Genomic DNA, 72,089 nt, shown 5'->3' with positions numbered 1-72,089 from the left:
AACAAAAATGAGTGGTGATATTTTCATTCAAAGCTTTCTAATGAAAGTGGGTGCAAACACAAGAACAATTTCCAACATTGTTACAAGACCGTTTCACAGAACATTTTTAACTTTTAACATGAATGCAAGGTCAATAATATAACTTTCATTGCAAAATCTTAAGTTTTACTGAAATTAGTTGATGCAAAAATGAACTCGCCCCACATCAAAAACTACTATATCTAGTGTTTTGTATGACCTCCATGATTTGTAAGGACAACACCAAATCTTCTATGCATCAAATCTGGCTCTCTTCATTCTTCAAGAATGACCTCTCTTAGAGACTGGATGCTGTATGGAGAGTGATATTCAACTTGTCTCTTCAGAATTCCTCATAGGTGTGTGTTTGTGCTCCGTTCAGAAAACATGCTCAGCCACTGAATTACTTTCACCATGTTCTTCATAAAAAATGCAACAATGGCCATAGATGTGTGTTTTGGATTATTATCATGTTGGAAAAATGCACATCTTCTAAGTGTATGGAATAATGGTATCATCTTTTCTTTCATCTGTGAAATAAATGAGAGAACATGTCTATGGGTGCTTGTGAAACAAGGTGCAAGTCTATTGATGCGTGTGAAACATCGGACTACACTAGGATGTCATCCCAGTGTAGTCCGATATACGCGGAGTCAGGCCATGGAGAAGATGGAGAAATTACCTTCTCTGCACCTATGCTGCGATTCTCTCGTTAGAGAATCCGAGCACAGTCCACTGACACTTGGTTTATGCTTGCAGCAGAGCTGTAGCCTAATGTCAATTAGTATATCGCATCCGATGCTCTCAGTCTTAGATATTAACCTCCGTGGTCGGCCTGGATATCTCTGGTTTATAAAAAAAAATTGTGTCACTTTTGTTACAGTACTCTAACTGATAAGTACAGCTTAGCTGATCTTGTAGCATTCACATTTCTGATGAAAAGAAATCAGGTTTTATGACATTTCTCTTCCATGTGGTGCCATTGCTGACAACATGAAATAAGAATGAGTTTTCTTTAAGTAACACCCTTTTATAGTCAACTGTCTGCTGGATAAATTTTTTAATGAATAATTAGACTTACTTGTGATTAAATGTATATTAATTAAAATTTTGTACTTGGGAAGTACTTACTTTTACAGCATGGTCTTGAATGTATTTATTAAGATTAGTACTTTGGATGTGCAAAATAACAAATCTTGTATGTAATCAATGGTCCACATTTGTCGCATTATTTTTGTGGTAAGGAAATGTTGATTACGAAAGGAAACTAAAGGTTTTCTAACATACCTATTGATGTGTACTCATTCATGCTGAGCAATGCATGTGTGTGTGTATGTATATATATATATATATATATATATATGTATACATACACACATACAACGGGTGAAATAATTATAGAACATGTCACCAATTTTCTAAGTAAATATATTTCTAAAGGTGCTATTGACATGAAATTCTCACAAGATGTCGGTAAAAACCCATCCAGTTTACACAGGCAAAGAAATCAAGCCATAGATGTCCATAAATTAAGTTATGTGTAATAAGGAGAAATTACACAGGGAAAAACTATTGAATACATGAAGAAAGAGAAGTGCAAAAAGCCCTGGGAAGTCATGACACCAGCTGAAATCTATCAGTAATTAGAAGGCAGTCTTGCCACTTAGTGAAAAATAATATCAGCTGGTTATATAGGTTGAAAAAAGACCTAGGTCCATCAAGTTGAACCTTTCTCCACCAATTGTACATTTTGTCTCTAATTTAACTAGTTTAGAAGGAATAAGTCATGTGCCAGTCTTTTGTACTGACCACACATATATTTACACATGAAAATGAGATCTCCTCTGAGGCGTCTTTTTTTTTTTTTTTGTTTCAATAATTTTTATTTAAAAGGTATCACAAAGATCTCCCAACATGGGAGTATTGAATGTACAGAAATCACATAAATATCAACAATAACATGGTATTATATGAGGAAGTTATAAATGTTGATTGATTTAAGACAAGACAAAGACAAGACAGAAACAAAAGGGGATAAGCATTAGGTCATGAACATTATAAAACCACTTTTACGATTTTACAAAAAAATTCTCTCATATCAACAAATATCAGTCGGATACCGACACCGGCCAGATCAGGTACCATCAACCCACCAAGAAGGAAGAAAAAGAGTCAACGCCTCACGTAGAGAGAGTGAGAGCTAGTTTAATTTGATCATCCGGATTTAGATCCAGCCATGGCGACCAGATTTGGGAAAAGGAGTTCCAGCTATCGGTTCTCGTCGCTTGGATGCGCTCATACATCATAATAGTGTTCATTCTATCTTTGACAAGAGATATTGAGAGCGAAGGAGACCTCCATTTTGACGCTATGTGTATTTTGGTCGCCATTCCCACTAAAACCACCAGTCTGTGTATATTTTTGGATAGTCCCTGCGGTTTTAATCCCAGAAGGAAGGTCAATGGGGTTCATTGGTGTCTCTTTTCCATACATCCTATCCACCAAGAGTTTCACCTCCCGCCACAGATCAGCCACCACCTGGTAGGTCTTTTTTCTAAGCTAAACAAGCCCAACTTTTAAAACCTCTCATCATGTGAGAGAACTTCCATCCCTTGTAATAATCTAGTTTCCCACCTTTGAACTGACTAACTTCTGAATATCCTTTTTAAAATGTGAAGACCAAAACTGGATCCCATATTCTAGATGTGGCCTCGCCAGTCATTTATAAAGAGGTGACAATATGATGGGATCACGGGATTTTATTTCCTTTTTATAAACCCTAAAATCTTGCTTTTGCTCTCTGTTACAAGAGAGTTTAAGAATATGAACTATATCGGTCTGTAAATTACTGAACTCAATTCCCTCAATATCCGTGGAAGAATGCCATCTGGGCCTGGGGATTTTTCAATGTTTAGTTTGATCAGACACAGACATACTCCTTTTGATAAACTAGTTATGGGTCAACTGATGGCCTATAAAAAAGTGTCTCATTACCGAGGTGCCACACAAGAAACATCTCATGATGAGTAAAACCAGTGAGCTGTGGCAAGACCTTTGCAACCTTATTGTTGCAAAACAATACTGATGGGATTGGTTACAAAAGAATTTCTAAACTACCAAAGGTTCCATTGAACACTGTTGGTGCCATAATCCATAAATGAAAGAACATCATTTCACAATCATTTCAAATGGCCACAACTAGGTGCTCCCTGCAAGATTTCAGACAGGGGAGTGAAAAGAATTATCAGAAGAGTTGTCCAAGAGCCAAGCACCACCTTTAGAGAACTACAGAAGGACCTGGAATCAGCAGGTACAATTGTTTCAGAGAAAACAATAAGTAACTAATGAAGTCAACCCTCCGTGGCCTGTATGCATGCTTACCTCGCAAGACTTCATTGCTGAACATAAAGCATGTTCAAGTACATTTAAAGTTTGCTCAACAACATTTACACAATCCTGTGAAATACTGGCAGAATATAGCCTCAGGTTAAACCAAAATTAATCTCTTTGTATGCCATAATACATATCATATTTGTAGACCAAAAGACTACATATCACTCTAATAACACCATGCCAACAGTGACGTTTGAAAGAGGGAACATTATGGTGTGGAGCTGTTTTTCAGCGTACGGCACTGACCAACTTCATGTAATTGAGCGAAGGAAAGATGGACAAATGAACCGAGAAATTCTCGAAAAAATCTGCCATCTACCAGGTTGCTGAAGCTGAAACCAGGGTGGACATTTTAGCAAGATAATGATCCCAAACACACAGTAAAGGAAACTTAATTGGTTTCAGAAAAAGAAAATAAAGCTGCTAGAATGGCCCAGCCAATCACCCGACTTGTATCCAAAAGAAAATTTATGAACGGAACTTAAGCTCATAGAAAGAGCCCACATAACCTTCAGGATTTGAAGAGTATTTGTGTGTAAGAATGGATTAAAATCACACCTGAGCAATGCATGCAACTAGTTTCTCTTGAAGCTGTCATCACCATCAAGTGCTAAAGTAAGAAGTATTAATTAAATTTCAGTAAGTGAGTTTAATACTTTTCACAATCGATAGAGAGAAAATGTGACCGGCAATGAAAAGCTGTATATTAAAGCAATTTTACATGTGATCTTACTTGGAGTGGACGCTGTTGGCCTCTGATGAGATCCAGGTGGTGCTCTGCATACAGAATCCAGGAATCAAAGTGAACAGGTATAAGAAAGAAATGCGGCACTCACCATCTGTCTTCAGCTAAAAATGTCCTTTATTTAGCACTTAAGCCTTCACAAACATGATGCGGCATCGGCAGGAGTATACGAGGGAGCGGGGGAGTGACAGAGGAGGACAACGGCCGTTTCGCGCACAGGTGCTTCTACGGGTCCATGTGTGTTACAACAGTGATGTCATTTCCTTTTATAGAAACAGACTCACCACATAAAACAATTTTTTATACAGTGTTAAAAACAACAAACTCTAATTACAGACTGCTTCCTACTCACGAGGTAGATAAAGATCGCCATGTCTAGCTTATCATTTAGTCCTAAGGGACCTTGCGCATTAGTTTTTAGAATCCACTTAGCTTCACGCTGCAAAAGTAACTTGCCATGATTACCCCCCTGCTCAGGGAAATTAACCATCTCAAGCCCAGCAAACCGTAGGAGATTGGGGTCACTGCAGTGTTCCTCCTGCATGTGCTTGACCATGTCATAATTTTTATGTGCATTTTACAACTCGGTGCGCAGCTCAATAAAGTTAAATATTTATTGGAAGAAGCACATCAGGTGATGTTTATTTCTCCAATAAGGGGAGACCTAAGGATATGATAATCCTTCATCATGCTATGCAGCATTATTTAGGGTTCTTTTTCTCAGGTAAAAAAATGAGATTTGACGGACTCTGAAACCTCAACAATTGTTATATGTCTGACAGAAGGATTCAGCACTTTTAAACTTGTGAAGATATTGTGGCGTGACCACAGAATCCTCAAAAGTTTTGTTTCAAATAGTGAACAAGTGCGGAAAGAATGTATTGAGAAAAGATGCGCTCATTAATTGCCAAAGTTTTGAGAAGATTCAAATACGAAGAGACCAAGATCCCATTATCTTGAAATGCTATCATATTCCTGAGCTGTAATCTCCTTGGAATTCCCAGAAGTACAAGTAGTTCAGTAGTTAGAGGCATGGCCAGTGTAATATAGTGTGAAATAAAACACATACGTTGAAACATCAAGAGATATCTGACAACAGATTTTATAAAGGATTTATGAACTGATGAGATAAGAGTAACCTTTTGACCATTATAGTATAATGGTCCCTAACAGCTTCATATAGTATGATGTTCCCCCACAGCCTCCATATAGTATAATGTTCCCACACAACTCCAATATAGTATGATGGTCCCCCACACAGTATTATGTTCCCCCACAGCCCCCATATAATGTGATGGTCCCTCAGAGCCTTCATATAGTATGATGTTCCCCCACAATCCCCATATTGTATGTTGTTACCCTACAGCCACCATATAGTTGGATGGTCCCCCACAGCCCCCATATAGTAGGATAGTCCGGCAAAGCCATTATATATAGTATCATGTTCCCCAAAGCCCCAATATAGTATGATGTTCCCCCACAGCACTCATATAGTATGATGGTCCCCCAAACAATATGATCTTCTCCCACAGACCCAATATAGTATAATTTTCCCCACACATTCACCATATAGTTTGATGTTCCGTCACAGCCCTCATATAATATGATGGTCCTCAACAGCCCTCATGTAGTATGATGTTCCCACACAGCCCCAATACAGTATGATGATCCCCCTCAGCCCCAATATAGTATGATGGTGTCCCACAGGCACTATATAGTATGATGTTCCCTCATAACCCCAATATTTTATGGTATTCCCTCATGGCCCTTATAAAGTATGATGTCCTCCACAGTTTCCATATATTTTGATGTCACCCCACAGCCTCCATATGTTAGGATAGTCTCACACAGCCACTATATGGTATTATGTTCCTCCACAGCCCCTAAATAGTATAATGTTCCACCACAGCCTCTATAAAGTATGATATTCTATGTGGGAGACAATATAGCATTATGGTCCCCGATGTTCCCCCACAGTCCCCATATAGTATGATGTTCCACCACATCCCACATATAGTATGATGGTCCCTCACAGCCCTCATATAGTATGAGATTCCCCCCACCATAAAGTAGGATGGTCCTCCACAGCCCTCATATGTTAGAATAGTCCTCAACAGCCCCAATATGTTAGAATGGTCCTGCACAGCCACTATATACAGTTAGGGCCAGAAATATTTGGACAGTGACACAAGTTTTGTTATTTTAGCTGTTTACAAAAACATGTTCAGAAATACAATTATATATATAATATGGGCTGAAAGTGCACACTCCCAGCTGCAATATGATAGTTTCCACATCCAAATCGGAGAAAGGGTTTAGGAATCATAGCTCTGTAATGCATAGCGTCCACTTTTTCAAGGGACCAAAAGTAATTGGACAATGGACTCTAAGGGCTGCAATTAACTCTGAAGGCGTCTCCCTCGTTAACCTGTAATCAATGAAGTAGTTAAAAGGTCAGGGGTGGATTCCAGGTGTGTGGTTTTGCATTTGGAAGCTGTTGCTGTGAGCAGACAACATGCGGTCAAAGGAACTCTCAATTGAGGTGAAGCAGAACATCCTGAGGCTGAAAAAAAATAAAAAATCCATCAGAGAGATAGCAGACATGCTTGGAGTAGCAAAATCAACAGTTGGGTACATTCTGAGAAAAAAGGAATTGACTGGTGAGCTTGGGAACTCAAAAAGGCCTGGGCGTCCACGGATGACAACAGTGGTGGATGATCGCCGCATACTTAATTTGGTGAAGAAGAACCCATTCACAACATCAACTGAAGTCCAGAACACTCTCAGTGAAGTAGGTGTATCTGTCTCTAAGTCAACAGTAAAGAGAAGACTCCATGACAGTAAATACAAAGGGTTCACATCTAGATGCAAACCATTCATCAATACCAAAAATAGACAGGCCAGAGTTAAATTTGCAGAAAAACACCTCAAGAAGCCAGCTCAGTTCTGGAAAAGTATTCTATGGACAGATGAGACAAAGATCAACCTGTACCAGAATGATGGGAAGAAAAAAGTTTGGAGAAGAAAGGGAACGGCACATGATCCAAGGCACACCACATCCTCTGTAAAACATGGTGGAGGCAACGTGATGGCATGGGCATGCATGGCTTTCAATGGCACTGGGTCACTTGTGTTTATTGATGACATAAGAGCAGACAAGAGTAGCCGGATGAATTCTGAAGTGTACCGGGATATACTTTCAGCCCAGATTCAGCCAAATGCTGCAAAGTTGATTGGACGGCGCTTCATAGTACAGATGGACAATGACCCCAAGCATACATCCAAAGCTACCCAGGAGTTCATGAGTGCCAAAAAGTGGAACATTCTGCAATGGCCAAGTCAATCTCCAGATCTAAACCCAATTGAGCATGCATTTCACTTGCTCAAATCCAGACTTAAGACGGAAAGACCCACAAACAAGCAAGACCTGAAGGCTGCGGCTGTAAAGGCCTGGCAAAGCATTAAGAAGGAGGAAACCCAGCGTTTGGTGATGTCCATGGGTTCCAGACTTAAGGCAGTGATTGCCTCCAAAGGATTTGCAACAAAATATTGAAAATAAAAATATTTTGTTTGGGTTATGTTTATTTGTCCAATTACTTTTGACCTCCTAAAATGTGGAGTGTTTGTAAAGAAATGTGTACAATTCCTACATTTTCTATCAGATATTTTTGTTCAACCCTTCAAATTAAACGTTACAATCTGCACTTGAATTCTGTTGTAGAGGTTTCATTTCAAATCCAATGTGGTGGCATGCAGAGCCCAACTCGCGAAAATTGTGTCACTGTCCAAATATTTCTGGCCCTAACTGTAGTATGATGTGCCCCCACATAGTTTGATGTTCCACAACAGCCCTCATTTACTATGATATTCCCCCACAGCCCCCATATAGTATGATGTTCCCTCACAGCCCCAATACAGTATGATGGTCCTCCACAGGCCCTCACAGTATGATGTTCCACCATGGCCCCCATATAGGTTGATGTTTCCTCAAAACCCCCACATAGTATGATGCTCCCCCACAGCTCCTATGATGGTCCCCCAGTGTCCACAAAAAAAATCTTATACTTACCTAATCCAACAGCAGTTTCCCTCTTCTATCCTGTCTTGCTCATAAGCAGCACAATGAAGTGACGTTATCGTGCTGGCCGACGACTACTGCATGGTGCCGACCACCAACAGACTTGACGTATGCTGCAGCCTGCCAGAGTAAGTGACAAAGCATGGAGTCTATACGCCGATACTGTTAATTGTGCTGCAATTAATGCAGCCCATGGTCAGACTGGCTCATCTGGCATTTGCCAGATTCTCCAGAAGGCCAGTCCAGACCTGCCTCTAATCCTGTCTGGCTCTTTTGGTACACGCACACAGAAATAGTTCTTCTAGTAAAGTTGCTTAATGTTTAAAACTCTACAATACACCTTACTTGACCCTCATAAAGTATTATTCTTCCCCATGATGTCACCCACGACTGTAGTTCTTCCCAACAGTACACCCTGCACAGTATGTTTCCAGAGTACATTCTCCTCAAAGTTTGACGCCCCCACAGTGACACCCAACACCATATAATGATCCACAGGGTCCCTTCACGTATTATAATGTCCCAATAGGACCCCCTTAAACACTTTGATGCCTGCACCATACTCCTTACACAATATGATTCTTCCACCACAGTGCTATACTACCCAGAATGGAAGTTCTATTCTCATGATACAGTAAGTGCAGAAGACTACTTTATACTCTATACCAGTGTTCCCCAACTCCGGTCCTCAAGAGCCACCAACAGGTCATGTTTTCAGGATTTCCTTAGTATTGCACAGGTCATTGAATGCTTGCCTGTCCAGGTGATGCAATTATCACCTGTGCAATACTAAGGAAATCCTGAAAACATGACCTGTTGGTGGCTCTTGAGGACCGGACTTGGGGAACTCTGCTCTATACTATGTTTGTTTTAGAGATGTCAACGCATTTCCTGCATCAAACTTCTGATGATGCAGAAGGCACCACAGGTTGGATGATGGTGCAGGGAGCTGATGACTTCCTGCTCCAATACTATGTTCAACTGTATCTGTGGACTAAGTATGCTGATACAATTGAAACATTGAATTGGACATTAGCTACTGTATGCATTAGTAGGATTGCTGAGGGTGTGTGAGGTGCTACTTTCTCAATAGGTGTAAGATTACCGATACCACCCTGTAATTCTGGGATCAACCTATAGCATACTGAATGAAGTAACTGTAGCAGAAAATAGAAAAGAAATATGCACAAACAGGGAACAAATAGTTTATTTAACATTACAACAAGCTAAAAGATTAAAAACTATCCAAAATAGCCCGAAGGCTCTGAAAAACTGACCAAACAATCCATAATGGAGCTGTGGCCAGCCCTACCCAACCATACAATAAACAGGATGTATACAACAGTTTATTAAATAGATGAAAACAGTATATAAGTTATAGCTATAATACGCTGTAGTGTAGCAAACAGACCTGGACTGACCATAGCAAAATAAAAAAATAATATATATAAATAGGGCTTAATAATGCATAGATGTAAAAGATGTCATGGTGAAAACCTATGCATCCCAATGGAGAGTGGTGTTTTGCATTTATAGTGTGAGACATTTATTTATTTTCACTTTGTGAGATAATCTCTTTAATCTTTTGCTAACGTTCTTCTCTGTCCCTTACAATTTTCCAAATTCTACAGAAACTTGCCATACTAAAATCTTAAATAATCTTCTGTTCTTCTAGACCCTTCTGCACCATTGACAACATAGACCACCAACTCCGACTTAGTGTCAATATTTTGACCTTAAATGGGATATTTATCTTTTTTTTTTCACTTAAATGCATGTATTTGGGGCTAAAATAATTTTTACAATTGGGCTTCGTTAAAAATTTTAAGCCATTTGGCCTTTAAAGATTCTACGTTTCATTTTACATAGCTGTCTGTAAAATTAATGAAAAGGATTATCCAGTTTGTATGGGTTTAAATAACACAGCTGTTACCTTCCCAGGTCCAGTGCTGTCTGTCTGCTGCTGCTTTGGTGATTTTCTACCGGCTGCAGCAGTGAAGTCACGACAAGAATACATATCACTGCTGCAGCCAATCACTGAGTTTGCCTGAAATCATCACTTAGAAAAATGGATGATTTTAACTACATATGCTCGTGGAAACAGGCCTACATGTGAATCTGTCAGCGAGCTCGTTCTGATGATATGGTTTGTAAAAGTTATGACCAAATACAACCACACTGTGTTAAGGTATGGGAACTGTCTATCGTTTATTAGCAGTAATGCAGTTAACCCCTTCATGACCGGGGGATTTTTCGTTTTTCCGTGTTCGTTTTTCGCTCCCCTCCTTCCCAGAGCCATAACTTTTTTATTTTTCCGTCAATTTGCCCATGTGAGGGCTTATTTTTTGCGGGACGAGTTGTACTTTTGAACGACATCATTGGTTTTAGCATGTCGTGTACTAGAAAACGGGAAAAAAATTCCAAGTGCGGTGAAATTGCAAAAAAAGTGCAATCCCACATTGGTTTTTTGTTTGGCTTTTTTGCTAGGTTCACTAAATGCTAAAAATGACCTGCCATTATGATTCTCCAGGTCATTACGAGTTCATAGACACCAAACATGACTAGGTTATTTTTTATCTAAGTGGTGAAAAAAAATTCCAAACTTTGCTAAAAAAAAAAAAAAAAAAAATTGCGCCATTTTCCGATACTCGTAGCGTCTCCATTTTTTATCATCTGGGGTTGGTTGAGGGCTTATTTTTTGCGTGCCGAGATGACGTTTTTAATGATAGCATTTCGGTGCAGATACGTTCTTTTGATCGCCTGTTATTGCATTTTAATGCAATGTCGCGGCGACCAAAAAAACGTAATTCTGGCATTTCGAGTTTTTTTCCCGCTGCGCTGTTTAGTGATCAGGTTAATACTTTTTTTTATTTGATAGATCGGGCGATTCTGAGCGCGGCGATGCCAAATATGCGTACATTTGATATTTTTTTTATTGATTTATTTTGATTGGGGCGAAAGGGGGGTGATTTAAACTTTTATGTTTTTTTTATTTTTTTCACATTTTTTTAAACTTTTTTTTTTAACTTTTGCCATGCTTCAATAGCCTCCATGAGAGGCTAGAAGCAGGCATAGCACGATCGGCTCTGCTACATAGCAGCGATCTGCTGATCGCTGCTATGTAGCAGAATTGCACGTGTGCTGTGAGCGCCGACCACAGGGTGGCGCTCACAGCGACGGGCAATCAGTAACCATAGAGGTCTCAAGGACCTCTATGGTTACCATTCACAAGCATCGCCGACCCCCGATCATGTGACGGGGGTCGGCGATGACGTCATTTCCGGCCACCCGGCCGGAAGCGGTAGTTAAATGCCGCTGTCTGCGTTTGACAGCGGCATTTAACTAGTTAATAGGTGCTGGCAGATCGCGATTCTGCCCGCGCCTATTACGGGCACATGTCAGCTGTTCAAAACAGCTGACATGTCCCGGCTTTGGTGCGGGCTCACCGCGGAGCCCTGCATCAAAGCAGGGGAGCCGGCATCGGACGGTATAGTACGTCCGATGCCGGTAAGGGGTTAAAAATTCATACATTCAATGTTCACATATACTTCTACATGATCAGAATGTGGTTGAGTTTGTAAGCTATAGCAATGCAGTCATGGCAGCCTATATGTATACATTCAGGGCTGTGTCAGCACCTGGTGCACCCGTGGAAGTGCCGAGGTCCTGAGCGGGCGGGGCCCACTTGCCATTCGGGACAACAGCGCACTATGGGTGCCAATGCCAGCACCTGCGAGTGGGCCTACCCTGCTTGCTTAGGGCCCCAGTAATTGCAATTCTTGCTTTCCCCATGTGGCATATTCCACATGTTCTGACTGACGTTTCAGGTCAGAGGGCATGATAACATGACTAGTGTGCACCCTCTGCCTGAACAGTCACAGTGCAGAGAGCCGGAAGACACAGATACTGAGGAGTCCGGAGCAAAGCGGTGAGAATTTCATTTTTTTTTATAATGTTTAGAGAAATAGATGGGAACCATCATATACTGGAGCATCACATGGGGCCCATTATATATGGAGCATTATATGGGGACCATTATACACTGCTCAAAAAATAAAGGGAACAATTAAACAACAGAATATAACTCCAAGTAAATCAAACTTCTGTGAAATCAAACTGTCCACTTAGGAAGCAACACTGTTTGGCAATCAATTTCACATGCTGTTGTACAAATGGAGTAGACAACAGATGGAAATTATTGGCAATTATCAAGATACACTCAATAAAGGAGGGGTTCTACACAGCGTCGGACTGGAGCACCTTGGGCCCACCAGAGAAAATCATTCTTGGGGCCCACTATGTAGCTACATAGAAATAGATACAAGACCACCAATTGTGCGGTAAAAAGCGCTAATATCAGGGTATAATATAAGGTAGTTCACGTCTTAATAATGTAGCAAGGGTTGGGGTAGCCCCCTCACAGAATATAATGTAGCCCCCTCATAAAATATAATGATGTCCCCTCTCATAGAATATAATGCAGCACCCCACAAAATATAATGCAACCCCTTCAGGTATGACAGTCCCCACCATAGAATATAATGTAGCACCCCCATAGGGTATAATGCAGCCCACCTCATATAGTATAGTGCAACCCACCACAGAATATAATGTAGTCCCCTGAGAGAATGCAGTTCCACCACAGAATATAATGCAGCCCCCCCATAGAGTATACTGTAGCCCCCTCATATAGTATGATGTAGCCCCCCATAATATAATGTAGTACCCTGAGTATAATGCAGTCCCCCCACAGAATAGAATGTAGCCCCCAAGGGCATTATTTAGAGTTTCTGCTGCCCTAGGTACTTTTAGTGCTGCCTCCCCCTTTGGTGAGTATCGGCATAGACTTTGGCAAGAATCGCTGATGTGAAAGTCGCCTTTTGCAGTAGATCGGGCAGTTTTTCTGCATCTGCCGCGTAACGGATCACTTACAGCAATACTGCGTTCGGCCTCATTCATTCCCTATGGGATTTGCGGCACTTGCCGTGATGTGGCAAATGTGGTACCATACCTCCCAACTGTTGAAGAAGGGAAGGAGGTATAAAGTTTGCGGCGCGCTTAGTGCGCCGTGGCAAATTTTGGGCCACGCCTCTTGCCACACCCATTTCACAACTAGTCACACCCATATCCATGTCCCAACCACACCCATTTAGCACTGCTGATCACACTGTTTTATATACAATAATTATAAACAAAAAAAAATATGGCCACACATAATGCTCAATACTGTATAATGGCCACACACATGATGCTCCATACTGTATAATGGCCACACAGTGCTCCATACTGTATAATGGCCACACATAGCGCTCCATACTGTATAACGGCCACACACAGTTCTCCATATTGTATAATGATCCCACATGATGCTCAATACTGTATAATGGCCACAAATGATGCTCCATACTGTATAATGGCCACAAATGATGCTCCATACTGTATAATGGCCACACATGATGCTCCATACTGTATAATGGCCACAGATGATGCTCCATACTGTATAATGGCCACAAATGACGCTCCATACTGTATAATGGCCACACATGATGCTCCATACTGTATAATGATCCCACATGATGCTCAATACTGTATAATGGCCACAAATGATGCTCCATACTGTATAACGGCCACACATGATGCTCCATACTGTATAACGGCCACACATGATGCTCCATACTGTATAACGGCCATTCATGATGCTCCATACTGTATAACGGCCACACATGATGCTCCATACTGTAAAACGGCCACACATGATGCTCCATACTGTAAAACGGCCACACATGATGCTCCATACTGTATAATGTCCATTGGCCACACATGATGCTCAATACTGTATAACGGCCACACATGATGCTCAATACTGTACAATGGCCCCACATGATGCTCAACACTGTATAATGGCCACACATGATGCTCAATACTGTATAATGGCCACAGATGATGCTCAATACTGTATAATGATCCCACATGATGCTCAATGCTGTATAATGACCCCCCCTCCTGTATGCATGGCTCATATTCCCCCTCCTGTATGCATGGCTCATATTCCCCCCCCCCTGAATGCATGACTCATATTCCCCCCCCCCTGAATGCATGGCTCATATTCCCCCCTCTATGCTTGGCTCATATTCCCCCCCTGAATGCATGGCTCGTATTTTCCCCCGAATGCATGGATCTTATCCCCCCCTGTATGCATGGCTTATCTCTCAACCCCCCCCCCCCCCGCTCCCATCTTGCATGGCGCGCCGGCTTATGTCCTCCTTCAGAACCCCCATGTGTGTGACAGCACCCCCTCCTTCCCCACAGACCCCCCATGTGTGTGACAGCACCCCCTCCTTCCCCACAGACCCCCCCATGTGTGTGACAGCACCCCCTCCTTCCCCACAGACCCCCCCATGTGTGTGACAGCATCCCCTCCCTCCCCACAGACCCCCACGTGACAGCACCCCCTCCCTCCCCACAGACCCCCACGTGACAGCACCCCCTCCTTCCCCAGACCCCCACGTGACAGCACCCCCTCCTTCCCCACAGACCCCCACGTGACAGCACCCCCTTCTTCCCCACAGACCCCCACCTGACAGCACCCCCTCCTTCCCCACAGACCCCCACATGACAGCACCCCCTCCTTCCCCAAAGACCCCCACGTGACAGCACCCCCTCCTTCCCCAAAGACCCCCACGTGACAGCACCCCCTCCTTCCCCACAGACCCCCATGTGACAGTACCCCCTCCTTCCCCACATTCAAAAGTCACCCTGCTCTCTGTACAGCCCCCATGTAGGAACGTCCGTTTATCTGTGCCCCCACAACCCTCAGATCAGCCCCATGGAGTACTCCTGTCATGTACAGAGCCCCCACCATTGCGCTGCTCCTCAGCCTCTCTCCACAGCACAGGAGATCTCCTGCTATCAGCGCCGCACTGGAGGACGCCCCGCCCCCGTCCCTCAGACTCACCTGTCCTGTCCCACACACCGCGCGGCCGCGTAGACATGGCTCCAGGCTCTGTCCCGACTTCCGGCACAGCACCTTCTTCCTGCTTGAGCGGTCATGTGATACCGCTAATTAAGGTCATAAATATGCGCATATTCATGACCTTAATGAGCGTTACCACGTGACCGCTCAAGCAGGAGGAGCTGAGCTGCAGACGCCGAGACCAACCATCGCTGGAGCAGGGTGAGTATCGTCTTCAAGGAAGGAGGGTGGGAGGGAGGTGGGGGGGCCCTGGAGCAGTGGGGGCCCACACAGCAGGTGTCAGTGCCTGGGCCCACCGGAGAATCCTCCGGTTCTCCGGTGGGCCAGTCCGAGCCTGGTTCTACAGGTGGGGACCATAGACCACATCTCAGTACCAATGCTTTCTGGCTAATGTTTTGGTCACTTTTGAATGCTGGTTGTGCTTTCACACTCCTGGTAGCATGAAACGGACTCAACAACCCACACAAATCTACTATATAATTGTCTAAGGGTCACTTCCATCTTTCTGTCTGTCCTTCTGTCTGTCACGGATATTCATTGGTCGCGGCCTCTGTCCGTCATGGAATCCAAGTCGCTGATTGGTCTCGCCAGCTGCCTGTCCTGGCTGCCGCGACCAATCAGCGACGGCCACAGTCCGATTACTCCCTCCCTACTCCCCTGCAGTCAGCGTCTGCTCCATACTCCCCGCAGTCACCGCTCACACAGGGTTAATGCCAGCGGTAATGGACCGCGTTATGCCGCGGGTAACTCACTCCGTTACTGCCGCTATTAACCCTGTGTGACCAAGTTTCTACTATTGATGCTGCCTATGCAGCATCAATAGTAAAAACATGTTAAAAATAATAAAAAAATTAAAATCTTTATATACTCACCTTCCGCCGCCTTTCCCGCTCCTGGCTACGCTCCGGTGACCGCTCCATGCAAGCGGCAGGTTCTGGTGGCAAGGATAGTATGGGAGAAGGACCTGCCATGACGTCACGGTCATGTGACCGAGACGTCATCACAGGCCCTGTGCGCCTGCGCGAGAAGGACCTGCTATAACGTCATGGTCATGTGACCCCGACATCATCACAGGTCCTGCGCGAGAATGACCTGCCATGACTTTATGGTCATGTGACTGCGACGTCATCACAGGTCCTGTGCGCCTGCACGAGAAGGACCTGCCATGACGTCATGGTCATGTTACCGAACTACAAGGGGCCCTCGGAAGGTGAGTATATGTTTATTTTTTATTTTTTAACCTGTGACATATGTGACTGGGCAATATACTACGTAGCTGAGCAATATACTACATGACTGGCCAATATACTACGTGGCTGGGCAATATACTACATGGCTCTGTGCTGTATACTATGTCACTGGACAATATACTACGTAACTGGGCAATATACTACGTAACTGGGCAATATACTACGTGGCTGGGCAATATACTACGTCACTGGGCAATATATTATGTGGCTGGGCAATATACTACGTGGCTGGGCAATATACTATGTGTCTGGGCAATATACTACGTCACTGGGCAATATACTACGTGGCTGTGCAATATACTATGTAACTGGGCAATATACTAGGTGGCTGGGCAATATACTACGTCACTGGGCAATATACTACATGGCTGGGCAATATACTACGTCACCGGACAATATACTACGTGGCTGGGCAATATACTACGTGGCTGAGCAATATACTATGTCACTGGGCAATATACTATGTGGCTGTGCAATATACTATGTGGCTGGGCAATATACTACGTGGCTGGGCAATATACTACGTAACTGGGCAATATACTACGTGACTGCAATATACTACGTGGCTGGGTAATATACTACGTGGCTGGGCAATATACTACGTCACTGGGCAATATACAACATGGCTGGGCAGTATACTACGTGACTGGGCAATAGACTACATGGCTGTGCAATATACTACGTGGCTGGGCAATATTCTACGTGGCTGGGCAATATACTACGTCACTGGTCAATATACTATGTGGCTGGGCAATATACTACGTGACTGGGCAATATACTACGTGGCAGGGCAATATACTACATGGCTGGGCAATATACTATGTCACTGGGCAATATACTACGTAACTGGGCAATATACTACGTAACTGGGCAATATACTACATGGTTGGGCAATATACTACGTCACTGGGCAATATATTATGTGGCTGGGCAATATACTACGTGGCTGGGCAATATACTATGTGTCTGGGCAATATCCTACGTCACTGGGCAATATACTACGTGGCTGTGCAATATACTATGTAACTGGGCAATATACTAGGTGGCTGGGCAATATACTACGTCACTGGGCAATATACTACATGGCTGGGCAATATACTACGTGACTGGGCAATATACTACGTGGCTGGGCAATATACTACATGGCTGGGCAATATACTATGTCACTGGGCAATATACTACGTGGCTGGGCAATATACTACGTGGTGTGACAATATACTACGTGGCTGGGCAATATGCTACGTGGCTGGGCAATATACTACGTGGCTGGGCAATATACTACGTGACTGGACAGTATAGTATGTGGCTGGGCAATATACTACGTGGCTGGGCTATATACTACGTGGCTGGGCAATATACTACGTGGACATGCATATTCTAGAATACCCGGTGCTTTAGAATCCGGCCACCATCTAGTGTTTTCATAAAAAAGGGCCATATGTCATAAGCTCATCTATAAAACAATCAACATAGAACCAAAAGTGCGAAGAATGGACTATAGAGCAATATTTAAAATAGAAATTTTATTGATGATTCTAACAAGACAATATTATCATCAAAACAGATAAATAAATAGAAAACAGAAAAGGGTATAGTGACATCTTAGTGCCACATCCAAAAAACAGTTGGTATAGTTAATTTAGTATAATAAGCCCATGAAAATATAAAATATCAAAAAGACACTAGGCCTAGATAATTGGCACTTCCAATATCAATACATCCCATACGTTTCCAAGGAAGTCAAATGCCAAGTTATAAGAAAACAGTAATACATTTTATTTCAATACTATTAAACACAACATTTAAAATACATATAGAAAGGAACACAAACACAAAGAAACTGCAAGCACTCCAGCGTCCGACGTGACCAGCCTGCGCCCGCCGCTGACGCGCCGGAAAGGCGGGCAGAGGGCTGTGGACGTCATATGGATGCGTGACCATGGCAACAGCCGGACGCAAGCCAGGGGAAGTGCACGGTGTCAGGGAAGATGTAAACAGGTGTACTGAGGCTGGACAATAGAACAGGTGAAGGATGGGAAGCCCGAACAGGAGAGAATGAAGACAGACACGTACCTGGTGAGATGTGAACAGGAAAAAACACCCGTGATGGGAATAGGAAAGGTGACAAGTAAACTGCTGCAAAAAATACACAGAGAGCATTATCTTATAAATATAAAATATACATTAATACGAACATAAGTGAGAAAATATATATTAAACAGATACCAACTGTGTATCAATTAGCCACAGATTAGAAGAAATGAAAAATAAGCCGAGATAACTAATAAAGTGTACGTGGAAAAACGCACAGTGATAGAACTACACATACAGTTAAGTCCATATATACAGTGGGGCAAAAAAGTATTTAGTCAGTCAGCAATAGTGCAAGTTCCACCACTTAAAAAGATGAGAGGCGTCTGTAATTTACATCATAGGTAGACCTCAACTATGGGAGACAAACTGAGAATAAAAAATCCAGAAAATCACATTGTCTGTTTTTTTAACATTTTATTTGCATGATATGGTGGAAAATAAGTATTTGGTCAGAAACAAAATTTCATCTCAATACTTTGTAATATATCCTTTGTTGGCAATGACAGAGGTCAAACGTTTTCTGTAAGTCTTCACAAGGTTGCCACACACTGTTGTTGGTATGTTGGCCCATTCCTCCATGCAGATCTCCTCTAGAGCAGTGATGTTTTTGGCTTTTCGCTTGGCAACACGGACTTTCAACTCCCTCCAAAGGTTTTTGATAGGGTTGAGATCTGGAGACTGGCTAGGCCACTCCAGGACCTAGAAATGCTTCTTACGAAGCCACTCCTTCGTTGCCCTGGCGGTGTGCTTTGGATCATTGTCATGTTGAAAGACCCAGCCACGTTTCATCTTCAATGCCCTTGCTGATGAAAGGAGGTTTGCACTCAAAATCTCGCGATACATGGCCCCATTCATTCTTTCATGTACCCGGATCAGTCGTCCTGGCCCCTTTGCAGAGAAACAGAGATGTTTCCACCACCATGCTTTACAGTAGGTATGGTGTTTGATGGATGCAACTCAGTATTCTTTTTCCTCCAAACACGACAAGTTGTGTTTCTACCAAACAGTTCCAGTTTGGTTTCATCAGACCATAGGACATTCTCCCAAAACTCCTTTGGATCATCCAAATGCTCTCTAGCAAACTTCAGACGGGCCCGGACATGTACTGGCTTAAGCAGTGGGACACGTCTGGCACTGCAGGATCTGTGTCCATGGTGGCATAGTCTGTTACTTATGGTAGGCCTTGTTACATTGGTCCCAGCTCTCTGCAGTTCATTCACTAGGTCCCCCCGCGTGGTTCTGGGATTTTTGCTCACCGTTCTTGTGATCATTCTGACCCCACGGGGTGGGATTTTGCGTGGAGCTCCAGATTGAGGGAGATTATCAGTGGTCTTGTATGTCTTCCATTTTCTAATTATTGCTCCCACTGTTGATTTCTTCACTCCATGCTGGTTGGCTATTGCAGATTCAGTCTCCCCAGCCTGGTGCAGGGCTACAATTTTGTTTCTGGTGTCCTTTGGCAGCTCTTTGGTCTTCACCATAGTGGAGTTTGGAGTCAGACTGTTTGAGGGTGTGCACAGGTGTCTTTTTATACTGATAACAAGTTTAAACAGGTGCCATTACTCCAGGTAATGAGTGGAGGAAAGAGGAGACTCTTAAAGAAGAAGTTACAGGTCTGTGAGAGCCAGAAATCTTGATTGTTTGTTTCTGACCAAATACTTATTTTCCACCATAATATGCAAAAAAAATGATAAAAAAACAGACAATGTGATTTTCTGGATTTTTTTTTCTCAGTTTGTCTCCCATAGTTGAGGTCTACCTATGATGTAAATTACAGACGCCTCTCATCTTTTTAAGTGGTGGAACTTGCACTATTGCTGACTGACTAAATACTTTTTTGCCCCACTGTATTTGGACAGAGACAACATTTTTCTAATTTTGGTTATAGACATTACCACAATGAATTTTAAACAAAACAATTCAAATGCAGTTGAAGTTCAGACTTTCAGCTTTCATTTGAGGGTATCCACATTAAAATTGGATGAAGGATTTAGGAGTTTCAGCTCCTTAACATGTGCCACCCTGTTTTTAAAGGGACCAAAAGTAATTGGACAATTGACTCCAAGGCTATTTCATGGACAGGTGTGGGCAATCCTTTCGTTATGTCATTCTCAATTAAGCAGATAAAAGGCCTGGAGTTGATTTGAGGTGTGGTGCTTGCATTTGGAAGGTTTTGCTGTGACGTAAACATGCGGTCAAAGGAGCTCTCCATGCAGGTGAAACAAGCCATCCTTAAGCTGCGAAAACAGAAAAAACCCATTCGAGAAATTGCTACAATATTAGAAGTGGCAAAATCTACAGTTTGGTATATCCTGAGAAAGAAAGAAAGCACTGGTGAACTCATCAATTCAAAAAGACCTGGGCGCCCACAGAAGACAACAGTGGTGGATGATCGCAGAATAATCTCCATGGTGAAGAGAAACCCCTTCACAACAGCCAACCAAGTGACCAACACTCTCCAGGAGGTCGGCGTATCAATATCCAAATCTATTATAAAGAGAAGACTGCATGAAAGTAAATACAGAGGGTTCACTGCACGGTGCAAGCCACTCATAAGCATCAAGAATAAAAAGGCTATACTGGACTTTGCTAAAAAACATCTAAAAAAAGCCAGCACAGTTCTGGAAGAACATTCTTTGGACAGATGAAGCCAAGATCAATCTCTACCAGAATGATGGAAAGAAAAGTGTTCTGCCCATTCTAGCGAAGGACAGGTTCATATCTTGTATTAAAAAGGTTTAATACCATAGTTTTGGTTTTGCTGTGTTATAGCACCACCCAGTGGTGGTTAAATTTATTACCTGTGTTTTTCAGTAATTATTAGAGTGTTGCATTCTGGGATTCACCAAGGTATCATGGGAAGGGGAAACTCCATTTTCTCTCTGTGTATTTCCCTGGACACACGTGTTAATCTGCTGTGTTGAACTACCTCACTTACTTGCCATTCCGGTTAAGTTTATCCGGTAAGATCATTATCCCTGTTCTTGCTATGTAATGTTGTACAGAGTGTGATAGTGTGATTAACTGTATAGCAGCCAGTCCACAGTAAATGTGATTATCAGTTACCTGCTGTATGGCGTTATATATAGAAGTTGCATCATCCTGTATACTTTTCTATTAGTTGTAAAGTGTCAGCTGTGTTGTTATTTGGCTCAATACTTATACAAATCATTTGTATTCTTATAGTTTTATCGCGCTCATGTTTACCAATAAACAAGTTAGACTACAGAGAACAGTCTGCTTATTTGGGAGACAGAAGTGGTTTATGCCGTATGTCGGATCACACACCGTATCAACGTGTATGAAGACAGAACAAAAAGTATGGCGAAGGCGTGGTACAGCTCATGATCCAGATCATACCACATCATCTGTACAACATGGCAGAGGCAGTGTGATGGCTTGGGCATGCATGGCTGCCAGTGGCACTGGGTCACTAGTGTTTATTGCTGATGTGACACAGGACAGAAGCAGCCGAATGAATTCTGAGGTATTCAGAGCCATACTGTGTGCTCATATCCAGCCAAATGCAGCAAAACTGATTGGTCGTTGTTTCATACTACAGATGGACAATGACCCAAAACATAAAGATAAAGCAACCCAGGAGTTTATTAAAGCAAAGAAGTGGAATATTCTTGAATGACCAAGTCAGTCACATGATCTCAACCCAATTGAGCATGCATTTCACTTGTTAAAGACTAAACTACAGACAGTAAGGCCCACAAACAAACACCAACTAAAAACCACTGCAGTGAAGGCCTGGCAGAGCATCAAAAAGGAGGAAACACAGTGTCTGGTGATGTCCATGAGTTCAAGACTTCAGGCAGTCATTGCCAACAAAGGGTTTTCAACCAAGTACTAAAAATGAACATTTTACGTAAAATTATTGAATCTGTCCAATTACTTTTGGTCCCTTTAAAAACAGGGTGGCACATGTTAAGGAGCTGAAACTCCTAAACCCTTCATCCAATTTTAATGTGGATACCCTCAAATGGAAGCTGAAAGTCTGAACTTCAACTGCATCTGAATTGTTTTGTTTAAAATTCATTGTGGTAATGTCTATAACCAAAATTAGAAAAATGTTGTCTCTGTCCAAATATATATGGACCTAACTGTATATATGGCAATATACCAGTATATCCCAGGAGGGCTGAAAAAAGTATATGAACATATACAAAATAATGAGAAGTGTATACATATAGTAAACCAATGGCTAAGTAAATGTGTTATATACATTGTGAAGCAAAAAGCTATAAGATAGATAGAAATCATGAATATTCATAAGGGTCGCAAATGTGATGTGCAATAAATAACACTAAATAATGTGTCCCAAATAGTGTTGAGCATTCCGATACTGCAAATATCGGGTATCAGCCGATATTTGCTGTATCGGAATTCCGATACCGAGTTCCGATATTTTTGCGATATCGGAAATTGGAATCGGAAGTTCCTATAAGTTCTCAGTCATCTTCGGGGTGTGCGGTGCGTATGGTTCCCAGGGTCTGGAGGAGAGGAGACTCTCCTTCAGGCCCTGGGATCCATATTCATGTAAAAAATAAAGAATAAAAATAAAAAATATCGATATACTTACCCCTCCGGCGAACCCTGGCTCTCACCGCTGCGAGCGTCCGCCTCCGTTCCTAAGAATGCAGTGAGTGAAGGACCTTCGATGATGTCACAGTCACGTGAACGGTCAGGTGACCGGTCACCTGACCGCGACGTCATCGAAGGTCCTTCACTCACTGCATTCTTAGGTTCGGAGGCAGACGCTTGCAGCGGTGACAGCCAGGGTTCGTTGGAGGGGTGAGTATATCCATATTTTTTATTTTTATTCTTTATTTTTTACATGAATATGGATCCCAGGGCCTGAAGGAGAGTTTCCTCTCCTTCAGACCCTGGGAACCATCCAGGATCACTTCCGATATTTGTGTCCCATTGACTTGCATTGGTATCGGGCATTGGTATCGGCGATATCCAATATTTTTTAGATATCGGCTGATACCTTCCGATACCGATACCTTTATCGGAAGGTATCACTCAACACTAGTCCCAAAATAATTGCACTATGTAAACAATGTGAATAAAAAAGTGACATTCACCAAAAAAGTGCACAAAAAATTATTACATATGTGTAGAAATAAATATATATAAAAATAAATAAATATAAAACAAGGCTGATGAGTAATATATGTGCTACATGATAAGCAAATAAAAACAAAATAGATGATTTATTTAACACAAAAATGAAAAATAAAATATCGGTGAATAAGAGTACGATGGTGGGAGTGAGACCGAACAACCCCCCAATTATTGATGGATAAATATTAAACCCTACTGATACCATCATTATAATCATGATAAAATGATATATTAACCCACATGGACACGTAGCCTAGTAAATCACATTCTCGGTAGAGCAAGTGATGTGTAATCTTAAATTCTTTTAATCCATCACTGGATTTAAAAGAAAAAGAAAGTTCCAGATTCCTACATGCTGCACAATTAATACAAGGAAAGAAGCCCCATCGCTGATTTTTTACACCAAAAATGCCCTCCGGTTTGTGCCCTTGTGATAACTATGACAGAGAAGGTCTCTCAAATTTTGATTTCTCCGATGTGTAATGGAGGGTAAAGGAGAGACATGCTCGGCCAGGACTCGATCTTGCCTGATTAAAGGCCAATATTTCTCCAGGGCTGTTCTAACAGCAGATGAGTTATTGCAGAAAGTAGGAATAAATCTCACCTGAGGGTGGGAAGGGGATTTTGTCTTGGTTTTCAAAAGATCCTCTCTCTTCACGGCCTATGCTCTTCTCTGACACCTGCGAATGATACGTCTGGAATACCCACGTTCCTGGAAACGTTCGTGCAGACCTGCAACCTGCTTTTGATAAGTACTGGCCGTATGGTATGTTACGTTTAAGATGTGCAGGGTGAGCTGAGGAGGCATGTAATAAACCCACACAAGTGGCTCAGGTAATGCAGCTCATCCAGGATGGCACATCAATGGGAGCTGTGGCAAGAAGGTTTGTTGTGTCTGTCAGCGTAGAGTCCAGAGGCTCAAGGCGCAGCCAGGAGACAGGACAGTACACCAGGAGACGTAGAGGGGGCCGAAGGAAGGCAACAACCCAGCAGCAGGACCGCTACCTCAGCCTTTGTGCAAGGAGGAATAGGAGGAGCACTGCTAGAGCCCTGCAAAATGACCTCCAGTGGGCCACAAATGTACAAGTGTCTGCACAAAAGTATAGAAACCGACTCCATGAGGATGGTCTGAGTGCCCGACATCCACAGATGGGGGTTGGGCTCATAGCCCAATAACGTGCAGGAGGCTTGGCATTTGCCACAGAACATCAGGATTGGTGCCCTGTGCTCTTCACAGATGAAAGCAGGTTCACACTGAGCACATGTGATAGACGTGACAAGTCTGGAGACACCGTTGAGAGTGATCTGCTGCCTGCAGCATCCTTCAGCATGACCGGTTTTGCAGTGGGTCAGTAATGTGTGGGTGTAACATTTCTTTGGAGGGCCGCACAGCCCTCCATGTGCTCGCCAGAGGTAGCCTGACTGCCATTAGGTACCGAGATGAGATCCTCAGACCCCTTGTGAGACCATATGCTGGTGTGGTTGGCCCTGGGTTCCTCCTAATGCAGGACAATGCCAGACCTCATGTGGCTGGAGTGTGTCACTAGTTGTTGCAAGATGAAGGCATTGAAGCTATGGACTGGCCCGCCCGTTCCCCAGACCTGAATCCGATTGAACACATATGGGACATCATGTCTCGCACCATCCACCAACGTCACGTTGCACCACAGACTGTCCAGGAGTTGGCGGATATTCTGTATGGAGTATTATATGGGGCTTATTACACTGGAGCATTGTATGGGGCTCATAATACTGTTTGGAACATCATATGAGGATCATTTTACTATATGGATCAATGTATGGGTTCATTATTCTTTATGGAGCATTATATGGGGCACATCATTCTGTAAGGAACAATATATGGGGCTCATTATTCTGTATAGAGCAATATATGGGGCCCCTTATATATGGAGCATTATATGGGGCCAATTATATACTGGAGCATTATAGGGGGCCCATCATATTCTGAATGGAGCATTATATGGGGCTCATTACACTCTTTGGAGCATTATATAGGGCTTATTATACTGTTTGGAGCATTATATAGGGATCATTATACTGTATGGAGCAATATATGGGGCTCATTATTCTTTATGGAGAATTATATGGGGCCCATTATACTGTATGGTGCAATATATGGGGCTCGTTATACAATATGGAGAAATATATGCGGCCCATTTTTCTTTTTGGAGCAATATATGGGGATCATGATTCTGTAAGGAGCAATATATGTGGCTCATTATTCTTTATGGAGCAATAAATACATGGGGTCCTTTATTCTGTATGGAGCACTATATGGGGCTCATTATTCTGTATAGATCACTATGTGGTCCTCATAATACTGTATGGAGCAGTATATGGGTCTCATCTTATACTGGAGCATTATATGAGGCCCATCATACACTGTATATGGGACCTATTCTGTACGGAGCATTATATGGGGTCCATAATATATGGAGCAATATATGGGGCCAATCATATACTGGAGCATTATATGGGGGCCATCATATTCTGTATGTATTATATGCGGATCATTACATTGTTTGGAGCATTATATGAGGCTCATAATACTGTTTGGAACAATATATGGGGCTCATTATTCTGTATAGAGCAATATATGGGGTCCATTCTTCTGTATGGAGCAATATATGAGGCTCAGTATTCTGTATGGACACTATGTGGTGCCCATAATACTTTATGGGCCAATGTATGGAGCTCATTATACTGTTTGAAGCATTATATGGGGTGCATTATACTGATTGGAGCATTATATAGGGCTCATTATACTGTTTGGAGAAATACATGAGGCTTATTACTCTTTATGGAGCAAGATATGGGGCTCATTATACTGTATGGGGCTTTTTATTCTGTATAGAGCAAAATATGGAGTTCATAGTTCTGTAAGGAACAATATATGGGGCTCATTATTCTGTATAGAGCAATATATGGGGCTCGGTATTCTGTATGGAGCAATATGTGGTGCCCTCAATATTGTATGGAGTAATATATGGGGCTCATTATTCTGTATGGAGCACTATGTGAGGCCCATAATACTGTATGGAACAACATATGGGGCCCATAATATCATATGGAGCAATATATGAGGATCATTATTCTGTATGGAGTACTATATGAGGATCATTATTCTGTATGGAGCATTATGTGGTGCCTTCAATACTGTATCCAGTAAACCTGACTGATGCATAATTGCCTTATACATAAGACCAATATAAACACCTACAGAGAACAATGAGCAGGCTGTGCAAATCATAAAATAAAAATATTATTTCATGGTTTCTATAGTCTACACATTGTTTGCTAATGTGCACATCAAGGTTGTGGTCAGTAATCCAGACCTTGTGACTAGTGTTGAGCGATACCGTCCGATACTTGAAAGTATCGGTATCGGATAGTATCGGCCGATACCCGAAAAATATCGGATATCGCCGATACCGATATCCGATACCAATACAAGTCAATGGGACATCAAGTATCGGAAGGTATCCTCATGGATCCCAGGGTCTGAAGGAGAGGAAACTCTCCTTCAGGCCCTGGGATCCATATTAAAGTGTAAAATAAAGAATTAAAATAAAAAATATTGTTATATTCACCTCTCCGGCGGCCCCTGGACATCAGCGGGAGGATCCGGCGTCCGGCACGGCTTCTTTCTTCAAAATGCGCGCCTTCAGGACCTGTGGAATGACGTCCCGGCTTCTGATTGGTCGCGTGCCGCCCATGTGACCGCCACGCGACCAATCAGAAGCCGCGACGTCATTCCTCAGGTCCTAGAAGGCGCTCATTCTAGGACTTTAGCTGAGGAATGACGTCGCGGCTTCTGATTGGTCGCGTGGCGGTCACATGGGCGGCACGCGACCAATCAGAAGCCGGGACGTCATTCCACAGGTCCTGAAGGCGCGCATTTTGAAGAAAGAAGCCGTGCCGGACGCCGGATCCTCCCGCTGATGTCCAGGGGCCGCCGGAGAGGTGAATATAACAATATTTTTTATTTTAATTCTTTATTTTACACTTCCGATACCGATACCCGATATCACAAAAATATCGGATCTCGGTATCGGAATTCCGATACCGCAAGTATCGGCCGATACCCGATACTTGCGGTATCGGAATGCTCAACACTACTTGTGACTGTACCCTACCAATATGTATCTTTGCTCTCAGTTATTGTGTGCTCTGCCTAGCTCTTCTCTTACACATGCTAATAATAATAATAATAATAATAAATATTAGGCAGAAAATGAATCGAACACGTGCCTGTATAACATACTAACATGGACCAAATTCTGTTAAAGTAAGTGAAACCCACAGTGGCCACTGAAATAACTTGAAACTGACAAATTCAGACATTCATTTTGAATTGTGAATCAACAGAAAATTATTAAATAATGAAAATGGCCTGGACAAAAATGATGGAATGCCTAGAGGAGATTAACCCCTTAGTGACACAGCCAACTTTATCTTTAATGACCGGGCCAATTTTTACAATTCTGACCACTGTCACTTTATGAGGTTATAGCTCTGGAGCACTTCAACGGATCCCGGTGATTCTGAGAATGTTTTTCTTGACATATTGTACATCATGATAGTGGTAAAATATATTCAATATAACTTGTGTTTATTTATGAAAAAAAAATTAAATTTGGCAAAAATGTTGAAAGTTTTGCTGTTTTCAAACTATTCATTTTTGTGCCCTTAAATCAGAGATATGTCACACAAAATACTTAATAAGTAACATTTCCCACATGTCTACTTTACATCAGCACAAGTTTGGAAAGATAATTTTTTTTTTGTTAGGACATTATAAGGGTTAAAAGTTGTCCAGCGATTTCTCATTTTTCTTACAAAATTTACAAAACCATTTTTTTAGGGACCACATCACATTTCAAGTGACTTTGAGGGGTCTATATGACAGAAAATGCCCAAAAGTGACACCATTCTAAAAATTCCACTGCTCAAGGTGCTCAAAACCACATTCAAGAAGTCTATTAACCCTTCAGGTGCTTAACAAGATCTAAAGTAGCATGGAAGGAAAAAAATTACATCTTTTTTCACAAAAAAATGTACTTTAAATCCAAACTTTTAATTTTCACACGAATATAATTTTGGAAACCACACGTCTCAAGGATTTTATCCAGGCGATATAGTGAGCATTTTGAACCCACAGGTACATCACAGAATTTGATAACATTAGGTTGTCATATTGAATATGTCATCATCATTAGTGTTGAGCGCAAGTGCTCGCTACTCCAGTTTGCTGCACCCAGTACAATAAGTTATACACTGCTGGAATCAGGGTCTCTGTCACTAACTCATGCTTTTGTCAGATTACATAGCAAAACCTGCTGACAGATTTCATTTATATAGGCAAACTGACTGATTACAAGTTTGTAGACACCCTCAGTTGAACATGTCCCTATGTTCAAATTATTCTCAATCTTTTCTAGGGGGTGCCATCATTTTTGCTCAGGCCAATTTCATTATTTTATTTGTTGAACCAGAATTGAAAAGCAAGGTCTGATTTCCTTTAATCAGGACATTTAAATTGAAAAATGATTTTTGTCACCTTCCAATTTTTTTCAGCGACGATTGTGGGTTTTTCTTACTTTAGCAGAAGGGTACAATCAATTTTGTGCCTATGTGTATACTTAAAGGGAACCTGTCACTTCATAAAATGTTACTTACCTGCAGATATAGGGTTTATCCTTAGGTAAATAGTGCTGTAATGCAGTCTGTCCGCCTTTCTAAAAGAGTGGCATGGGGCCGCGTACTGAGTGGCTACAATCACTCCCTATCAGACAACTTTGCGGCTCATCTGTACATAGCGAACTGTCAATCAAAGTACCAGGGCGAGTTTACAGCTGCTGCTCACAGTGTAGCGATCAGTGCTGTGAGCAGTGACTGTAGGCTCTCCATGCACAACCCCCACGACTGAAAGCCGGAGACTTCCAGGAAGAAAATGGTGCAATTTCTCCAAGCAGCTGCACTTTCAGTAAGATGGCCCGGGCCCCGATTAACCCTATATTTCCAAGTAAATAGTTTTTTTTTAAGGTGAAAATTCCCTTTATATATTACTTGATCATGGCAACATCATAAAGAAATATCATAGCAGAAAAGCTCCATAGAAAGGGGTCAGACGCTACGCTAACATTTGTTTATAGCTTCGTTGGAACTTCCAGGGAATGTTACCCACTCTATTCACAGCTCAGTCAGACCACTGTCCAACAGGCTTTTTGCTGCCCACAGGAAATGAAAGTAGAATAAAAGCCCTTGATGGCCCAGATGAAAGAACCGGGTGACATCATGTCTTCCACTGCATCAAATAAATAGACACAGCTGAGCTCACTCGTTTGGATGGCATCAAGCCTCATTTAACCCATTTGTAGCTATTCATTGCTCTTTAGCTCGTCTGTGAGGAAGCAAGCTGACGGGCATGAATTGCTAGAAGGCATGTTCTCTAGATATGCTTCACTTTTATTAAAGCAAACAACACACAATTGTGTCCCTGACTGTTATCACACACTGAGCAAGAGGATGTTGTCAGATTTCTACACATCAATTGTACGTTATATGGTCACACTGCATCTTATATTTCAAACAATCAATATTCTATTTTTTTTAAGAAAATGTAAATCAATGTTAAAGTTTTATGCTTTGCACACGATCTGCAGAGGTTCCCTGTCCATATGTAGAAATGTCAATGCTTCAGTAGAAAGTAGAAATTGGAATAGTGAGTATTGCTTATTTTATTCTTTAAACCCATTCTTAGTGTTATGTAAAAGAAAACGACACAAAATTGATGCTATATCTTTTTTATTTCCCTAATCACCTACAGTCAGAAAAAGTTCCTTCAGAAAATGCAAGAGAATCGGGCCCATTATGCAAATTGAACTTGAATCAAGCCCTGTCAGAGGAAACCATGTCACATTGGCAGAGCCCCTGAGGTGCCAGAACAACAGAAACCCCTATATATGAGCTAATTTTACAAACTACACTCCACAATGAATTCATCTAGTGGTGCTCATATTGACACCACATGTGCCTCAAAGAGATGTATACCACTCAGCGGTGAAGAAAGAATAAATCACATTTTTACCACTGAAATGTTGTTTTAGCCCCAAGTTTTTAATTTTTCTAAAGACTAATAGGAAATTTTTTTTACAACAAATTGAGGTCCATTTTTTCATGAATGTACCAGTATGCTACATGTAATCGGGAAATATTTTTCAGGCACAGTGAAAAGCTCAGAAGGCAAGGAGCGCCAGATTTTACTATTAGGCTATGTGCACATGTTCAGGATTTTTAGCTGTTTTCAGCTTTTTTTTCGGCTGTTTTCTGACAAAAAAAACGCTAAAAAAAACGCTTACATAAGCATCCTATCATTTTTAATGCATTCGGCATTTTTTGTGCACATGCTGTGTTTTTTCCCTCAGCGGAATCGCAGCATATTCATTCTTTTATGGAATCGCGGGGATTCCGCACACATAGGAATGCATTGATCCGCTTACTTCCGGCATGGGGTTATGCCCACCATGCGGGAGGCAAGCGGAATATGTGCGGTTGGTACCCAGGGTGGAGGAGAGGAGACTCTCCTCCAGGCCCTGGGAACCATATACCTGTTTAAAAAAAATAATTAAAATAAAAAATCGTGATATTCTCACCTTCCGGCGGCCCCAGCAGCATTCCCTTCTCCTCGCGATGCTCCCATTCCCAGTAATGCCTTGTGAAAATGACCTGTGATGACGTAGCGATCTCGTGAGACCACTACGACATCTGGGGTCATTGCCGCAAGGCATTACTGGGAACGGGAGCTGGGAGTGGGAAGGCTGCGGGGGCCGCCGGAAGGTGAGAATATCATGATTTTTTATTATTTTTACCATTATATCTTTTTATTATTGATGCTGCATAGGCAGCAGCAATAGTAAAAAGTTGGTCACACTTGTCAAACACTATGTTTGACAAGTGTGACCAACTTGTCAATCAGTTTTCCAAGCGATGCTACAGATCGCTTGGAAAACGCTAGCATTCTGCAAAATGCTAGTGTTTATCTGGAATATGAATGCCAGTTCTGCATGCTTATTTCCCAATGCAGGGAGTTGCATAATTGCTGCAGAAATTTCCGCGGCAATTCTGCAACGTGTGCACATAGCCTTATGGTTTGCAGATGCCATGACCCACTGGGAGAGCCCATGATGTGTCAGGACAGCAGAACCCCCCATAGGTGACTCCATTTTACAAACTACACCTCTCAATAAATTTATCTAGGGGTGCAGTGATCATATTGACATCATGGGTGTGTCACAGAATTTTATACCATTGGGCAATGAAGAAAAAATAACTACATTTTTACCACCAAAATGTTGTTTTAGCCCCAGATTTTACATTTTCACACAAGAAGAGGGTAAAATGCACCAAAATTTGTCCCACAATTTCTACTGAACGTGGCAATACCCCATATGTGGCTTTACTGTACTACTTAGCCATGTTGAGAGACTTGTGAGGAATGGAGCGCTATTTGCCTCCTGGAGTTCAGATTTTCCTAGAACAGTTTGCGGACTCCATATACATAGCCCCTAATTGCTAGAAGAGCAGATTCTCCCTCAAGTGACCCAATTTTGGAAACTATACCCCTTGGGGAATTTATTTACAGGTGTAGTGATGATTTTGACTATATGAGAATTTTCCAGAAACAAGCAGCAATGAATGTTGCTGAGTGAAAATTGCAAACTGCAGTTGTAGTGAGCAGTGTGCTGTAGTGATCAGTACGTTGCGGTCACCAGTACAATATGCCCAGCCCATGCTTCTTGAGGCATGCACCTGTAAGTTAGGTGAGCTCTCATAGCTTCAGAAAAGCCAAATATGGACACAATATGCGGTTTAGGTACACTGTGGGGCTCAGAAGGGAGTGGGACATATGGATTTGGGAGTGGAGAATTTGCTGAATTTCTTTTGGAAAGTAAGGAGGCATTTCGTTTTTCCAGAACCTTTGTGCTACCAGTAAAGTGGAAGCCACCTATGTTTCTGTTAACAGATGACAGACCTGAGTGGGGACTTGCTTTTTTGTGGATTGAGTGGAAGCTTTTATTGGGAACAAGTCACACACAGTGTGGGAAGACTAAGTGCAACATGAGGGGAAGAGGAGGGAGGCCAAACACTAGGGAAGTGGGGAGTGGAGACACCTAGGCAGCTCTAACATCACCCTGTCTGCCCTAAATGTCCCTATATAGGTTCTGCACCTATCACCAAGCAGGAACCTAATCCCTGTCTGACCCTTAATGATAGGCCCTGGTTAGGAAGAGGACGAGGTCTGCACTAGTCAGTGCCCACTACAACTAAAGACAGAGAGGGTAGACGAACAAGGCAAACACTTATCTTGAGCAGACTGAGAGAATTAACACCAGAAGTCATCCAACAGCAGGAAGAAATTTTTTTTATAGAAAAAAGTTATTTTGCATCGCTTTATTCTGAGAACTATAAAAACATTTTCCCACTGATGGAGATGTATGGCAGCTTTATTTTTTGAGATACCATGTTTATTTATATCCATCTTTTTGATCACATTTTATTCCACTTTTTGTTTGGCGGTATGATTATAAAGCATTGTTTTTTGCCTTGTTTTTTATTTTTTTTATGGTGTTCACTAACGGCGTTAACTAGTTGGACAGTTTTATAGGACAGGTCGTTGTGAACACTGTGCTACCAAATATGTGTACTTTTATTGTTTATATTGTTTATATTTTTCAAACAAATATTTATTTATAGATACAATATCTTTTGATTTATTTATTATTTTTCTTTTTTTAAAAATAACAACATTATTTTAACAATTTTTAAAACAAGTTTACTTTTTTTGTATACTTTTTTATTTAGTGCCACTATGTGACTATCAGTTTTTACAGGCTGTTTGCTTGTGCAGCATGGGGATGCAGCAGCATCCACATGCTGTAGAAACTGTCAGCTCTGCACTGATCCAAAGGCAGAGGGCTGTCAGCCCTCTGCCGGCTCCCTGAATGCTGCTATCACATTCGATCGCAACATTTAGGGGGGGTTAAAGTGCCGGTAGAAGTGCGTTTCAGCTGTCAGAAACAATCCGTTCCTGGTCATATTGACCCAGGGCACATGGGTGGATTATTAAGTCAGAAAGGTGTAAAAGGGGTTTTCCCACAAACAAAAGTTTATTTTAATAAATATATATTGGAAAAATAATAAGTTCCACAATTAGATGGGTTTAAATAAAATGATTCTGGGCTGAGATAATCTTATAAATGTGCCCCTGCTGTGTACTGTGTAATGGCCGTGTCTGACTGCAGGAACGTGGTCTGATAATACCACAGAAGGGGGAGAAAAACAAGTATACATACATTACATTATGGATAGCAAATGATTATTTATTTGAAGTAAAACATTGTTTAAAAACAGGCAGAGACATATTTTACCTCACAAAAATAATCAGTTGTGATTAGTGTTGAGCGATACCGTCCGATACTTGAAAGTATCGGTATCGGATAGTATCGGCCGATACCCGAAAAATATCGGATATCGCCGATACCGATATCCGATACCAATACAAGTCAATGGGACATCAAGTATCGGAAGGTATTCTCATGGTTCCCAGGGTCTGAAGGAGAGGAAACTCTCCTTCAGGCCCTGGGATCCATAGGGATGTGTAAAATAAAGAATTAAAATAAAAAATATTGATATATTTACCTCTCCGGCGGCCCCTGAACTCAGCGCGGGTAACCGGCAGGCTTCTTTGTTCAAAATCAGCGCTTTTAGGACCTGAGAATCACGTCCCGGCTTCTGATTGGTCGCGGGCCGCCCATGTGACCGCCACGCGACCAATCACAAGCCGCGACGTCACCGCAAGCTATTAGCGCGCTCATTTTTGAAAAATGAGCGCGTTAATGACTTTCAAAGACGTAGCGGCTTGTGATTGGTCGCGGCCACGCGACCAATCACAAGCCGCGACGTCACCGCAAGCTATTAACGCACTCATTTTTAAAAATGAGCGCGTTAATGGCTTTCAAAGACGTAGCGGCTTGTGATTGGTCGCGTGGCCGCGACCAATCACAAGCCGCGACGTCACCGCAAGCTATTAACGCGCTCATTTTTAAAAATGAGCGCGTTAATGGCTTTCAAAGACGTAGCGGCTTGTGATTGGTCGCGTGGCCGCGACCAATCACAAGCCGCGACGTCACCGCAAGCTATTAACGTGCTCATTTTTAAAAATGAGCGCGTTAATGACTTTCAAAGACGTAGCGGCTTGTGATTGGTCGCGTGGCCGCGACCAATCACAACCCGCTACGTCTTTGAAAGCCATTAACGCGCTCATTTTTCAAAATGAGCGCGTTAATAGCTTGCGGTGACGTCGCGGCTAGTGATTGGTCGCGGCCACGCGACCAATCACAAGCCGCTACGTCTTTGAAAGCCATTAACGCGCTCATTTTTAAAAATGAGCGCGTTAATAGCTTGCGGTGACGTCGCGGCTTGTGATTGGTCGCGTGGCCGCGACCAATCACAAGCCGCTACGTCTTTGAAAGTCATTAACGCGCTCATTTTTCAAAAATGAGCGCGCTAATAGCTTGCGGTGATGTCGCGGCTTGTGATTGGTCGCGTGGCGGTCACATGGGCGGCCCGCGACCAATCAGAAGCCGGGACGTGATTCTCAGGTCCTAAAAGCGCTGATTTTGAACAACGAAGCCTGCCGGTTACCGGCGGACTCACCAGGGGCCGCCGGAGAGGTAAATATATCAATATTTTTTATTTTAATTCTTTATTTTACACATCTCTATGTATCCGATACCGATACCCGATACCACAAAAGTATCGGATCTCGGTATCGGACTTCCGATACCGCAAGTATCGGCCGATACCCGATACTTGCGGTATCGGAATGCTCAACACTAGTTGTGATCCCATACTTCAATGTCTGTGTTCTCTTTTGCTTCCTCCACTGCCCAGGAGAGGTTGTATGATTAGACCACGTTCCTGTACAGTCAGACACAGTCATTACACAGTACACAGCAGGGGCGCATTTATAAGATTTTCTCACACAGAAACATTTTATTTACATACATCCAATTGTGGAAGTTATCATTATTTCAAGATTTATTGACTAAAATGAACTTTTGTTTGTGGGAAAACACCTTTAACCCCTTCCCGACCTTTGACGCACCGTATGCGTCATGAAAACCTGTGCCAATCCGACCTGTGACGCAGCATATGCGTCATGGTCGGATTGCGCTCCTGCAGGCCGGGTGAAAGGGTTAACTGTAATTTCACGCAGCCTGCAGGGACAGGGGGAGTTGTACTTTAGCCCAGGGGGGGTGGCTTCGCCCCCCCGTGGCTACGATTGCTCTGATTGGCTGTTGAAAGTGACGTTTCACTTTCAATCAGAGCGATAGTAATATTTCACCAATGAAAATTGGTGAAATATTACAATCCAGCCATGGCCAATGCTGCAATAGCATCAGCCATGGCTGGAGATCGCGATCTGCCTCCCCCACCGCCACTGATCTCCTCCCCTCTGGTCCTCCGTCCTGTCATCTAGTGTCCCCCGCTCCCCTCCATTCTCCTGTCCGCTCCCCCCGCAGTCCGCACCACCTCCACTGTCCGATCACCCCCCCTCATACTTACCGACCTGTGTCCCTCCCGGTGTCCGTCCGTGTGTTCGATGGGCGCCGCCATCTTCCAAAATGGCGGGCGCATGCGCAGTGCACCCGCCGAATCTGCCGGCCGGCAGATTCGTTACAGGTACATTTTGATCGCTGTGATAGGTTCTATCACAGTGATCAAAATAAAGAAAATAATAAATAAACCCCCCCTTCATCACCCCCACAGATAGGGACAATAATAAAATAAAGACTTTTTTTTTCTTTGCCCCACTAGGGTTAGGGTTAGGGTTAGGGTTAGTGTTGGTTCACACTGCGTCTAAGCAGTCCGTTAGACGGACTACGTCACACCACGGCATAAACGCGGTGTAACGTAGTCCGTTACGGCCGCCATTGACAGCAATGTCGGACGCATCACTAGCGCAAGCCCACAATGGGCGTGCGCTAGGGATGTGCCGTCATTGAGTGACGGACCCAGAGATGCAGGCTGCAGCATTTCCGCGTCCATCACTGCCAGCGCAGATAGAGCTAGCAGATGCTCTATCTGCACTAGCGCGATGCAAACGTTGGCACTTGCGCTTGCAGCAGCCCGTTAGCGTATGTGCTGAATGGGCTGCTGCTAGCGCAGTGTGAACCTGGCCTCAGGGTTCGGGTTACGGCTAGAATTAGGGTTAGAACTAGGGTTAGGGTTAGAATTAGGCTATGTGCACACGGTGCGGATTTGGCTGCGGATCCGCAGCAGATTGGCCGCTGCAGATTCGTAGCACTTTTCCATCAGGTTTACAGTACCATGTAAATCTAAGGAAAACCAAATCTGCTGTGCCCATGGTGCGGAAAATACCGCTCGGAAACGCTGTGTTGTATTTTCTGCAGCATGTCAACTCTTTGTGCGGATTCCACAGCGTTTTACACCTGTTCCTGAATAGGAATCCACAGGTGAAATCTGCACAAAAAACACTGGAAATCCGCGGTAAAGGCACTGCATTTTACCTGCGGATTTTTCAAAAATGGTGCGGAAAAATCTCACATGAATCCACAACGTGGGCACATAGCCTTAGGGTTAGGGTTGGAATTAGGGCTAGGGTTGGAAATAGGGTTAAGATTAGGCTGTGGTTAGGGTTATGGTTAGGGTTAGGGGGGTGTTGGAGTTAGGATTGGGATTAGGGTTAGGGTTAGGGTTGAGATTAGGGTTAGGGGTGTGTTGGGGTTAGAGTTGTGGTTAGGGGTGTGTTAGGGTTAGGGTTGTGATTAGGGTTATGGCTAGAGTTGGGATTAGGGTTAGGGGTGTGTTGGGGTTAGTGTTGGAGTTAGAATTGAGAGGTTTCCACTGTTACGGCACATCAGGGGTCTCCAAACGCAACATGGCGCCACCATTGATCCCAGTCAATCTTGCATTAAAAAAGTCAAATGGTGCTCCCTCCCTTCCAAGCCCCGACGTGTGCCCAAACAGTGGTTTACCCCCACATATGGGGTACCAGCATACTCAGGACAAACTGGGCAACAATTATTGGGGTCCAATTTCTCCTGTTACCCATGTGAAAATAAAAAATTGCTTGCTAAAACATAATTTTTGAGGAAAGAAAAATGATTTTTTATTTTCACGGCTCTGCGTTGTAAACTTCTGTGAAGCACTTGGGGGTTCAAAGTGCTCACCACATATCTAGATAAGTTCCTTGGGGGTCTAGTTTCCAAAATGTGGTCACTTGTGGGGGGTTTCTACTGTTTAGGCACATCAGGGGCTCTGCAAACGCAATGTGACGCCCGCAGACCATTCCATCAAAGTCTGCATTTCAAAAGTCACTACTTCCCTTCCGAGCCCCGACGTGTGCCCAAACAGTGGTTTACCCCCACATATGGGGTATCAGTGTACTCAGGACAAACTCGGCAACAACTATTGGGGTCCAATTTCTCCTGTTACCCTTGTGAAAATAAAAAATTGCTTGCTAAAACATCATTTTTGAGGAAAGAAACATGATTTTTTATTTTCAAGGCTCTGCGTTGTAAACTTCTGTGAAGCACTTGGGGGTTCAAAGTGTTCACCACATATCTAGATAAGTTCCTTGGGGGGTCTAGTTTCCAAAGTGGGGTCATTTGTGGGGGTTTCTACTGTTTAGGCACATCAGGGGCTCGGCAAACGCAATGTGATGCCCACAGACCATTCCATCAAAGTCTGCATTTCAAAAGTCACTACTTCCCTTCCGAGCCCCGACGTGTGCCCAAACAGTGGTTCCCCCCCACATATGGGGTATCAGCGTACTCAGGACAAACAGGATAACAACTTTTCGGGTCCAATTTCTCCTGTTACTCTTGTGAAAATAAAACATTGAGGGCTAAAAAATAATTTTTGAGGAAAGAAAAATGATTTTTTTTTTCATGGCTCTGCGTTATAAACTTCTGTGAAGCACTTGAGGGTTTAAAGTAGTCACCGCACTTCTAGATTGGTTCCTTGGGAGGTCTAGTTTCCAAAATGGGGTCACATATGGGGAAACTCCAATGTATAGGCACACAGGGGCTCTCCAAACGCAACATGGTGTTAGGGCTAGCGGAACGCACCAAATAATTAAATAGATATAATAAGGTGCGTTCTCAGCCCGGGGTCCACTGTGCAGAGATGGAACCTGCTGCTAAGTAATGATGGACTATATGGCGGTACAATGAGGATACACACATGGGTTAACTTCACCCTGTATGAAGAAAGCGATCCCTGTTAAGTCACAGGGTCGCGGTACCGCACAGAGAGCGCAAGTAAGGAACCACAGAACTCTATCCCAGGACACAGGATTAGTTAGTGTAGACCTCTTGCGATCGACACCACAATTGGGGTATCAGAGGTAACTACAGTCATGGCCAAAATTTTTGAGAATGACACCAAAATTATATTTTCACATGATCTGCTGCCCTCTGGTTTTTATTAGTGTTTGTCTGATGTTTATATCACATACAGAAATATAATTGCAATCATATTATGAGTACCAATAGGTTATATTGACAGTTAGAATGAGTTAATGCAGCAAGTCAATATTTGCAGTGTTGACCCTTCTTCTTCAAGACCTCTGCAATTCTCCCTGGCATGCTCTCAATCAACTTCTGGACCAAATCCTGACTGATAGCAGTCCATTCTTGCATAATCAATGCTTGCATTTTGCCAGAATTTGTTGGTTTTTGTTTGTCCATCCGTCTCTTGATGATTGACCACAAGTTCTCAATGGGATTAAGATCTGGGGAGTTTCCAGGCCATGGACCCAAAATCTCTATGTTTTCTTCCATGAGCCATTTAGTTATCACCTTTGCTTTATTGCAAGGTGCTCCATCATGCTGGAAAAGGCATTGTTGGGCGCCAAACTGCTCTTGGATGGTTGGGAGAAGTTGCTCTTGGAGGACATTCTGGTACCATTCTTTATTCATGACTGTGATTTTAGGCAAGACTGTGAGTGAGCCGATTCCCTTGGCTGAGAAGCAACCCCCCACATGAATGGTTTCAGGATGCTTTACAGTTGGCATGAGACAAGACTGGTGGTAGCGCTCACCTCCTCTTCTCCAAATAAGCTGTTTTCCAGATGTCCCAAACAATCGAAAAGGGGATTCATCAGAGAAAATGACTTTGCCCCAGTCCTCAGCAGTCCACTCTCTGTACCTTTTGCAGAATATCAGTCGGTCCCTGATGTTTTTTCTGGAGAGAAGTGGCTTCTTTGCTGCCCTCCTTGAAACCAGGCCTTGCTCAAAGAGTCTCCGCCTCACAGTGCGTGCAGAAGCACTCACACCAGCCTGCTGCCATTCCTGAGCAAGCTCGGCACTGCTGGTAGTCCGATCCCGCAGCTGAAACAGTTTTAAGATACGGTCCTGGCCTTGCTGGTCTTTCTTGGGCTCCCTGGAGCCTTTTTGACAACAATGGAAGCTCTATCCTTGAAGTTCTTGATGATGCGATAGATTGTTGACTGGGGTGCAATCTTTGTAGCTGCGATACTCTTCCCTGTTAGGCCATTTTTGTGCAGTGCAATGATGGCTGCACGTGTTTCTTTAGAGATAACCATGGTTAACTGAAGAGAAACAACGATACCAAGCACCAGCCTCCTTTTAAAGTGTCCAGTGATGTCATTCTTACTTAATCATGACTGATTGATCGCCAGTCCTGTCCTCATCAACACCCACACCTGTGTTAATGGATCAATCACTAAAACGATGTTAGCTGCTCCTTTTAAGGCAGGACTGCAATGATGTTGAAATGTGTTTTGAGGGTTAAAGTTCATTTTCTGGGCAAATATTGACTTTGCAAGTACAGTAATTGCTGTTAAGCTGATCACTCTGACATTCAGGAGTATATGCAAATCGCCATTAGAAAAAATGAAGCAGTAGACTTTGGAAAAATTAATATTTGTCACATTCTCAAAATTTTTGTCCATGACTGTATTATGCGCAGAAGTGCATGCTGTGCCACACTAGCGGACACCACTAACCACCCAGACTTGGGTAAGGTAAGCACTCTAATAGCGCACGGCGCTGCACTGGCGGTCACAGCAGTTAGACGCTGTTTCGTGTGTTAAAGCTGTGAGTTCAGCCGGGCACTAGATTGCAGCCATACACCTTACGCGAACAGTCATACAGAAGGGATGGGTTTTTTAAGGAACGACTTGCACTCATCAACACACACACAATAACAATTGTATACTAGCGCATGGCCGTGCGGCCATGCAAACCTTTTATAGCTGCAGCAATTACAAGACCTTCTGAGAAGGACCAATGGGAGTCTGCCACAGAAGAAGAACACCTATAGGACCTTCCTAGAGGACCAATGGGATTAGCGGCAGTATCTAAGCATGTGACTCCCGACCAACAATGGGAGGTCATCCCGTGGGCATGCTCAGAAAGGGAAAATCTGGACTTAGTCCCAGAAAGACCTGCTCGCTGCTGAACATTGCTGGCTACAAGAACAGAGCCTGGAAGGGCAGAAGTAACCAGTCGTCCAGTATTAGCCTGAGCTAGACGATGGGACCGACGTCTCCGCTGAGCAGACTCCACTGCGGCTGGAGAAGAATGGGAGACCGCAGCGGAGATGGTTCGAGATTCCCCCTGTGCAGAGGCGGGAACTCGACACCTAACATGGCCCCCCCTCTTTGGACCTCGCTACGCTCAAAGGCCGCAATGAGCTGTGGAGCTCGAATGTGTTCAGCAGGCTCCCAGGACCTGTCCTCTGGGCCATAACCCTTCCAATCCACCAAATAGAATTTTTTGCCACGTACCACCTTGCACCCCAAAAAAGCGTTCACCTCGTAATCATCCGTAGACGAACCCGATGTCCCAGCAGATGACTCGGAAAACCGGGACATGTATACGGGCTTCAAGAGGGATACATGAAAGGTGTCAGTGATACCCAGGCGTGGAGGAAGGGCCAGACGGTAGACCACAGGATTAACCTGTTCGAGGACCTTGAAGGAACCCAAGTAGCGAGGTGCAAACTTAGTGGATTCAACGCGCAGCCTGATGTTACGGGCGGAGAGCCACAGCAAGTCGCCAGGAGCAAAAGTTGGAGCGGGGCGCCGATGTGCATCGACGGAGGTCCTCATTCTCTCCTTGGAGGCCCGAATGGCATCCTGAGTGCGGTCCCAAATGTCTTGTGCCTCCACAGCCCAGTCTGCCACCCTGTAGTCAGCGGAAGACACAGGCATGGGCACAGGGACACATGGATGCTGGCCGTAATTTAGGAGGAATGTAGTCTGACCGGTGGAGTCGGCTACGGCATTGTTGAGCGCAAACTCTGCCCACGGTAGCAAGGATACCCAGTCATCCTGCCTGGTAGAAACAAAATGTCATAAATATGTGACCAGGGTCTGGTTGGCCCTCTCAACCAAATCATTCGTCTCGGGATGATATGCCGAAGAGAGATTCAACTCAATACTGAGTAGACGACAAAGCTCTCTCCAGAATCGAGACGCAAACTGGGGACCCCGGTCACTGACAATTTTGTCCGGCATACCGTGTAGGCGAAAGATATGCCTGATGAATAATGCTGCCAGAACCCATGCAGAAGGTAGCCGTGGAAGAGGCACCAAGTGAACCATTTTGGAAAAATGGTCGGTGACCACCCAGATAATGGTGCAGCTACGAGACTTGGGTAAGCCCACCACAAAGTCCATCCCAACCATCTCCCAGGGCCTGTCCGCCACCGGCAGGGGGCAAAGCAACCCAGCTGGCCATTGCCGAGGAGACTTGTTCTTGGCGCAAGAGACACACGCCCGAACATAGTCTGCGACATCTCGAGCCATATGCGGCCACCAGTATGTCCTCGCCAGTAACTCAGATGTCCTTTTGGACCCAAAATGTCCACCCACCCTGGACGAATGAGCCCAAGAGAGAACCTCCAGATGCAAACTGGATGGTACAAAAGTCTTGCCCGGAGGCACAGATTCTAGCGAAACCGGGGCCACAGTTCTCAGGCTCTCAGTGGGGACAATAAGCCGAGGCACCTCTTCCTCCTCCACAGATGATACAACGGAGCGAGAGAGAGCGTTGGCACGAATGTTCTTCTCCCCGGAAAGAAAATGAATGGTGAAATGAAACCGGGAGAAGAACAAGGACCATCTGGCCTGGCGAGAATTTAACCGCTGGGCTGTCTGCAGGTACACCAAATTCTTGTGATCTGTGAAGACTTGGAAGGGAAAACGAGCTCCCTCCGAGAGATGTCTCCACTTCGAGAAGGCCAACTTCATGGCTAGCAACTCCCTGTCCCCGATGGAATAATTACTCTCTGCTGGTGAGAAGGTCTTAGAAAAGAAGAAGCAAGGATGCTTCCGACCTTGAGCATCCTTTTGGAAGAGGACTGCTCCAGCACCAACAGAAGAGGCATCCACCTCCATGATAAATGGCTTATCAACATCGGGGTGATGTAGGATGAGAGCGCTAGCGAAGTGTGACTTTGTAGAGTTAAAGGCCTTGGAGACCTCCTCAGACCACAGTTTGGGATTTGCTCCCTTCTTGGTGAGGGCAACCAAGGGAGCTACCAAAGTTGAGAAGTGTGGAATGAACTGGCGATAGTAATTAATGAACCCCATAAAGCGCTGCACCACTTTAAGAGAATGGGGTTCCTGCCAGTCCATCACAGCCTGTAGTTTGGCAGGATCCATAGCCAATCCCTGGGCGGAGATGATATAGCCTAGGAAAGGTAGGGACTCCTGCTCGAACACACACTTCTCCAACTTGGCATAGAGGGAGTTTGCCCGTAGGAGGTCGAAGACTTTGCAAACATCTCTCCGGTGGGAGTCAATATCTGGAGAGTAGATGATAATATCTTCCAGATAGACTACGACCAAGGTGGAGAGCATATTCGGAAGATGTCGTTCACAAAGTCTTGGAAAATGGCTGGGGCATTACAGAGCCCGAAGGGCATCATCAGATATTCATAGTGCCCATCCCTGGTGTTAAAAGCCATCTTCCATTCGTCCCCCTCATGGATGCGAATCAGGAATCAGGTTGTAAGCACCCCACAGATCTAATTTTGTAAATACCCTTGCTCCCCGAAGCCTATCAAAGAGCTCAGATATCAGGGGCAAAGGATACTTATTCTTAACGGTGATGGCTGTTGTAAATTCCGTTCTGGAGCTCCCTCCTGTGGTTGCTAATGGTATTTTTGTGAGTTCTGCCCTTGGGCTCCCTCTGGTGGTTTCGAGTGGAACTGCTGCTCCTTTAGGTAGCTGTAGCAGCTGCCTTCACTAATCGCCTTGCCTGGGTTTGTTATTTAAACCTGCTCTGGGCTTTAGTCCATGCCTGCTGTCAATGTTCTTGGTTGGATTTTGTTCTCTCCTTGGAATTTTCATATGGCCAGTCCTTGTCTCCAAAAGATAAGTTTTTGCTAGTTTTTGTTTGTCCATTTGTTTGGACTCTTTTGCTTTGCATATATGTCTCTTTTTGTCCAGCTTGTCACTATGTCTTATTCAGGCTAGCTGGAAGCTCTGGGAAAGCAGATTTGCCCCTCCACACCGTGAGTCAGTGTGGAGTTCATTTTTGTAAACTCTGCGTGGATTTTGTAGTTTTTTATACTGACCGCACAGTATCCTTTTCTCTCTGTCTATCTAGTTTAGTTGCAAATTCAAAGGAAAAAAATGTAGTGCACTCCTCGGTCCAGACATAAAACTTGAGCTTTATTGGAACATCTTACAAAGAAAGGCGGGCGGGAGAAAACGTGTTGGGGGATGAAGGACTACAGCTGTTTCGCGCAGAAGGCGCTTCTACAGGTGCTAATGACGGACGGAAATGGGGAGGAGGGATTTATAGTCTTGCCAAGGTATAGTTACCTCCCCTTATTACCGTACATCATAGATGATACAAAAATGGTTGTTAAATATACAACAGCACAAAAAACATTTAGTCACATAATAAAAATGCTCAAACCAGTACTTTAAAAACAAGGTGAGATGAGCTTGTTTGTTTCACATCAAACATCGCGAAAGAGAGAAAGATATGTAAGGTGCGATTTACAAAAACACTGACATATCAATGCGTTCGTTTAAACCCATTGGGCCGGTAGCGTTAGTACGCATTATCCACCGTGCTTCACATCTTAAAAGGAGTTGATTCAAATTCCCCCCTTGTTGCGGTGAATACACTCGTGCGATGCCAGCAAATCGCAATGTGTGAGTATTACCTGCATGACATTGTCTGACATGATTTATCAGACGGGGAACTCATTTTCCTGTTCGAACTGAAGAAAAGTGTTCTTTTATACGAATGTATAAGGGGCGAATGGTCTTACCTATATAATAGAAGCCACACTGGCAGAAAATGACATATACTGTATAGGTGGTTTTGCAGGAAATAAAATCTTTAACTATATGCTTGATTGGCCCTATCTGGACGGTGTTGCCTGTTATATGCTGTGTACAGAGGTTACAATGTCCACATTTATAGTTACCTTTGGGGGTATCTTTATTAAGCCAATTAGTGTGGTCAGTGGTGATTCAATTCCGTACCAGTATGTCCCCTATGTTTTTGCTACGTCGACTTGCAAATAGCGGGCCCCTTTGAAGTCTATCCGTCAGCTCTGCGTCTTTTCCTAAGATATGCCAATTCTTCCTAATTGTGGACCTAATGTATGTATCCATTGGTCCATATTTAAAACTAAATACAAATGGTTTATCATTACTGGCATTTGTGTGGCTCACTGGTTTAGTGGAACAGGAAGCCTCATTTTCTGCCCTGATTAGGGCTGCGTCAAGGAGGGGACGTGGGTACCCTCGATTTTCAAAGCGCTTATATAGCATTTGCGATTGTCTTTTAAAACCACCTTTAGTACTGTTAATTCTTTTAACCCTTAAAAATTGACTAAACGGCAAAGCCTGTTTTGTATAAAAGGGGTGGGCGCTTTGGAAATGGAGGAGTGCATTAGAAGAAGTGGGCTTACGATAAACCTCTGTGTTTATTTCACCCGCTTCTATGGAGATTCTAACATCAAGGAATTCCAAGCTCTGGTTGCCATATAGAGAGGTAAATTTCATATTCATAGAATTATTTTCAGACAAGAATTGTACAAAATTGGTAAAGTCATCCGCTGTACCGTCCCAGACAACCAAGACATCATCAACGTACCTAATAAATAATTTTATATGTTTCAAAACAGGATTGGTATCTGAATAGACATATTTGTCCTCAAAAAATGCTAAATAGAGGTTAGCCAGGGTACATGCGACTGATGTGCCCATGGCTGTACCTTCCCTCTGAACATACCACTGATTATCAAACAAAAAGGCATTGTGTTTCAGGACAAATGTCAAACTATCACATATAAAATTGGTAGTTTGGGCGTCTGTTGGTGTTTTTTGTAAAATTTCTCCTATGACTCTTACCCCTAGATTTTGTGGGATCCTTGTGTATAAGCTCTCTACATCTATCGATGCTAGGCTGAAAGTTTCTTGCCATGTAAAATTTTTTATTACCCGTAACAGGTGATTAGTGTCTTTGATGTAAGAGGGTATGTCTTGGAGGAGGGGGCGCAATAACCAATCCAGGTATCTAGATAAGGGCTCCGTAAGGGAGCCTACCCCTGACACAATTGGTCGTCCTGGGGGAATAGTAGCCGATTTATGGACTTTAGGAAGATGGTACCAATGGGGTTTATTTGGTGAGTCTGGTATTAATTTTTCTGCTTGCTTTCTTGAGATTATCCCCCCTTCAACATATCTCCTCAAAAGAGATCTTAATTCATTATGAAACTTCAATGTAGGGTCACTCTTAATTTTCTCATATGTTGTAATATCTGTCAATTGTCTAAGAGCCTCCGACATGTAATAGGTTTTTGTCAAGAGAACAATATTTCCTCCTTTATCCGATGCTCGGACTACTGTATCCTGCCAACTCTGTATCTCTTTCAGAGCCTTGTTTTCTGCTATAGACAAATTTGGTGGCATCGTCCGATACAGTAGCGCTTCCATCTCCTTATTAACTTGTGCCTCAAAGATGTCCACTGGATTGCCTGGGGCAACCAGTGGGACATACGTAGACTTGACACCTCCCATAAATGGCTCTATTGAGGATTTATGTTGATGTGTTAATTCTACCATGGGATCCGCCAAGTCTAATAGCAGTAAGGTATCCTCTCGTGTGTCATCTATTTGACCACTTTGGGGCATAAACCCCAGTGGTCCTATTTGACACGGAATTTCTCCGGGCAATATTGCTACATTATTTTTATTATTATTAATTTTGTGCATTTTATATAGATGTATTTTTCTTACTGCTTTACACATGTCAATCTTGAAATCTACCAAATTAAATGGTTCGGGAAGACAGAAATTAAGACCCTTTGATAATACAGAAAGATGAGGAGATTGTAAAACATGATTAGTCAAATTTATCACCGTGTTAGGTAACTCAAGTTCTATGTGATAAATTTGACTAATCATGTTTTACAATCTCCTCATCTTTCTGTATTATCAAAGGGTCTTAATTTCTGTCTTCCCGAACCATTTAATTTGGTAGATTTCAAGATTGACATGTATAAAGCAGTAAGAAAAATACATCTATATAAAATGCATAAAATTAATAATAATAAAAATAATGTAGCAATATTGCCCAGAGAAATTCCGTGTCAAATAGGACCACTGGGGTTTATGCCCCAAAGTGGTCAAATAGATGACACACGAGAGGATACCTTACTGCTATTAGACTTGGCGGATCCCATGGTAGAATTAACACATCAACATAAATCCTCAATAGAGCCATTTATGGGAGGTGTCAAGTCTACGTATGTCCCACTGGTTGCCCCAGGCAATCCAGTGGACATCTTTGAGGCACAAGTTAATAAGGAGATGGAAGCGCTACTGTATCGGACGATGCCACCAAATTTGTCTATAGCAGAAAACAAGGCTCTGAAAGAGATACAGAGTTGGCAGGATACAGTAGTCCGAGCTTCGGATAAAGGAGGAAATATTGTTCTCTTGACAAAAACCTATTACATGTCGGAGGCTCTTAGACAATTGACAGATATTACAACATATGAGAAAATTAAGAGTGACCCTACATTGAAGTTTCATAATGAATTAAGATCTCTTTTGAGGAGATATGTTGAAGGGGGGATAATCTCAAGAAAGCAAGCAGAAAAATTAATACCAGACTCACCAAATAAACCCCATTGGTACCATCTTCCTAAAGTCCATAAATCGGCTACTATTCCCCCAGGACGACCAATTGTGTCAGGGGTAGGCTCCCTTACGGAGCCCTTATCTAGATACCTGGATTGGTTATTGCGCCCCCTCCTCCAAGACATACCCTCTTACATCAAAGACACTAATCACCTGTTACGGGTAATAAAAAATTTTACATGGCAAGAAACTTTCAGCCTAGCATCGATAGATGTAGAGAGCTTATACACAAGGATCCCACAAAATCTAGGGGTAAGAGTCATAGGAGAAATTTTACAAAAAACACCAACAGACGCCCAAACTACCAATTTTATATGTGATAGTTTGACATTTGTCCTGAAACACAATGCCTTTTTGTTTGATAATCAGTGGTATGTTCAGAGGGAAGGTACAGCCATGGGCACATCGGTCGCATGTACCCTGGCTAACCTCTATTTAGCATTTTTTGAGGACAAATATGTCTATTCAGATACCAATCCTTTTTTGAAACATATAAAATTATTTATTAGGTACGTGGATGATGTCTTGGTTGTCTGGGACGGTACAGCGGACGACTTTACCAATTTTGTACAATTCTTGTCCGAAAATAATTCTATGAATATGAAATTTACCTCTCTATATGGCAACCAGATCTTGGAATTCCTTGATGTTAGAATCTCCATAGAAGCGGGTGAAATAAACACAGAGGTTTATCGTAAGCCCACTTCTTCTAATGCACTCCTCCATTTCCAAAGCGCCCACCCCTTTTATACAAAACAGGCTTTGCCGTTTAGTCAATTTTTAAGGGTTGAAAGAATTAACAGTACTAAAGGTGGTTTTAAAAGACAATCGCAAATGCTATATAAGCGCTTTGAAAATCGAGGGTACCCACGTCCCCTCCTTGACGCAGCCCTAATCAGGGCAGAAAATGAGGCTTCCTGTTCCACTAAACCAGCGAGCCACACAAATGCCAGTAATGATAAACCATTTGTATTTAGTTTTAAATATGGACCAATGGATACATACATTAGGTCCACAATTAGGAAGAATTGGCATATCTTAGGAAAAGACGCAGAGCTGACGGATAGACTTCAAAGGGGCCCGCTATTTGCAAGTCGACGTAGCAAAAACATAGGGGACATACTGGTACGGAATCGAATCACCACTGACCACACTAATTGGCTTAATAAAGATACCCCCAAAGGTAACTATAAATGTGGACATTGTAACCTCTGTACACAGCATATAACAGGCAACACCGTCCAGATAGGGCCAATCAAGCATATAGTTAAAGATTTTATTTCCTGCAAAACCACCTATACAGTATATGTCATTTTCTGCCAGTGTGGCTTCTATTATATAGGTAAGACCATTCGCCCTTTATACATTCGTATAAAAGAACACTTTTCTTCAGTTCGAACAGGAAAAGGAGTTCCCCGTCTGATAAATCATGTCAGACAATGTAATGCAGGTAATACTCACACATTGCGATTTGCTGGCATCGCACGAGTGTATTCACCGCAACAAGGGGGGAATTTGAATCAACTCCTTTTAAGATGTGAAGCACGGTGGATAATGCGTACTAACGCTACCGGCCCAATGGGTTTAAACGAACGCATTGATATGTCAGTGTTTTTGTAAATCGCACCTTACATATCTTTCTCTCTTTCGCGATGTTTGATGTGAAACAAACAAGCTCATCTCACCTTGTTTTTAAAGTACTGGTTTGAGTATTTTTATTATGTGACTAAATGTTTTTTGTGCTGTTGTATATTTAACAACCATTTTTGTATCATCTATGATGTACGGTAATAAGGGGAGGTAACTATACCTTGGCAAGACTATAAATCCCTCCTCCCCATTTCCGTCCGTCATTAGGACCTGTAGAAGCGCCTTCTGCGCGAAACAGCTGTAGTCCTTCATCCCCCAACACGTTTTCTCCCGCCCGCCTTTCTTTGTAAGATGTTCCAATAAAGCTCAAGTTTTATGTCTGGACCGAGGAGTGCGCTACATTTTTTTCCTTTGAATTTGCAATATTGGTATTCTTTGGATGCAGCACCCTCATAGAGCCGACTATACGAGAGGACGGAGTCTCAGCTATCTGGATAATTTCCACACACGAGGGGTAAGTGCATTACAGCGGTGCTGTTTTTCCTTCTTTTTTCTACATTTTTTACTATCTAGTTTAGTATTGGCCTCCTTTGCTGAATTCTGATTTCATTTCTATGTACGTCATTTCCCTCTCCATTCACAGTCAATATTTGTGGGGGGGCTATCTTTCCTTTTGGGGGTTTTCTCTGAGGCAAGATAGCTTTCTATTTCCTTCTTTAGGGGTAGTTATTTCTTAGGCTGTGAAGAGGTGTCTAGGGAGAGTCAGGAACATCCCACGGCTATTTCTAGTGTTGTTGTTAGGATTAGGGACTGTGGTCAGTAGAGATACCACCTTCTCAGAGCTCGCTCCATGTTGCGTTTTAGCCACCAGGTCATATCAGTGTGGCCTCTTAACCACCAGGTCATAACAGTACAGCAGGCCAGAAATGAATTAAATGCATCTCAAAAGAAGGAAAAGAAAGTTCTGAACCATTTTTTTTTCTGTGCTCTGTTCTGTCTTTTTTTGCCTCTTGATATCTGGGTGGTGCTGGATATATGCTCTGGTATGGAGGTTCAGAGTTTGTTTTCTCGTGTGGATCAACTTGCTGCAAGAGTCCAGAGTATCCAAGATTATATTGTCCAGACTCCGGCTCTAGAGCCTAGAATTCCTACTCCTGATTTGTTTTTTGGGGACAGATCCAAGTTTTTCAACTTTAAAAATAGCTGCAAATTGTTTTTTTGCTTTGAAACCCCGCTCTTCTGGTGATCACATTCAGCAAGTAAAAATCATCATATCCTTACTGCGTGGTGATCCTCAAGACTGGGCTTTTGCTCTTGAAACAGGGGATCCGGCATTGTTGAGTGTGGATGCATTTTTTCAAGCGCTCGGATTTTTGTATGACGAACCTAACTCAGTAGAGCATGCTGAGAAAACACTGTTGGCCCTGTGTCAGGGTCAAGAAACGGCAGAGTTATACTGCCAGAAATTTAGAAAATGGTCTGTGCTCACTAAGTGGAATGAAGAGGCTCTGGCTGCTACTTTCAGAAAAGGTCTTTCTGAAACTCTTAAAGATGTTATGGTGGGCTTCACTGTTGTGAATTCTGTTATCGAACTCCCTCCTGTGGTCATGAATGGTACTTCGGCGAGTTCTGTCCATGGACTCCCTCTGGTGGCTGTGAGTGGAGTTGCTGGTTCTGAGGTTCCTTCCACAGATGACCTAGGGTATTCTTAGGCTGGCTTCTCTATTTAACTCCACTCAGATCGTTACTCCATGCCAGCTGTCAATGTTCTAGTACTGGTTCAGTTCGCTCTTGGATCTTTCTGGTGACCTGTCTCTTCCTGCAAAAAGCTAAGTCCCTGATTGTTATTTTCTGTTTATTGTTTTCTTGTCCAGCTTGCTTTCATGATTTTGTCTTGCTAGCTGGAAGCTCTGGGATGCAGAGTGGCACCTCCGCACCGTGAGTCGGTGCGGGGGTCTTTTTGCACACTCTGCATGGTCTTTTGTAGTTTTTTGTGCTGACCGCAAAGATACCTTTCCTATCCTCTGTCTGTTTAGTTAGTCTGGCCTCCCTTTGCTAAAACCTGTTTCATTTCTGTGTTTGTGACTTTCATCTTAAAATTTCAAAAAACCTGATCTGCACATCCAAACATAGACACAGTGTGAACAGGTGCTGAACCCAGAGTCGCCAACTCGTATATAATCAAACAAATAGGGCAGCACACTGCAGCGCCAAAACATGTAAACTTGAAAACACGAAATTTTTTTAAACTGCATTACTGCACTAGAAATATGAAAAATGAGAGCTTTTAGCGCATAAAAATGGCCAATTTTATGTGTACCTCGTAGCCACGTTACGGCATCTCTCTTATACGAGGTCCTACTCTAAACCTACCTCTCTGAGAATAAACGTCTCCATCTGAATGGGTACATGTGAAACCTCTCCTTGGACTCAAATTCTCTCTCACTGTGGAGGGGTATTGGACCTACTATAATTAAAACACCTGAAGCTAGGAGGCAGGGAGTGCACGATCAGAAGGCTAGAGAATACATTTCAAAAAACCTGATCTGCACATCCAAACATAGACACAGTGTGAACAGGTGCTGAACCCAGAGTCGCCAACTCGTATATAATCAAACAAATAGGGCAGCACACTGCAGCGCCAAAACATGTAAACTTGAAAACAAGAAATTTTTTTAAACTGCATTACTGCACTAGAAATATGAAAAATGAGAGCTTTTAGCGCATAAAAAATTTCGTGTTTTCAAGTTTCAAGTAGCCTTCTGATCGTGCACTCCCTGCCTCCTAGCTTCAGGTGTTTTAATTATAGTAGGTCCAATACCCCTCCACAGTGAGAGAGAATTTGAGTCCAAGGAGAGGTTTCACATGTACCCATTCAGATGGAGACGTTTATTCTCAGAGAGGTAGGTTTAGAGTAGGACCTCGTATAAGAGAGATGCCGTAACGTGGCTACGAGGTACACATAAAATTGGCCATTTTTATGCGCTAAAAGCTCTCATTTTTCATATTTCTAGTGCAGTAATGCAGTTTAAAAAAATTTCGTGTTTTCAAGTTTACATGTTTTGGCGCTGCAGTGTGCTGCCCTATTTGTTTGTGACTTTCATCTTAACTCACAGTTAATATTTGTGGGGGGCTGCCTTTTCCTTTGGGGAAATTTCTCTGAGGCAAGGTAGGCTTTATTTTCTATCTCTAGGGCTAGCTAGTTCTTAGGCTGTGACGAGGCGTCTAGGCCATGTCAGGTACGCTCCACGGCTATTTCTAGTGTGTGTGATAGGATTAGGGGTTGCGGTCAGCAGAGTTCCCACTTCCCAGAGCTTGTCCTGTATCGGTTTAACCATCAGGTCATTTCGGGTGCTCCTAACCACCAGGTCCATAACACTTTCCTACGCCTACCGGTTTGAGCGAATCTATGTCTCTAGCCATTCAGATTGATCGGCACTTGCGTGAGCGCAAGGTGGTGCACCATATGGCAGTGTCCTCTGAGCAAAGTCCTGACTCTATGCAATGTGATAGGATTTTGACTAGAGCAGAAAGACAGAAATTCAGAGATCAGAAGCAGCCATCTGCAGACCGGACATAACCGCAAGAGAAGTATGCTGCCTTCCAGGTGCGATGATCAAGGATGTGACCGATAGGATACCAAAGCTCTTCAGCTCCAAGGACGTCCACCCATTTCTTCTGATACATGTTGGCACCAATGACACGGCAAGGAAGGACCTACCGACAATCTGCAAGGACTTTGAAGAGTTGGGGAAGAAAGTAAAGGAACTGGATGCACAGGTAGTTTTTTCTTCTATCCTTCCAGTAGACGGGCATGGCACCAGGAGGTGGAACAGGATCCTTGATGCGAACAACTGGCTAAGACGATGGTGCAGACAACAAGGATTTGGATTCCTGGACCACGGTGTGAATTACTTGTACGATGGACTCCTCGCCAGAGATGGACTACACCTCAACAAACCTGGGAAACACACATTCGCCAGAAGACTCGCTACACTCATCAGGAGGGCGTTAAACTAGAAGAAGAGGGGACGGGAAGAAAAACATTAGACTCGAACAAAGAAGACCCAGGAAAACATACTCAGAAGGGAGGTAAGAACATTTCTAAAACAATCCACAGCAAGGAGATTGGAACAAAACAAAATCCTCTAAACTGCATGCTCGCAAACGCCAGAAGCCTGACAAACAAGATGGAAGAACTAGAAGCAGAAATATCTACAGGTAACTTTGACATAGTGGGAATAACCGAGACATGGTTAGATGAAAGCTATGACTGGGCAGTTAACTTACAGGGTTACAGTCTGTTTAGAAAGGATCGTAAAAATCGGAGAGGAGGAGGGGTTTGTCTCTATGTAAAGTCTTGTCTAAAGTCCACTTTAAGGGAGGATATTAGCGAAGGGAATGAGGATGTCGAGTCCATATGGGTTGAAATTCATGGAGGGAAAAATGGTAACAAAATTCTCATTGGGGTCTGTTACAAACCCCCAAATATAACAGAAAGCATGGAAAGTCTACTTCTAAAGCAGATAGATGAAGCTGCAACCCATAATGAGGTCCTGGTTATGGGGGACTTTAACTACCCGGATATTAACTGGGAAACAGAAACCTGTGAAACCCATAAAGGCAACAGGTTTCTGCTAATAACCAAGAAAAATTATCTTTCACAATTGGTGCAGAATCCAACCAGAGGAGCAGCACTTTTAGACCTAATACTATCTAATAGACCTGACAGAATAACAAATCTGCAGGTGGTCGGGCATCTAGGAAATAGCGACCACAATATTGTACAGTTTCACCTGTCTTTCACTAGGGGGACTTGTCAGGGAGTCACAAAAACACTGAACTTTAGGAAGGCAAAGTTTGACCAGCTTAGAGATGCCCTTAATCTGCTAGACTGGGACAATATCCTCAGAAATAAGAATACAGATAATAAATGGAAAATGTTTAAGAACATCCTAAATAGGCACTGTAAGCGGTTTATACCTTGTGGGAATAAAAGGACTAGAAATAGGAAAAACCCAATGTGGCTAAACAAAGAAGTAAGACAGGCAATTAACAGTAAAAAGAAAGCATTTGCACTACTAAAGCAGGATGGCACCATTGAAGCTCTAAAAAACTATAGGGAGAAAAATACTTTATCTAAAAAACTAATTAAAGCTGCCAAAAAGGAAACAGAGAAGCACATTGCTAAGGAGAGTAAAACTAATCCCAAACTGTTCTTCAACTATATCAATAGTAAAAGAATAAAAACTGAAAATGTAGGCCCCTTAAAAAATAGTGAGGAAAGAATGGTTGTAGATGACGAGGAAAAAGCTAACATATTAAACACCTTCTTCTCCACGGTATTCACGGTGGAAAATGAAATGCTAGGTGAAATCCCAAGAAACAATGAAAACCCTATATTAAGGGTCACCAATCTAACCCAAGAAGAGGTGCGAAACCGGCTAAATAAGATTAAAATAGATAAATCTCCGGGTCCGGATGGCATACACCCACGAGTACTAAGAGAACTAAGTAATGTAATAGATAAACCATTATTTCTTATTTTTAGAGACTCTATAGCGACGGGGTCTGTTCCGCAGGACTGGCGCATAGCAAATGTGGTGCCAATATTCAAAAAGGGCTCTAAAAGTGAACCTGGAAATTATAGACCAGTAAGTCTAACCTCTATTGTTGGTAAAATATTTGAAGGGTTTCTGAGGGATGTTATTCTGGATTATCTCAATGAGAATAACTGTTTAACTCCATATCAGCATGGGTTTATGAGAAATCGCTCCTGTCAAACCAATCTAATCAGTTTTTATGAAGAGGTAAGCTATAGGCTGGACCATGGTGAGTCATTGGACGTGGTATATCTCAATTTTTCCAAAGCGTTTGATACCGTGCCGCACAAGAGGTTGGTACACAAAATGAGAATGCTTGGTCTGGGGGAAAATGTGTGTAAATGGGTTAGTAACTGGCTTAGTGATAGAAAGCAGAGGGTGGTTATAAATGGTATAGTCTCTAACTGGGTCGCTGTGACCAGTGGGGTACTGCAGGGGTCGGTATTGGGACCTGTTCTCTTCAACATATTCATTAATGATCTGGTAGAAGGTTTACACAGTAAAATATCGATATTTGCAGATGATACAAAACTATGTAAAGCAGTTAATACAAGAGAAGATAGTATTCTGCTACAGATGGATCTGGATAAGTTGGAAACTTGGGCTGAAAGGTGGCAGATGAGGTTTAACAATGATAAATGTAAGGTTATACACATGGGAAGAAGGAATCAATATCACCATTACACACTGAACGGGAAACCACTGGGTAAATCTGGCAGGGAGAAGGACTTGGGGATCCTAGTTAATGATAAACTTACCTGGAGCAGCCAGTGCCAGGCAGCAGCTGCCAAGGCAACCAGGATCATGGGGTGCATTAAAAGAGGTCTGGATACACATGATGAGAGCATTATACTGCCTCTGTACAAATCCCTAGTTAGACCGCACATGGAGTACTGTGTCCAGTATTGGGCACCGGTGCTCAGGAAGGATATAATGGAACTAGAGAGAGTACAAAGGAGGGCAACAAAATTAATAAAGGGGATGGGAGAACTACAATACCCAGATAGATTAGCGAAATTAGGATTATTTAGTCTAGAAAAAAGACGACTGAGGGGCGATCTAATAACCATGTATAAGTATATAAGGGGACAATACAAATATCTCGCTGAGGATCTGTTTATACCAAGGAAGGTGATGGGCACAAGGGGGCATTCTTTGCGTCTGGAGGAGAGAAGGTTTTTCCACCAACATAGAAGAGGATTCTTTACTGTTAGGGCAGTGAGAATCTGGAATTGCTTGCCTGAGGAGGTGGTGATGGCGAACTCAGTCGAGGGGTTCAAGAGAGGCCTGGATGTCTTCCTGGAGCAGAACAATATTGTATCATACAATTATTAGGTTCTGTAGAAGGACGTAGATCTGGGGATTTATTATGATGGAATATAGGCTGAACTGGATGGACAAATGTCTTTTTTCGGCCTTACTAACTATGTTACTATGTTAGAATGGCCTGTGTTTTTACTGTGGTGATTCTGCTCATGCTATTTCTGATTGCCCTAAGCGTACTAGGAGGGTTCCTGGGTCTGTTACCATTAGTACTGTACAGCCTAAATTTCTCTTGTCTGTTACCCTGATTTGCTCATTGTCGTCCTTCTCTGTTATGGCATTTGTGGATTCTGGCGCTGCCCTGAACTTAATGGACTTAGAATTTGCCAAGCGCTGTGGTTTTTCCTTGGAGCCTTTGCAGAGTCCTATTCCCTTAAGGGCGATTGATGCTACGCCATTGGCCAAGAATAAACCTCAGTATTGGACTCAGTTAACCATGTACATGGCTCCAGCACACCAGGAAAATATTCGCTTTTTGGTGTTGCATAATTTGCATGATGTTGTTGTGCTGGGTTTTCCATGGATACAGGTACATAACCCAGTGCTGGATTGGAGATCTATGTCTGTAACTGGTTGGGGTTGTCAGGGGATACATAGTGATATTCCTTTGATGTCCATTTCATTGTCCCCTTCTTCTGAAGTTCCTGAGTTTTTGTCGGATTTCCAGGATGTATTTGATGAGCCCAAGTCCAGTTCTCTGCCTCCTCATAGGGACTGCGATTGTGCCATTAATTTGATTCCTGGCTGTAAGTTCCCTAAGGGCCGACTTTTCAATCTGTCTGTGCCAGAGCATGCCGCTATGCGGAGTTATGTAAAGGAGTCCTTGGAGAAGGGGCATATTCGCCCGTCTTCGTCACCGTTGGGAGCGGGAATTTTTTTTGCTGCCAAGAAGGATGGCTCCTTGAGACCCTGTATAGATTATCGCCTTCTCAATAAGATCACTGTCAAATTCCAGTACCCTTTACCTTTACTTTCTGATTTGTTTGCTCAGATTAAGGGTGCCAGTTGGTTTACTAAAATCGACCTTCGAGGGGCGTATAATCTCGTGCGTATTAAACAAGGTGATGAATGGAAAACAGCATTTAATACGCCCAACGGCCATTTTGAATATCTTGTGATGCCATTCGGGCTCTCTAATGCACCATCAGTATTTCAGTCCTTTATGCATGATATCTTCCAGAATTATCTGGATAAATTCATGATTGTGTATTTGGATGATATTTTGGTTTTCTCCGATGATTGGGAGTCTCATGTAAAGCAGGTTAGGATGGTATTTCAGGTCCTTCGTGCTAATGCGTTGTTTGTGAAGGGGTCTAAGTGCCTCTTTGGAGTTCAGAAGGTTTCTTTTTTGGGTTTCATTTTTTTCCCCTCGGCTATTGAAATGGACCCTGTTAAAGTCCAGGCCATTCATGATTGGACTCAACCTACATCTGTAAAGAGCCTTCAGAAATTTTTGGGCTTTGCCAATTTTTATCGCCCCTTTATTGCTAATTTTTCTAGTGTGGTGAAGCCTCTGACCGATTTGACGAGGAAGGGAGCTGATGTGGTGAATTGGTCCTCTGCGGCTGTTGAGGCCTTTCAGGAGCTTAAACGTCATTTTACTTCTGCCCCTTTGTTGCGTCAGCCAGATGTTTCTCTCCCTTTTCAGGTTGAGGTTGATGCTTTTGAGATTGGGGCAGAGGCCGTTTTGTCTCAGAGAAATTCTGATGGCTCTTTGATGAAACCGTGTGCTTTCTTCTCCAGAAAGTTTTCGCCGGCTGAGCGTAATTATGATGTCGGCAATCGGGAGTTCTTGGCTATGAAGTGGGCATTTGAGGAATGGCGACATTGGCTTGAGGGAGCCAAGCATCGCGTGGTGGTCTTGACTGATCACAAGAATCTGATTTACCTCGAGTCTGCTAAGCGGTTGAATCCTAGACAGGCTCGGTGGTCTCTGTTTTTCTCACGTTTTGATTTTGTGGTCTCGTATATTCCGGGTTCTAAGAATGTGAAGGCTGATGCCCTTTCTAGGAGTTTTTTGCCTGATTCTCCGGGAGTTCTTGAGCCGCCTGGGATCCTCAAGGAGGCGGTGATTCTTTCTGCCATCTCCCCTGATTTGCGGCGGGTACTTCAGGAGTTTCAGGCTGATAAACCTGACCGCTGTCCTGTGGAGAAATTGTTTGTTCCTGATAGATGGACTAGTAGGGTAATTTCTGAGGTTCATTGTTCGGTGTTGGCTAGTCACCCTGGGATTTTCGGTACCAGAGATTTGGTGGCTAGGTCCTTTTGGTGGCCTTCCTTGTCGCGGGATGTGCGTTCGTTTGTGCAGTCCTGTGGGACCTGTGCTCGGGCTAAGCCTTGCTGTTCCCGTGCCAGCGGGTTGCTTTTGCCTTTGCCTATTCCTGAGAGGCCCTGGACACATATTTCCATGGATTTTATTTCTGATCTTCCTGTCTCTCAGAAGATGTCTGTCATCTGGGTGGTTTGTGACCGGTTTTCTAAGATGATCCATTTGGTGCCGTTGCCTAAGTTGCCTTCCTCCTCTGATTTGGTTCCATTATTTTTTCAGCATGTGGTTCGTTTGCATGGTATTCCGGAGAATATTGTGTCTGACAGAGGTTCCCAGTTCGTTTCTAGGTTTTGGCGGTCCTTTTGTGCTAGAATGGGCATTGATTTGTTTTTTTCTTCAGCTTTCCATCCTCAGACAAATGGCCAAACGGAGCGAACCAATCAGACCTTGGAAACCTATTTGAGATGCTTCGTGTCTGCTGATCAGGATGATTGGGTGACCTTTTTGCCGTTGGCCGAGTTTGCCCTTAATAATCGGGCTAGTTCTGCTACCTTGGTTTCGCCTTTCTTTTGTAACTTTGGTTTTCATCCTCGTTTTTCTTCAGGGCAGCTTGAGCCTTCTGACTGTCCTGGTGTGGATTCCGTGGTGGACAGGTTGCAGCAAATTTGGACTCATGTGGTGGACAATTTGACGTTGTCTCAGGAAAAGGCTCAGCGTTTTGCTAACCGTCGTCGGTGTGTTGGTCCCCGGCTTCGTGTTGGTGATTTGGTCTGGTTGTCTTCTAGTCATGTTCCTATGAAGGTTTCTTCCCCTAAGTTCAAGCCTCGCTTTATTGGGCCTTATAAGATTTCTGAAATTATCAATCCAGTGTCTTTTCGTTTGGTCCTTCCAGCTTCCTTTTCCATTCATAATGTGTTCCATAGATCCTTCTTGCGGAGATATGTGGTACCTATAGTTCCCTCCGTTGATCCTCCGGCTCCGGTGTTGGTTGAGGGGGAATTGGAATATGTGGTGGAGAAGATTTTGGATTCTCGTTTTTCGAGGCGGAAGCTTCAGTATCTGGTCAAGTGGAAGGGTTATGGCCAGGAGGATAATTCTTGGGTTGTTGCCTCCGATGTTCATGCTGCCGATTTGGTTCGTGCTTTCCATTTGGCTCGTCCTGATCGGCCTGGGAGCTCTGGTGAGGGTTCAGTGACCCCTCCTCAAGGGGGGGTACTGTTGCGAATTCCGTTCTGGAGCTCCCTCCTGTGGTTGCTAATGGTATTTTTGTGAGTTCTGCCCTTGGGCTCCCTCTGGTGGTTTCGAGTGGAACTGCTGCTCCTTTAGGTAGCTGTAGCAGCTGCCTTCACTAATCGCCTTGCCTGGGTTTGTTATTTAAACCTGCTCTGGGCTTTAGTCTATGCCTGCTGTCAATGTTCTTGGTTGGATTTGGTTCTCTCCTTGGAATTTTCATATGGCCAGTCCTTGTCTGCAAATGATAAGTTTTTGCTAGTTTTTGTTTGTCCATTTGTTTGGACTCTTTTGCTTTGCATATATGTCTCTTTTTGTCCAGCTTGTCATTATGTCTTATTCAGGCTAGCTGGAAGTTCTGGGAAAGCAGATTTGCCCCTCCACACCGTGAGTCGGTGTGGAGTTCATTTTTGTAAACTCTGCGTGGATTTTGTAGTTTTTTATACTGACCGCACAGTATCCTTTTCTCTCTGTCTATCTAGTTTAGTATTGGCCTCCTTTGCTGAATTCTGATTTCATTTCTATGTACGTCATTTCCCTCTCCATTCACAGTCAATATTTGTGGGGGGCTATCTTTCCTTTTGGGGGTTTTCTCTGAGGCAAGATAGCTTTCTATTTCCTTCTTTAGGGGTAGTTATTTCTTAGGCTGTGAAGAGGTGTCTAGGGAGAGTCAGGAACATCCCACGGCTATTTCTAGTGTTGTTGTTAGGATTAGGGACTGCGGTCAGTAGAGATACCACCTTCTCAGAGCTTGCTCCATGTTGCGTTTTAGCCACCAGGTCATATCAGTGTGGCCTCTTAACCACCAGGTCATAACAGATGGCGTTAAGACCCCTGTAATCTATGCAAGGACGTAGTTCCCCATTCTTCTTCTGCACGAAGAAGAACCCAGCCCCTGCAGGTGACACTGACTTCCTAATGTATCCTCTTGCCAAATTTTCCTTGATGTACTGTGACATTGCCTCCGTCTCTGGGAGATATAACGGGTAGACTCGACCCCGGGGAGGCTCAGCACCAGGCAAGAGGTCAATAGGACAGTCATAGGGGCGGTGAGGCGGAAGGGTCTCCACAGCTCTTTTGGAGAACACGTCTGCATAGGGCCAATATTGCTTGGGGAGAGAGGATAGATCTGCGAGTACCTCAGTAGTAGCAACCTGAACACATTCCCTCTGACATCTACCCCCACAAGACTCACCCCATCCCAAAATTTTGCCTGTGGACCACTCAATATGAGGAGAGTGGTACCGTAGCTAAAGGTACCGTCACATTTAGCGACGCTGCAGCGATCTAGACAATGATGCCGATCGCTGCAGCGTCGCTGTGTGGTCGCTGGAGAGCTGTCACACAGACAGCTCTCCAGCGACCAACTATGCGAAGTCCTCGGGTAACCAGGGTAAACATCGGGTTACTAAGCGCAGGGCCGCGCTTAGTAACCCGATGTTTACACTGATTACCAGTGTAAATGTTAAAAAAAAACACTACATACTTACATTCCGGTGGTTGTCGCGTACCCCGGCGTTCTGGTTCCCTGCACTGACTGTGAGCGCCGGTCGTAAAGCAGAGCGGTGATGTCACCGCTCTGCTTTACGGCCAGCTGGCGCTGACAGTGCAGGGAAGCAGAACGTCGAGGGACGCGACAGACACCGGAATGTAAGTATGTAGTGTTTTTTTTTTTACATTTACACTGGTAACCAGAGTAAACATCGGGTTACTAAGCGCGGCCCTGCGCTTAGTAACTTGATGTTTACCCTGGTTACCAGTGAAGACATCGCTGAATCGGCGTCACACACGCCGATTCAGCGATGTCTGCGGGAGATCCAGCGATGAAATAAAGTTCTGGACTTTCTGCTCCGACCAACGATGTCACAGCAGGATCCAGATCGCTGCTGCGTGTCAAACACAACGATATCGCTATCCAGGACGCTGCAACGTCACGGATCGCTAGTGATATTGTTGTTAAGTTGGTCAGTGTGAAGGTAACTTAAGGCATCCCCAACAGGACCTCGTCAATTCCCTCAGGAATGACAAGCAGAGATATAATCTCCTGATGAGATGTTGACATGGACAGAGTGAAAGGGATAGTCTGGTGTGTTATCTGTGAGGGCAGTCTCGACCCATTTACCACTCGTACGGTCACTGGTTGAGCAAGCATTACCAGGGGAATTGCATGACGTTGGGCGAAGGCAGATGACATAAAATTGCCTTCCGCCCCAGAATCCACGCAGAGCTCTACCGAGTGGGAAAATGAGCCTATAGTAATTGTCCCCTTATAGGACAATTTGGAGGCAAATGTCGCAGTGTCTAGTGTAGCTCCACCTACTACCACTAGATGCTGACGTTTCCTCGACCGCTGGGGACATCTGGTGGCAAGATGTCCTGACTGCTGGCCAACATGACAAACCTAGAGTGTACGAGCGGTCCAGGACTTAGATCCCGCTCGTGACACTACCATAGGCTCATGGGACTCAGGGGCCTGGACTGGAGATTCCAATGGTTTGGCGAAGGTAGGAGCCAGCCGAAACCTCTGCCTACACTGGGCTCGCTCTAACCTCCGCTCGTGAAAACGGAGGTCAATACGAGTGGACACTGCTATTAACTAGTGTTGAGCGATATCGTCCGATATTTGAAAGTATCGGTATCGGATTGTATCGGCCGATATCCGAAAAATATCGGATATCGCCGATACCGATATCCGATACCAATACAAGGGACGCAAATATCGGAAGGTATCCTGTAATGGTTCCCAGGGTCTGAAGGAGAGGAAACTCTCCTTCAGGCCCTGGGATCCATATTCATGTAAAAAATAAAGAATAAAAAAAAAAAATATGGATATACTCACCCCTCCGACGGCCCCTGGCTATAAGCGGTGTAACCGGCAGCCTCTGTTCCTAAGAATGCAGGGTGAAGGACCTTCGATGACGTCGCAGCTTGTTATTGGTCGCGTGACCGCTCATGTGACCGCTCACGCGACCAATCACAAGCCGCGACGTCATCGCAGGTCCTTCACTCGCTCATTCTTAGGAGGGGAGACTGCCGGTTACAGCGGTTTCAACCAGGGCGCGTCCGAGGGTGAGTATATCAATATTTTTTATTTTTATTCTTTATTTTACACATGAATATGGATCCCGATACCGATTCCCGATATCGCAAAAATATCGGAACTCGGTATCGGAATTCCGATACCGCAAATATCGGCCGATACCCGATACTTGCGGTATCGGAATGCTCAACACTACTATTAACTCTTCCAGTGTGGCTGGAATCTCCCTAGTGGCCAGAGCATCCTCCACGTGGTCAGCCAGCCCCTCCAAAATATCGGAATAAGGGCTTTATCCGACCACTCCAGCTCAGATGCCAGTGTGCGAAAGTTGATGGCAAAATGGCTGACCAAGGACGAGCCCTGAGTTAATGCCAACAGTTGGAGCGCCGTATCACGGGTGACACGAGGTCCTAAAAAGACCTGTTTCTGAGTGCTCAGAAACAACGGAGCATTCTGCACCACATGATTGCCACGCTCCCACAGCGGCAGAGGTGTATTTAGGGTTTCTGGCACCCGGGTCAAGAATTCATTTCGGCCATCCCCGCCCAAGGACATATGCCCCCCGTCAGCCCCATCATTGCCGTCTCCTCCCCCACCATCCCCATCATTGCCCTCTCCCTGTCAGCCCCATCATTGCTCTCTCCCCGTCAGCCCCATCATTGCCCTCTCCTCCTCCACCATCCCCATCATTTCTCTCTCCCCATCAGCCCCATCATTGCCCTCTCCTCCTCCACCATCCCCATCATTGCTCTCTCCCCGTCAGCCCCATCATTGCCATCTCCTCCCCCCCTCACACACACACACACACACACACACATATTCACACACACACATTCACATGCACACACACATACACACACATTCACACACACACACATTCACATACGCATACACACACAAACACACACACATTCACACATACACACATTCACATACACACATTCACACACACATTCACACAGACACACACACATTCACATACACATTCACATATACCTCTCACCTCTCCTCGCGCTCTGAAGCATCTCATCGCCTTCCTCTGACACAGCCGGCCGCTGAATGATGACATCATCCAGCGGCGCGTCTGTGTGAGAGGAAGCAAGAGGAAGCAGGAAGACCGATCGCTGGGCAGAGGAGCTGCAGGGATTTCTCACTGCCACTCTGCAGGGGCTCCCCTCCACCTCTGCACACGTTGGGAGCCGGCGCTCTGCAGCTTCTCTGTGCCGGCTGTCAGCTTGACAGTCGGCACAGAGAACAGCTGACTCCCAGACCGGGGGCAGCAGAATGCAGCCGCCGGGGGAGACACTGCCGACCACTGAATTAGGCGGCCCGACTGCGCCCCGCTGCCGGCTGCCCCCCCTAGATACGCCACTGCACAACGGCGTAGCCCACTCCAACGCCCTGTCCGACAAGAGAGACTCAATAAATCCCACCTTAGCCCGCTCTGTGGGGAAACGTGCGGCCAGAAGCTCGAGATGAATAGAGCACTGACTCACGAAACCCCTCCAAGATTTACTATCACCAGAAAATTTTTCTGGCAGCGGGAGGCGAGATAGAGTCGGAACAGGGGTGGCAGTGGACAAGGTTGCTGCTGCCACGCTAGCAGCCTGAACAGCAACTGCGGTTACATCCACAGCTGAGGTTGTGCGCTCAAGAGCCGCCAACCTACCCTCCAGCTGCTGGATGTACTGCAAAGATTGCTGTTTGTCCGTCATTACTAGCCAGACCCTGGCGCTAGTATAATGTTAGGGCTAGCGGAACGCACCAAATAATTAAATAGATATAATAAGGTGCTTTTGCAGCCCGGGATCCACCGTGCAGAGATGGAACCTGCTGCTAAGTAATGATAGACTATATGGCGGTACAATGAGGATGCACACATGGGTTAACTTCACCCTGTATGAAGAAAGCGATCCCTGTTAAGTCACAGGGTCGCGGTACCGCACAGAGAGCGCAAGCAAGGAACCACAGAACTCTATCCCAGGACCAGGGGCGGATTATCAGAGGGTCAATATGGGTGGTAGCCCAGGGCCCAGTGGTCTGGGGGGGCCCTGGGCTACCGCACAGATTGACCCTCTGATAATCATCTGTGAATGCCGGCGGCCGCCGCCGCCGGCATTTATGTGCCCCCGCCGTACCCGGTGGGCAGAGAGAGGGGGCCCGCATCGGGCCCCTTCTCATCTGCTCACCGGGCCCCTTCCGGTGCTGCGGCGGTTTCCTATTGACGTGCGGGCGCTCGCCCGCACGTCAATAGTTAACAACAGCCGCCAGCCAATTGGAGGCTGGCGGCTGATGTCGTCCGCAGGCGCACACGTCGCCGGCGTCTGACGTCATTGTCAGTCGCCGGCGAGTGTGCTCTGTTGGAGGGAGCTCACCGCTGGAGCGCGGACAGGCGAGGAGACTTTGTTTTTTGTTTTGTTTTTTGTTTTTATAACGGTGGACACACTGAGGGCAATGCTGGAGGACACTGGGGCAGATTGCTGGAGGACGCTGGGGCAGATTGCTGGAGGACGCTGGGGCAGATTGCTGGAGGACGCTGGGGCAGATTGCTGGAGGACGCTGGGGCAGATTGCTGGAGGACGCTGGGGCAGATTGCGGGAGGACGCTGGGGCAGATTGCTGGAGGACGCTGGGGCAGATTGCTGGAGGGTGCTGGGGCAGATTGCTGGAGGACACTGGGTCAATGCTAGAGGACACTGGGGCAGATTGCTGGAGGACACTGGGGCAGATTGCTGGAGGACACTGGGGCAATGCTGGAGGACACTGGGGCAGATTGCTGGAGGACACTGGGGCAGATTGCTGGAGGACACTGGGGCAGATTGCTGGAGGACACTGGGGCAATGCTGGAGGACACTGAGGCAGATTGCTGGAGGACACTGGGGCAATGCTGGAGGACACTGGGGCAATGCTGGAGGACACTGGGGCAGATTGCTGGAGACACTGGGGCAGATTGCTGGAGACACTGGGGCAGATTGCTGGAGACACTGGGGCAGATTGCTGGAGGACACTGGGGCAATGCTGGAGGACACTGGGGCAGATTGCTGGAGGACACTGGGGCAGATTGCTGGAGACACTGGGGCAGATTGCTGGAGACACTGGGGCAGATTGCTGGAGACACTGGGGCAGATTGCTGGAGGACACTGGGGCAATGCTGGAGGACACTGGGGCAGATTGCTGGAGGACACTGGGGCAGATTGCTGGAGGACGCTGGGGCAGATTGCTGGAGGACACTGGGGCAGATTGCTGGAGACACTGGGGCAGATTGCTGGAGACACTGGGGCAGAATGCTGGAGACACTGGGGCAGATTGCTGGAGGACACTGGGGCAATGCTGGAGGACGCTGGGGCAGATTGCGGGAGGACACTGGGGCAGATTGCTGGAGGACGCTGGGGCAGATTGCTGGAGGGTGCTGGGGCAGATTGCTGGAGGACACTGGGTCAATGCTAGAGGACACTGGGGCAGATTGCTGGAGGACACTGGGGCAGATTGCTGGAGGACACTGGGGCAATGCTGGAGGACACTGGGGCAGATTGCTGGAGGACACTGGGGCAGATTGCTGGAGGACACTGGGGCAGATTGCTGGAGGACACTGGGGCAATGCTGGAGGACACTGAGGCAGATTGCTGGAGGACACTGGGGCAATGCTGGAGGACACTGGGGCAATGCTGGAGGACACTGGGGCAGATTGCTGGAGACACTGGGGCAGATTGCTGGAGACACTGGGGCAGATTGCTGGAGACACTGGGGCAGATTGCTGGAGGACACTGGGGCAGATTGCTGGAGGACACTGGGGCAGATTGCTGGAGGACACTGGGGCAGATTGCTGGAGGACACTGGGGCAATGCTGGAGGACACTGGGGCAATGCTGGAGGACACTGCGGCAGATTGCTGGAGACACTGGGGCAGATTTCTGGAGACACTGGGGCAGATTGCTGGAGACACTGGGGCAGATTGCTGGACACACTGGTGGTAATATTCCGGACACACTGTCTGGGGGCAATGCTGGACGCACTGGGGCAGATTGCTGGACACACTGTCTGGGGGCAATATGCTGGACACACTGGGGCAATATGCTGGACATACTGGGGCAGATTGCTGGACACACTGGGGGTAATATGCTGGACACACTGGGGCAGATTGCTGGCCACACTGTCTGGGGGCAATGCTGGACACACTGGGGGCAATATGCTGGAGACACTGGGTTAGATTGCTGGACACTGGGGCAATATGCTGGACATACTGAGGCAGATTGCTGGACACACTGGGGGCAGGACTGGAGGCATGGGCAGAATGTAGACACGGGGCATGATTGGAGACATGGGGCAGAATGAAAGACATGGGGCAGGATTGGATCATGGGGCAGGATGGATACGATGGAGACATATGGGGCAGGATGTGGAGATCATATGGGGTAGAATGGATACTCATGAGGGCAGGATGCGAGAACATATGGCTGGAGCCAGGAATGAGACACACTGGGCCAGAATGTGGAATATTATTACCATAGGGGCTAATTAAGGGATATTATTACTGCAGTGATGTATTTATTTTATTTTTTGAGTATACTGTTTTAAATGGGGGTCGGTCCTGTTACTGTGCAGAGTGACACTATATCGCCTTTTTTTCTTCATGTGGTGTAATGTAGAAGTTGTGAAAAATTAAGTAATGTGTTCTGCAAGCGGAGCTCGAGATAACTGTGTTATTTCCTGCAGAAATGAGTCCTGGCTGGAAGAAATGATGGCGGTCTGTGCTGGATGAAAGATGAAGGACTTCACCTAGAGACGTCACTGGTGAGTCAGTGTTACCTATACACTGACACTATACGCTGTATACTATATAGAGGTCCTGTGTATAATACCACCAGTGATCTCTGTATTACCTCTACACAGACACTGCATACTAAGTACAGATCTCCTGTGAATACTGGCACTTATGGTGATAGTATTGTGTTGTTGTATTTTACTGATCAGTATTGTAGTATTCAGTCACTATGTTGTGGTAATATGTGGTCTGGAAATGGTGTTGTGGTATTTGTCCCTTGTATGTGATATTTGGTCACCAAGTGGTGGTAATATGTGGTCTTGACATGGTGCTGTGGTATTTGTTCCTTGTATGTGATATTATTCGATCACTGTGGTTGTAATTTGTGGTCTGGTCATGGCGCGGTGGTATTTGTTCCTTGTATGTGATATTATTCGATCACTGTGGTTGTAATTTGTGGTATAGTCATGGTGCGGTGGTATTTGTTCCTTGTATGTGATATTATTGGTCAAAATATACCTAAATTGTATTGCAGATTTTAACAAATATTTAATGGGTTACAGTAGAATAGGGCCCGGCCATTTTTCTGGAATAATTTGGTTCGGGTATATCATGACCCCCGTCACATGACCCCCGTCACATGACCCCCGTCACATGACCGGGGGGAGCCCACAGTGTCTGAACAGCCCGGGGCCCTGGCTACCCTTAATCCACCCCTGCCCAGGACACAGGATTAGAGTTAGTGTAGACCTCTTGCGATCGACACCACAATTGGGGTATCAGAGGTAACTATTATGCACAGAAGTGCATGCTGTGCCACACTAGCGGACGCCACTAACCACCCAGACTTGGGTAAGGTAAGTGCTCTAATAGCGCATGGCGCTGCACTAGCAGTAACAGCAGTTAGACGCTGTTTCGTGTGTTAAAGCTGTGAGTTCAGCCGGGCGCTAGATTGCAGCCATACACCTTACGCGAACAGTCATACACAAGGGATGGGTTTTTTAAGGAACGACTTGCACTCATCAACACACACGATAACAATTGTATACTAGCGCATGGCCGTGTGGCCATGCAAACCTTTTATAGCTGCAGCAAGTACAAGACCTTCCGAGAAGGACCAATGGGAGTCTGCCACAGAAGAACACCTTTAGGACCTACCTAGAGGACCAATGGGATTAGCTGCAGTATCTAAGCATGTGACCCCCGACCTCCAATGGGAGGTCATCCCGCTGTGCTCTGCTTTACGGCCGGCCGGCGCTGACACAGTGCAGGGAAGCTTACGCCGGGGGACAGACACCGGAATGTAAGTATGTAGTGTTTGTTTTTTTTAACTTTTACAATGGTAACCAGTGTAAACATCGGGTTACTAAGCGCGGCCCTGCGCTTAGTAACCCGATATTTACCCTGGTTACAAGTGAAGACATCGCTGGATCGGCGTCACACACGCCGATTCAGCGATGTCAGCGGGTGATCCAGCGACGAAACAAAGTTCTGGCCTTCTAGCTCCGACCAGCGATGTCACAGCAGGATCCTGATCGCTGCTGCGTGTCAAACACAACGATATCGCTATCCAGGACGCTGCAACGTCACGGATCGGTATCGTTATCGTTCTAAAGTTGCTCAGTGTGAAGGTACCTTTAGCATTGACATATACATCACAGGAGATGGTTGGGCATATACATAACAGTAGACTCTGGGGAATGTACATAACAGGAGACTCAGAGGTATATACATCACATGAGATGCTGGAACACATGCATCACAGGAAATCCTGGGGCACATACCTCACAGGAGAAGTCAGGTCGTATACGTCACAGGAGGGGCTGGGAGCATATACATTACATGAGATGCTGGAGCATACAGTTGTGGCCAAAAGTATTGACACCACTGCAATTCTGTCAGATAATACTCAGTTTCTTCCTGAAAATGATTGCAAACACAAATTCTTTGTTATTATTATCTTCATTTAATTTGTCTTAAATGAAAAAACACAAGAAGAATTGTCCTAAAGCCAAATTGGATATAATTCCACACCAAACATAAAAAAGGGGTGGACAAAAGTATTGGCACTGTTCGAAAAATCATGGGATGCTTCTCTAATTTGTGTAATTAACAGCACCTGTAACTTACCTGTGGCACCTAACAGGTGTTGGCAATAACTAAATCACACTTGCAGCCAGTTGACATAGATTAAAGTTGACTCAAGTTTACGCAGTCCCCTTTATCTCACACCCACCCCCAGCAGTCAGGTGCATAGGTCTACTCCGGTCAGAAAGTACTTCCCCTGGCAACACTGGGACAGTCCCGACAGTTCTGTCCCAGAAACGCAAGAGAGACTACTATTCTGATCCATCTTCCTACATAACCCCACTCCTTAAGCTTGCTATTCCACGGGCGATGGTTCTTGCGAAACACATTGCCATCTAATTTTCTTTGGTACATTTTGCTACCAAATAAAATGTTCCTGATCAAAACGATTGGGGGTTTGCCGGCTGTTGTTCGTTCGTAGCGTCATAAATTGGAAGGAGTAGTGGAGTCAGGTTGTACAGAAGGGGGCACTGGTGCATCTGTATTCTCAGGATCAGATTCCTCAAGGGCTCCAAGTCTTGGTTTCTCACTTTCTTCATTTTCTTCTTCCTCTACTCTTGTGGGAACTGGCTCAGGAGTCTCTGGGGTTTCCTCTGCTCTTACTGGGTCTTTTGATAGACAAGCCCGAAGCATGTTCCAATGAAGTATCTGAGTGGGAGAGCTCTGTTCTCTTTGAGGCTGAATCTCGTACACGGGCCCTTCAGAGCTGACCATTGACTAATGTTTCTCTATGGGGCAGCTCCTATCTGCCGTATATTTCTCGGCCGTATTTTATGGGCTGAGAAAATCGCAGCATGCTGCGTTTGTCAGCGTATTGCGCAAAACATCCGCCAATGAAAGTCTATGGGGGCGAGAAAAATTCGGATTACACACGGGCCACGCATGTGACTTGCGAGAAATACACACCGGAATTCTATAGAAAAGTGGGTAATTCAGTGCGGTGTACAGTAAAATCACACTGACAGGTTAGAATAGAATAGATAAAATAAATGTCTACTCATAGAATAGGTACATATATACAGTATATGTCATTGACACACATACACACACACATATATATATATAAATATATATATTTACTAGATGGGGGCCCGATTCTAACGCATCGGGTATTCTAGAATATATATGTAGTTTATTTATGAAGATTTTTAGAATAATACAATGAATACACAGAATTCGGCTGGCCGGGCGCGACCAATTAGTGAAGCGTGGTTCAAATCCCACGCCAATTTGCAGCTGGAGGGTGCCTATCGCTGATTGTTCGCAGCCAGTCACATAGTATATAGCACAGCCACGTAGTATATAGCACAGCCACATAGTATATAGCAGTCCACATAGCATATAACACAGCCTCGTAGTGTATAACAAAGCCCACGCAGTATATAACAGCCCACGTAGTGTATAACACAACCCATGTAGTGTATTGCACAGCCACGTAGTATATAGCACAGCCACGTAGTATATTGCACAGCCCACGTAGTATATAGCACAGACACGTAGTATATAGCACAGCCACGTATTATATAGCACAGCCAAGAAGTATAGCGCACAGCCCAAGCAGTATTATTCCACAGCCACGTAGTATATTACACAGCCCACGTAGTATATAGCACATCAACGTAGTATATAACACAGTCCATGCAGTATGTAACACAGCCCACGTGGTCCCACATAGTATATAGCACAGCCAAGTAGTATATAGCACAGCCACGTAGTATATTGCACAGCCGCGTAGTATATTGCACAGCCACGTAGTATATTGCACAGTCCACGTAGTATATTGCACAGTCCACGTAGTATATAACACAGCCCACGCAGTATAAAGCAATGTGGGCACCATATCCCTGTTAAAAAAAAGAATTAAAATAAAAAATAGTTATACACTCACTCGCGCGCCACTCCGGTCCCAAGCATCAATAACACGTGATGATGTCGCGGTCTCACGAGACTGCTATGTCATCTCTGGTCATTGCCGCAATGCATTCTGGGGACCGGAGCGGCGCGTGAGGAGCGGGAAAGGCCTAGGCTGGATCCGGGGGCCGTCGGAGGTTGAGTATATCATGAGTTTTTAAATTTTTTATTATTTTTAACATATGTTTTTACTATTAACAATTAACAATATCCCATACCTGGCTGCCGTACAGTCATGTCACATGATGTGAATCCATCTGAAGGGGTTAAATAATTTTACAACCAGGAGCCTGCTAATGTGTCTCACTGACATATATATATATATATATATATAT

This window comes from Ranitomeya imitator, chromosome 4 (assembly GCF_032444005.1).
Source record: "Ranitomeya imitator isolate aRanImi1 chromosome 4, aRanImi1.pri, whole genome shotgun sequence".
In the NCBI taxonomy this organism is placed as follows: Eukaryota; Metazoa; Chordata; class Amphibia; order Anura; family Dendrobatidae; genus Ranitomeya; species Ranitomeya imitator.
Note: the sequence above shows the minus strand (reverse complement) of the source record.